General features: G+C 46.9%; 1 long non-coding RNA gene across 3 annotated transcripts; it reads right to left on the reverse strand.

Moving 5' to 3' along the window:
• Positions 1-21218: 21218 nt before the first annotated feature.
• On the reverse strand, positions 21219-41069 carry LOC146334605 (uncharacterized). Of its 3 annotated transcripts, none has more exons than XR_014786326.1 (3): positions 36624-41069; positions 31171-31352; positions 21219-21850 (listed from the first exon to the last, which is right to left on the reverse strand). It is a non-coding gene; the product is annotated as an uncharacterized LOC146334605 (long non-coding RNA). The 3 variants fall into 3 exon arrangements; XR_014786325.1 differs by having other exon boundaries at positions 31171-31355; XR_014786327.1 differs by lacking the exon at positions 31171-31352.
• Positions 41070-72089: the final 31020 nt, after the last annotated feature.

Genomic DNA, 72089 nt, shown 5'->3' on the forward strand with positions numbered 1-72089 from the left:
TGGCGGTGCCCATGGGTGCCGCCATTTGTGTACGCGCGTGTGTATTGTTTTTTTTTTAAAGTCAGCCGTGATAGCCTACGTAAACATTTAGGTAGCCTATCATGGTGTTTTTTAAAAAATCTAGCCGTGATAGGCTACGTAAATCTTTACGTAGCCTATCACGTTTGTTTGTTTGTTTGTTTGTTTTACTTGGAAATGGCGGCGGCGGCAGCCGGTCGGAAGACTGGCCGCCGCAGCCGCTGCCGCCGCCGCCAAACTGCTGCCGGAGCCGCCGCCGCCAGGGACATTCGAACAAGGTAAGTCCCGTCCCGGGGGGCGGGGGGGCAGACCGTTCCTCCACCAATTTCGGGGGGCCGAATGCGCTGGCATTCGGCCTCCCCGAGATTCGTGGAGAAATTCTCTGACATCCCTACCCCAAATGTCAGCTCTTTAACATTTACTGTTTTCTCTCTGCAAGCAAAAACACACACGTGGGGCATAATATATCCCCACTGTCGACTGGTGTTGCCATTGTTGTCCCCCAAACCATGAGCGCACTGCTGGAATATAGAATTATGATACAGCTTCCTAGCTCTCTCTTTCTCTCAGCTAGTCAGTGTTGGCAAGACTGGGCTAGATAGACTAATTGTCTGTCTCAGTATAAGGCAGTTTCCTATGTTCCTATAGTAGGGTATGGGAGCTAGGAGGTTATGCCAAAATCTGCCCATCTGCCTTGTTCCTCTTGAATCCATAGAGGATTCAAGAGAAAATATGAAAAAAAACATATTTTTTCTTTCCCTTCATTGTTGCAACAACACCAAAGATCATGTTTTTAAAAAACAGAAGAAGTGGCCAGTTGGATCAGATCAAAGGCCTATGTAGTCCAGTCACCACCTGCACCTGGAAGACAGCCTCTAAAGATGACCTCAATTCACGGGCAAGTTGGTATGGGAACAGATGTCCTTCAGACACCTGTGTCCTCAGCCATCTCGGTCTTTAGAGATTCCTGTTTCCTGGATATCCTTTGGAGGTGCGCTAAGTGGGGTCTACGCAGGGCTGCACCATCTGAAAGAGTTCATTGTGCAACAGGTCTGCACTCAGGATTCTGAAGACTGCCAAAACCATGGCGACGTCCATGAGTCCATAACTGGTATCCTTTGGATTATCAGATTAAGATTTTAAACTCTAACATCTATGGACTGCTGCAGCCAAAGTTAACTCCCACATGCTAAAATGAACAGCAAAGTACAGACCAGTCCGCAAGGATGATACATGAAGTCCAAGCTTGAGTACAACCATCGGGGCAACTGAATCAAGCACCACCATCATGCTTTCCCCCCCTTCCTTCCTCCCTTCCAATCCCTTTCCTTGGTCTCCTGTCTTTTTAGACTGTGATCCTGAGGCAGGGACTATCTGATCGTTGGTTTTTGTAAGCCATTCTGGGAGTCTTTTGACTGAAGGAAAGGAAAGATTCCTCCTGTGCAAGCACCGGGTCATTACTGACCCCTAGAGGGACACCGCTTCATGACAGACTGTAGCGGGGTGGTTTTCCATTGCCTCCCCCAGCCGTGACTACCTTTCCCCCATCAAGCTGGGTACTCACTTTACCAACTTCGGAAGGATGGAAGGCTGAGTCAACCTGAGCCGGCTACCCGAGACCCGGCTTCCGCTGGGATCGAACTCAGGTCGTGGGGAGAGTTTCAGTTGCAATACTGCTGCCTGCCACTCTGCACCACATGAGGCTTTTTGACTGAAGAGTGGGATATAAATGCTTTGAATAAATGAATAAAATGTGAAACATAATTGGGTATAAAATGTCCTTTTTTGTTTTTGTTTTAAATGGTCTATAGAAGCAGGCTTAAGTTATCTGGGTATATCAGTAGGTTGTCACAAAACTTGCCCTATGAGGAGAGACTGAAAAAACTGGGCATGTTTACCCTTCATGCACATTTTTCAAATGAATACATGCTGTCAAAACACAGTTTTGAGGGATTGGAAATGCACAGATGTGTCCGCGTCAATGTTCACTCTGGAAGGTGAAAACTGGGTAAATCCTGATCCAAAAAGAACTAAAACAAATTCCTCTTACATCCCTACTTGTATGCATTTCCCTAGAGATTTTTATTTTATTTTTAGGAAACAACTACAACAGATTCATAAATTCAAAATCTACTTCAGAAAGAAGTTATTTGGGTTCCATCAGGAGCAGGAGAGGGGATATTTATAAGGAATGGTAAATGGCAACTGTAGCAAGGGTGTGAAAGGTGGAGAGAAGTATTGGGTCAAAGGATTTTGGAATTGTGGTAGATCACAAGCTGAATATGAGCGAACAATGTGATGTGGTGGCAAAAAAGGCAAATGCTATTTTGGGCTGCATTAATAAAAGTATAGCTTCCAAATCATGAAATATGATAGCACTCTTCAAGTACTTGAAAGGTTGTCACAGAGCGGAAGGCCAGGATTTCTTCTCACTCATCCCAGAGTGCAGGACATGGAATAATGGGCTCAAATTACAGGAAGCCAGATTCCAGCTGAACATCAGGAAAAAGTCCTGACTGTTAGAGCAATACGACAATGGAACCGATTCCCTAGGGAGATGGTGGGCTGTCCCACACTGGAGGCATTCAAGATGAGGCTGGACAGCCACCTGTCAGGGATGCTTTGACTTAGATTCCTGCACTGAGTAGGGGGTTGGACTCGATGGTCTTATAGGCCCTTTCCAACCCTACTATTCCATGATTCTATGATTCCATGAACTCATCAGAACTAGGGATGTACGAAAGTTCCACCATGGATCTCAGGGAGGCCGAATGCCAGCACATTCGGCCCCCCGAAATCGGTGGCGGAATGGCCCGCCACCCCCCGTCACCCCCCCAAGATGGGACTTACCTTGGGCAGATCTTCCTGGCGGTGGCAGCTCTGGCGGCCGCTCCGGCGGCGGTTCGGCGGCGGCGGCTGCGGCAGCCGGTCTTTTGACCGGCTGCCGCCGCCACCATTTCCAGGTTAAAAAAAAAAAAAACATGGTAGGGTACATAAAGATTTATGTAGCCTATCATGGCTAGATTTTTTAAAAAAACGTAAATCTTTATGTAGCCTACCACGGCTGACTTAAAAAAAACAAAAACGCGCGTATGCAAATGGCGGCGGCCATGGCGTTCCTTATTTTGGCACGTCTTAGTCTACGTAAACATTTACGTAGACTAAGATGGCGAAAACAAAGGGAACGCAAATAGCGTAGACGCTACGCTATTTGCGTTCTCCTTATTTTCACCGTCTTAGGCTACGTAAATGTTTACGTAGACTAAGATGTGCCAAAATAAGGAACGCAAATGGCGGCGGCCATGGCCGCCGCCATTTGTATACGCGCTTTTTTTGTTTTTTGTTTTAATCAGCCATGATAGGCTATGTAAACATTTACGTAGCCTATCATGGCTGACTGCAGGGATGCAAACAGCGGTGGCTACAGCCGCCGCCATTTGCGTCCCTGCTAGCCAGCGGCCGGATGTCTGGCTGATGGCGGAGCCGGCCGGCGGCTCCGCAGAATCGCTGCGGAGCACAGCCAGCCGGCCAGGATTCTGGGGGGGGAGGAACGGAGCGCCTCCCCCCCCGGCGAGGACTCCGGGGAGACAGGCGGAATGCCTCCCCCCCACCATCAGCATAATCCCCGAAAGTTAAGTGATTTTCGTACATCCCTAACCAGAACTCACGGCATGAACCCCTGTTGCACTGACTTGGGGTGTTGGAGGAATCCACAGTGGACTCAAAGGAGTTCACATTTCTATGGATCCAAGCTGTGGATTCCACAGTGGACCAGCTTTTTTTGAGTCACGCAGATTCCACAGACTTGCAGACCACTCTTTAAAACTTTGTGGAAGATTTGTGCAAATGTGCAGGGCACACGAGTGTGCATTAGCACAGCTGCCCAGCTGCAAACAATTGGAATTCTCCTACAAAAATCCAGTTCCATTAATGAGTGGATAATGGAATGAAAAATGTGTGACAATCGGTGAAACAGAGATGGAAAGGATTGAACAAAATCCAGACTTCCCTAACTGTGATGACTGTTCCTTGTGACGCACAAACAAGAATTCTGGGAGTTGTCGTTTGGTGAGGGTTCTGATCTTCTGTACTAGAGAACCTGACCTGTCTACTCTTCCTCCTCCAAAAAAACAGGTGTTGGGGGGGGGGCTCCTAGTACAAAGACAGGCTTCCTCTGAATTACAGATGCTAGCATCAAACAAGAAGGGAGGGCCATCGCCTTTCATGCCTTGTTTATGAGCTTCCCAGGAGCAAAACATAAGTCGAACTGGGACTGCAGAGCTGAAGGACAGCGTGGTCTGATTTCAGCCATGAGCCAGGAGACCGAGGGTTACTGGAAAGTTCCTCCCTATGCCAGCCTGGTTGCATCCATCAGCCAAAGACAGAGCAGCTAAAGGGAGCTTGAGGTTCCCCTCCATGCCAGAAATAAAATTTATATTTAAAAAGTTGTAATCATGTAATACATGACCATGGAAGCGTCTTCGGACAGCGCTGGCTCTTCGGCTTAGAAATGGAGATGAGCACCACACCCTAGAGTCAGACACAACTGGTTGGGGACACCTTTACCTTTCACCTTTAATCAAGAACTAATGTCTGTGTTTGCTTTTCACCTTCCTCCCTGCCAATCTCCCCCCACCCTTTCAAAATCTCTCTCTCTCTCTCTCACCTACATGAGATTAGGGATGGCGGAGAATTTCTCCCCGAATCTTCAGGGGGCCGAGCGCCAACGCATTCGGCACCCCGAAATCGGCGGTGAAATTCTTTTTTTTTTTGTAATGTAATGTAATTTGTAATTTTGTAATGTAATTTGTAATTAAATTTTGTAATTTTTTTGTAATGGCTGCCGCCGCCGCCGCCATTACAAAGTAAAGTGTAAAAAAAAAAACCACCCCGTGATAGGCTACATAACGATTAACGTAGCCTATCACGGCTAGATTTCCAAAGTCAGCCATGATAGGCTACATAAATCGTTACGTAGCCTATCACGGGTGACTTTGAAAAAAAAAAAAGCTCGTACGCCTATGGGCGCCGCCATTTGCATTCCTTATTTGGTCCCAGTAGTCTACATAAAGATTTCTTTAAGAAAAAAAAAATTCTTTAAAAAAAAATTTGCTCCCGGTAGTCTAGGTAAAGATTTCTTTAAGAAAAAAAATTTTCTTTAAAAATCTTTACGTAGACTACTGGGACCAAATAAGGAACGGAAATGGCGGCGCCCATAGTGCGCTGCCATTTGCGTACATGCTTTTTTTTTTTCCAAAGTCACCCGTGATAGGCTATGTAACGATTTACGTAGCCTATCACGGCTGACTTTGGAAATCTAGCCGTGATAGGCTACGTTAATCGTTACGTAGCCTATCACGGGGTTTTGTTGTTGTTGTTTTTACACTTTTTGTTTCGCGGCCGGGGAGACAGGGCGCTTCTCCCCGGCCTGAATTTTGGCCGGGCGATGCGGGGCGCCTCCCCTCCTGGCCTGAATTTCAGCCGGGCGAGGCGGGACGCCTCCCCCCCCTCGCCTGAACTTCAGGGGGAGAAGCGAAGCGCCCCTGCGAAAAGGTAAGTGACTTTCATACATCCCTGCATGAGATCCTGTGTGTTGATTGTTACAACTTATGAAGTGGGTAGAAGGCTGAGAACTGGAATTGCATGTGTGTATGCATGTATGTATGTGTATGCATGCATGTATATGTGCATGTATGTTTATATGTACGCACCTGCATACAAGAACATAAGAAGAGCCCTGCTGGATCAGACAAGGGTCCATCTAGTCCAGCCTTCTCTTCACATAGTGGCCAGCCAGCTGTCGACCAGGAACCCACAAGCAGGACAGGAGTGCGACAGCCCCCTCCCACCCATGTTCCCCAGCAATTGGGTCACTGCCTCTGATACTGGAGGTAGCATACAGCCATCAGGACTAGTGGCCATTGATAGCCTAATCTCTTTAAAAAAAAATACTGTGTGCATGTGTGTGTGTGTGTATGTGTGTGTGAAGATCTTGGGGGCTGCATTTTAGTGGTGGGTAGGGGCTGAAGGCAAATGGACAAGCCTCCAAATACCAAAAATAAGAACGTAAGAACATAAGAAGAGCCCTGCTGGATCAGAGCAAGGGTCCATCTCAACCAGCATTCTGTTCACACAGTGGCCAACCAGCTGTCAACCAGGAAACCACAAGCAGGGCATCAGCCCAGCAGCACCCTCCCACCCATGTTCCCCAGCAACTGGTGTACATAGGCTCACTGCCTCTGGTACTGGAGGTAGCACACAGCCAGCAGGATTAGTAGCCATTGATGGCCTTCTCCTCCAGGACTTTATCCAACCCCCTTTTAAAGCCATCCATGTTGGTGGCCATTACTACATCCTGTGGCCGTGAGTTCCATTGTTTAACTCTGTGTGAAGTTTGAAGAAGTCCTTCCTCTGAAGAAGTACCAGCCCAGTTTTAGCTTAAAGTTAAAGTTACTTCCAGTAACTAAGCCTTAGGAGAGGCAATGTTGACCTTCCAGAATGGGAAAGAAGTATATGTAAATTGCATATACAGTAGGTCAGGAAACCGTCAAAGGATTGGCAATAGGGGAAGGGGTGAGAGGGGAAGGAGGGGAAGGGGAAGCACCTGGGTTACCTTGGAAGGCAGTACTGGGACCCTGGGTGGGTTGCGTTTGGCCCCCAAGCTCTTGGTTCCACACCCCCAATGTAGCCTATGTTTGATTTGATTTGGCCTTTTAGTATCAGTTCTCATAAATATGGAGCCGTGTAGGAAGCAAGAAAAAGGAAACAAGAAAAAGAAGCAGGGGGGAATCCAGTACACGTAGTGTTGTGATGAATAATAAGGTTTTTATTGGGGTGGGGGAAGCACAGGGGCTGCAAAAAGTAGGAGAAATGCAGAGTACAAAGAATCCAACAGAACTACAAGAATATGACAGTGATTTCTTATCAGGGAATGTCAAGGCTATCAAACCTAAGAGCATTGGGGGGGGGGTTCTGTTTTGTTTTTCTGCTCTGTAACAAGCCATACTTGAAGCAGGTGTCGGTCAACTTCCCTGACCCCAGATCCACCCCTTTTCAGCAATGGCCATCATCATGTCAGTCACTTAGGTTGTTCAAAGCTTTCCACGTACAGCTCGGACTTTCTTCTTTACAGCAACCGTGTGAAAGAGGTTCTTATTATCACCGGTATTCCAATATCGAAGATGCAGAGTTTAGAGAGGGTCACTTGTCTAATGTCGAGAGGTAGGGAAACCTCGCAAGGTAGAAGCAGTGGGTCACCATCATACCGTGCATCTTCTCGTGGCATTGTGTTGCCCAGGGAGGAACCTCAATATCATTGTTTCCCTTAACGCTGGTGAAGGAGAGTAAACAAGCCGTTGGTTTCCATGTGCCATTTTGTTTTCGGAGCAAGACAGCAAGGAGAAGGTTGTGTGGGGGAAATAGCTCGGGATATTTGGGGGAAGGGAAATTTAAAGACCATCTGCTCTTCAGAGGAGCTCAACACTCTCAGCTTCATCTAGAAGTGAGGGTGCTTAGCGCTTCCAAAAAGCGGACCCAAGAGATCAACCGTCCATCATTCCACTCAATGTTGAAGCCATTTTCCTTGCCAATGGGTTCCTCCTCACCATCCATGGACCCCATAGCCTCCTGCACACCTCATACTGAAGCCCCGGCCACCATAGCCACCACCGTAGCCACCAAATCCACCATAGCCACCGAACCCGCCAAAGCCACCCCAACCACCATAGCCTCCTCCACAGCCATAGCCGCAGGGTGCATCACAGGAGACGGCGCACGAATCGTCATTGGAGGCGCTCATGATGGGCCCCGGGACGGTGATGCAGAAAGGAGGGGGCTGGATGGCCACATGGTGCGGGGGGCATTGGGACTCGCAGGTGAAGCCACAGCTGTTTCCATAGACCATCTTGGCGATGAGGGCGGAGGACCTGAAATGAATGGGTGGAGAGAAATGTTAAGTTCAGGTCCAAACAGAAAGAATGCATGCAACAGAATGCTGCACCACTGAGGCCTATGTGTTCAGTGGGACTTCACAGCAAATAAAGAGGGATTTGAACCCAGATTTTTAAGAACCAAGCCAGGGGGTGCCTAGCCATTTTGGGGTTAGTAGGTACATTTGGAATTTTGAGAGAGCGTCTTGGGTGTTCTCGCAGAATGGCTGCCATGGAGAGCAGGGTTCCCCATTCATAGAATGGCTGCCATGGGGGGGTATGGCTGATCATAGAATAGTAGGGTTGGAAGGGACCTATAAGACCATCAGGTCCAATCCCCTGCTCAATGCAGGAATCCAAATCAGAGAGCATCCCTGACAGATGGCTGTCCAGCCTCGTCTTGATGCCTCCAGGGTGGGAGATCCCACCGCCTCCCCAGGGAATTGGTTCCATCGTTGTATTGCTGTAATAGACAGGAAGTTTTTCCTGATGTACAGCCAGAATCTGGCTTCCTATCAGGACCCATTATTCCATGTCCTGCATTCTGGGATGATCGAGAAGAGATCCTGGCCTTCCTCTCTGTGACCACCTTTCAAGTACTTGAAGAGTGCTATCATATCTCCCCTCAGTCTTATCTTCTCAAGGCTAAACATGCCCAGTTCATTCAGTCTCTCCTCACAGGGCTTTGTTTCCAGTCCCCTGATCATCTTCGCTGCCCTCCTCTGAACCCTCTCCAGTTTGTCTGCATCCTTCTTAAAGTGTGGTGCCCAGAACTGGACACAGTACTCCAGATGAGGCCTAACCAGTGCTGAGTAGAGGGGAACCAGTATTTCCTGGGATTTGGAAGCTATACTTCTATTAATGCAGCCCAAAAGAGCATTTGCCTTGTTTGCAGCCACATCACATTGTTGGCTCATATTCAGCTTGTGATCTACCACAACAAGATCCTTCTTGCTTGTAGTGTTGTTAAGCCAAGTATCCCCCATCTTTTAACTGTGCATTTCGTTACTTTTTCCTAGGTGCAGAACTTGGCATTTATCCCTATTAAATGTCATTCTGTTGTTTTCTGCCCAGCACTCCAGTCTATCAAGATCACTTTGAATTTTGTTTCTGTCTTCCAAGGAATTAGCTATCCCGCCCAATTTTGTGTCATCTGCAAATTTGATCAGCATTCCCTGCACCTCCTCCTCCAAGTCATTTAATAAAAAAAGAACTGAGCCCTGAGGTACCCCGCTCGTTACCTCTCCGCAGTTTGAGAAGATCCCATTGATAAGCACTCTTTGAGTGCGATTCTGTAGCCAACTGTGGATCCACCGGATCGTTGTTTCATCTAGCCCACTTTGAGCTACTTTGCTAATCAGGATATCATTGGGCACTTTGTCAAAAGCTCAGCTGAAGTCGAGGTATCTTACGTCCACAGCATTCCCACAGTCCACAAGGCAGGTTACCTGATCCAAAAATGAGATCAGATTCGTCTGGCAGGATTTGTTCTTGACAAATCCATGTTGGCTTCGAGTATTCACTGCATTGTTTTCAAGGTGCTTACAGACTGATTGTTTTATCATCTGCTCCAGAATTTTCCCAGAGATTGATGTCAGACTGACTGGTCTGTAGTTCCCAGGTTCCTCCTTTTCCCCCTTTTTGAAGATAGGGACAACATGAGCCCTCCTCCAGTCATCTGGCACTTCACCCATCCTCCATGATTTCACAAAACATTCATTTCCCAGAAGGCAAAGTGGTGAGATGAAAAGAAAAGTAACTTGCCCAAGAACCTTAGTGCAAGGAAGAGGTGGCATCTGAGCTCCAAAACACAAACAACTGTTTTATACCCAAAGATATTTGGGTATAAAACCTAGGGAGGTGGCGGGCTCTCCCACACTGGAGGTGTTCAAGATGAGGCTGGACAGCCATCTGTCAGGGATGCTCTGACTGGGATTCCTGCATTGAGAAGGGGGTTGGACTCGATGGCCTTGTAGGGCCCTTCCAACCCTACTATTCTATGATTCTATGATATATATGGGAACCATGTTGTAGACCTAGCATGTTGGAGATCTTGGGCCTAACTCCTCCTTCAAAAGCTTCTCAAGGCTAAATTTCCTGAGCACAATAAGGATGTCACTGCCTTCCTTTGAATCATAGAGCTGTCCTGTCCAGCCCATTGCTTTCTACTTTGACCAGCAGCTCAAGCAAGACCAACATCTTTCCTAGCTCTGCTACCTAAAATCCTTTTAAACAGAGATGCCTGGACTGAACCTGGGACCTTCTGCCTGCAAAGCCGACTACTGCTGATTTGTAAACCAACATCATCTAACCCATGGATGACAATTCTCCAACTCCTTTTGGAAGACCCTCCTCAGACCCATTAGGCTTACCTGGTTCTCTGAGGAGCAGGAGAAGAGGATGAATGGGACTGTTCCAAACCAGGAGAAGCTGTTGAGAGAAGCACAGAGGTAGATGCCTTTATATATGTTTTTTGGAGGCCCTCATGAAAAAACTTCAGCATAGCAAGTACTAATTTGTGGTCATCTGAAATTTGCTGTTTGATGCTTCAAGCTGTTTTAATAGTGTGGCTTGATGCTTATGGCAAAGCATCTATCGCTTGGGACCATTAGTCTATAATTAAGCTATCACCAGCCCCACATAATGGAGAGAAATCCAGTGGGTCAGTGAATCCAGTGTCCATGCTCTGGATAGATGGTCTAGGGCATGGAGGGGCTATGATTCAGTGTTAGAGACCCTGCTTTGCATGCAGAAGGTTCCAGTCTCAATCCCTGGCATCTCTGGGTATCCTTCCTGAAACCTTGGAGAGCCACTTCCGGACAGTGACAGCTTCCTAGGTTCCTAGTTGCTTGTACATCTTTTTTCTTCAAAGAGGGATCCGATATACTAATATGAAACTCAACCAAGGCAGCACCCACAACTCACAAGAAGGAAGTATCCATGGGCTTCAGGGAACTATGAGGTTTGCCAAAGTACAGAAGTTCTTGGGTGGGATGGGGGGGACCAATGGAAGGACCCCAAAACAGTCCAGTGAGGACAGATCATGCTCATGCTCACAGAGTGGTGGAATGGAATATTTTGGGAAAGGGCATGGCTGGCTGGAACCCTGAATTCTGTGTGTGCAATTTGATGCAGCTTTCAGTTCCATCCATCCCTTAAAGTCTTTCCTCCCCCTGCATCAGGGTGGGCAACTGGTGGCCCTCCAGATGTTCTGACCTACGACTCCCATCACCTTAGTCAGGATGCGCAGTGGTGAGGGATCATGAGAGTTGTAGAGCAGAACCTCTGGCAGGCACAAGTTGCCTACTCCTGCTCTCCATTAACAGGTTGTATATATCGAGGAGCAGAACACTTCCCAGAAAGCCAACAAATAACCTATCTTCTTATCATGGCATATATCATTCCCCTGAGATTATGGATGCAAATGATTTTAGCAATGTGCATATGCATGTGTGTGAACTGATAAAACACCACACAAAAAGCAGATTCATGATATTTTAGAGTTGGAAGGAACCATGGACGTCACCCTTTCCAGAAAACATGCTTACAAGTGATATATAACACTTTCAATAAATCAGCAAAATGTTAATCAAAATAACTAATAAAATAGAGCCCAGAAAAAATTCTCAGAACTTTTCTAAGAAAATGTCTGATTTCATAGAATCATAGAATAGTAGGACTGGAAGGGGCCTACAAGACCATTGACACCAACCCCCTGCTCAATGCAGGAATCCCAATCAGAGCATCCCTGACAGGTGGCTGTCCAGCCTCGTCTTGAAGGCCTCCTGTCTGGGAGAGCCCACCGCCTCCCTAGGTCATTGGTTCCATTGTTGCATATCTCTAACAGCCAGGGCTTTTTTCCTGATGTTCAGCCAGAATTTGGCTTCCTGTAACTTGAGCCCATTCTTCCGTGTCTTGCATTCTGGGATGATCGAAAAGAGATCCTGTCCTCCCTCTCTGGGACAGCATTTCAAGTCCTTGAAGAGTACTATCATATCTCCCCTCTGTCTTCTCTTCTCAAGGCTAAACATGCCCAGTTCCTTCAGTCTCTCCTCACAGGGATTTGTTTTCAGTCCCCTGATCATCTTCATTGCCCTCCTCTGAACCCTCTCCAGTTTGTCTGCATTCTTCTTAATAGATGTGTACGAATCCCACTCACCCGTCCAGTCCGGGGCATCCGCTGGGGGGGAGGTGATCAATCCCTCCCCCTGGAATCCTTCCCAGCTGGCTCCGCTCCACAGTGAGTCCGCAGAGCTGCCAAGTTGGGCCTGTCTGCAGCCGGACGTCCGGACACTGCCATGCAAATGGCGTCCAGTGTAGCGGATGCCATTTGCGTTCCTACCCTTGGCCATGATAGACTACGTAAATATTTACATATCCTATCACAGCAAAAAGCAGGGACACAAATGGCGTAGCTAAAGAATCCGGTCTCACTGGAGTCTGTGGCGGATTTCTCCGCCATCCCTACTTCTTAAAGTGTGACTCCCAGAACTAGACACAGTACTCCAGATGAGGCCTAACCAGTGCTGAGTAGAGAGGAACTAGTACTTCACATGATTTGGAAGCTATATTTCTGTTAATGCAGCCCAAAATAGCATTTGCCTTTTTTGCATCCACATCACATTGTTGGCTCCTTTACAGCTTGTGATTTATTTATTTTTTCACCCCTCCTTATGAAAAGGAGGCCACCATGCATTTTTTTCCCCTCAGAATATTCTCCACTGTTTTTGTCATGGCAGCCGGTGTGAATCCTACCTTTGGGCAGTGTGGTAACTTAGCTTTTCTAGATGACACAGTTTAACCTGCTGCTTCTACTTCTGGTTCCTTTGCAGAATTCAGATTGGAGCTCTATATGAAGTTATTTTCCTGTCCTGACTATCTGTAGTCTCCACTACATAACCTCTAGGTGGTGCTGTGATATAGCGTAATAACGCAACTACACTGGTGGGGACTTGTGCTTCGTTTCGTGATGGCCAAAAAATACTGGATTTTCCCTGCTCCAAAAATCCCCATGAAAATGTTCTTTAAACACAGAAGCAAACTGGAGGGTTATGATGTCAGCTAAAACAACCATGAGTCAGAAATGTTGAGTGCACAATAAAAGCCTCATCTAGAAAATTCATCATTGCAGGCAACAGCGGGTGGCAGTGTTGGTGGCCTCATGGTGTTCCTTTCCTTCTGAGCCGGGGTTGGAATAAGATTTCACCTCCCAGTCTATCTGGCTTCTCTACATGGTATGGGGAAGGGGCACCATCTTTTCCTTCACCTCTGGCAGCAAAATGTCTTGGGCCAGCCCTGGTGGCAGCCACCATGTTACCGTCACAATGCCCCAGATTGACACTAGGTGTTGAAAGACCTTCCTTTTAGACAGGGCCATAATGGGGCCATATAACTCCAGAGTCAAACTGAATAATTCATAATTAAATGTGCTTCTCTTTGTACATCATGTAAACATTTACAGCCATCCCATGCTATGCCTTGAAGCCCTTTGTTTGGTGGAAGCATCACAAGCTACCCTTCTTTTCAGCAAGGGTTATTATCCCCAGCTTTTATGAAGGTTGCTGACATATCTAGGTGTGCTGAAAGGTTGAATGGAGCATTCAAGGTGACCTTCATGGAAGGGTCAAACTTGGCAGTGATCATTTCATAATGTCCTAGAAGAAATTAAATGGTGAGATCATTTCTGTTTGATGATTACCGACAGCAGTGATGGGTTTCCCTCACTGGAGGTCTTCAAGCAGAGGCTGACCAGCCATCTTGATTTAGTTTTGGATTTCCTGCACAAAGAAGGGGGTGGACTGTATCAGGGGTGCTGGACCTCTTTCAGCACCTCACCTCCAAATAATATCTTGCAGAGGACAAGCCATGTCAGGAGTAGCCAAAGAGTCTTCTAGCACCTCAAAGACTAACCAATGTATTACCTGATGAAGTGGACACTAGTCCGCAAAAGCTTATGGCAGGTGTTGGAAAGGTGTTGCAAATTCTGGGGTGACTGACAGCAGAGCTGCTTTATATAGATACAATGTGGAAATGCAGCATTTGTACTGGAGGCCATGAACACAGGCTAGAGCCAGTTTAGAAGACGTTCAAATCAACTTACTTTATTAGTGCTTTCAAACACATCATGAGAGAAGGCTATCGAACACTGTTTAACAACATGTATCCCCTAATGCTGGGTGTGTGAGTGTAGGTGAGCAAAGGGATGAGATATAGTTACTTGCTTCCTCCAGAGAGAGATATACGCATGGTGCTTGCTGAAGAGGCAAGAGGAGGAAGGGGGGAGAAGAGGAAGGGAAGGAAGCAGGAACTGATCAAGCTAGAGGACGTTCTCTAACTCTATATGCAGAGTTGTCCCTATTATCCAACAACAGGAGTTCATCACCGAGGTGCCACCTTAAAGGGGTTGGTTTCACCTCCAAATAGGGACCCTTCTGACATTCTACTTCTCCAAATTTCCCCCTGGATTTTGGAGGTCAGAATCATCGGAATCGGGGGTTGGACTCGATGGCCTTGCAGGCCCCTTCCAACCCTACTATTCTATGATCTGGCTCTGTTTCTGAAACGGGACTGAATCTGCTGTGTTAGATGGAATCCTCCATAGATCCAAAACTTTCTCTTGCTTTGCGCATTTTACAAAGAGATTTGTGGCGAGGGGTGGGAGAGAGAGCTGGAAGTAGACCACACAAGGTTGACATCGGCATGCTTCTGTCATGAGGCATGTATAAATCTTGGCTTTGTTGATAGTAATGAAATGAAACTACAATCCTAGAGCTGGGTGGTGGTGGTGGGCTTGCACTGTAGGGGTGCACGAAAGCCACTTACCTGGTCTCGCAGCTTTTCGCGGTGGGGGGGAGCTGCTTCGCTGCTCCCCCCGCGAAGTTCAGGCCGGGGGGGGAGGCTTCCCGCCTTGCCCGGCCGAAATTCAGGCCGGGGGGGAGGCTTCCTGCCTCGCCCGGCCGAAATTCAGGCCGGGGAGGAGGTGCCTCGCCTCGCCCAGCCGCAAAATTAAAAGTTAAAAAAACAAACAAAATGCCCCCGTGATAGGCTACGTGACGATTAACGTAGCCTATCACGGCTAGATCTGCAAAGTCAGCCGTGATAGGCTACGTAAATCGTCACGTAGCCTATCATGGGTGACTTAAAAAAAAAAAAAAAGCGCGTACGCAAATGGCAGCCCCCATAGGGAGCCACCATTCACGTTCCTTATTTGGTCGCTGTAGTCTACGTAAATCTTTATGTAGACTACGGCGAAAATAAGGGCAACGCAAATAGCTTCGTCTGCCCGCCCCGAACGAAGACCCAACGAACCGCCAGCCGGACCCGCCGCCGGGAGGGACATTCGGGAAAGGTAAGTCCCGTCCCGGGGGGGGCGGGGGGCAGGGGGGGTGGAGAATTTCTCCCCGAAACTTGTTCGGGGGGCTGAACACGTTGGCGCTCGGCCCCCCGAAGTTTCGGAGAGAAATTCTCCGCCAACCATAGCTTGCAGACCATTTAGTTCGTGTGTGTTGAACCTCAGGCCTGTAGGACAAATCTGCCCCATGTCCCCGTCCCACCCCTTTCCCCTAACTTCCAATCATTTAGTCATTTCCTAGCTTTTGCACTATTTTTCCCCATCCTGAAAGGTTGAAATGCTTCCCCTGCTGCAGTTTTGTCCTGCAGTTTTGTCCTGCAGGTATCTTGTCCTGCAGTTTTGTCCTGCAGGTATCTTGGGTTGGGTGAGATTTTCCCTCCATGTTTTGTCCTGCAGGTATCTTGGGTTGGGTGAGATTTTCCCTCCATGTTTTGTCCTGCAGGTATCTTGGGTTGGGTGAGATTTTCCCTCCATGTTTTGTCCTGCATGGGAGAACTATCCAATTCCTTTCAGGGAAGTGACAAAATGGAGGAGGCAGAGAAGAGTTTCCGTAAGATTAGCTGCACATATATCCCTAATCATGAATAGTATGAGCAGCATCTGCCTGTGGAACACAGGAACATTGGAAGTGGCCTTATACCGAGTCCAAACCTTGGTCTGTCTAGCCTAATATTGTCAACACTGAGTCTGGTAGCAGTGGCTGTCCAGGGTTTCAGGCAGGATTCCTTCTTAGCCCTACCTGGAGATGTTGGGGATCCAACCTGGGACCTACAACATGCAAAGCAGGGGCTCTACCACTGACCCATGGCCCCACATCTCCATTCCCAAGGGAAAAAAAAGTGGACTTGAAATTTCAGTTGTAACCGACGCCCATTTCCTTACATCCATGGCCAGACTGAGATGCTGATGCTTCACACAACTTGTGGGGGGCAGGGGAAGGAAATTCATTTTGAAAAGGCAAGTTTCTAGTCCTCAATTGGTTTGGTTTGGTTTGGTTTGTTTCAAAATGTCAGGGCATGCAGGGTTGCTAGTTCACCTGCTAAAAGGTGGGGGGGACAGGAGAAATTTGGGGGTGATTCCACACACAATTGGACTCCCTACAAGCCCCAATTTAAAAAAAACAAAACATGGACAATTTCCATCCCTCTCCCCAACTGCTGTCCATATGGGCTGTGATATGATATGTGAACATAGGAAGCTGCTTTATACCAAGTCAGACCCTTGGTCTATCTAGCCCAGTGTTGTTGACATTGACTGGCAGCAGCGGATCTCCAGAGTTTCAGGCAGGATTCTTTCCCAGCCCTACCTGGAGATGCTGGGGATCAAACCTGGGACCTTCACAGAGTTCAAGATGAACCGAATTTGAGACTGGAAAAATCAGAAACTGAGAGGATCCAAAATTGACAGATTTGTCATCCTCTAATGGCTTCAAAATTAACAAGAACCTTTATACGTGTGTCTGTGTTTGTGCATGCATGCGATTTCATCCCACACCATCATCCTTTTAATGGCTTGTTAAATGGTTATTCTTTCTGCTGCCACCAGAGATCAGAGCAGGTTTATGTGGGGACTTGGTTCATGTTTGAATGGGGAATCCAAGTTTTGGAACAGCCTCTGCTTTCTCATTCAGTTGTCAGTCCTAGATAAATGCATCCTGCAAACAGAGAGGAATTAATATGGGTGTAAGAGAAATCAAAGCTATGATTTTCCCAGCAGCAACATATGGCTGTGATAGCTGGACTATAAGGAAGGCTGAGCGCCAAAGAACTGATGCCTTCAAACTGTGGTGCTGGAGAAGACTCTTACGAGTCCCCTGGACTGCAAGGAGGTCAAATCAGTCCATCCTAAAGGAAATCAACCCTGCCTGCTCATTGGAAGGACAGATCCTGAAGCTGAAGTGCAAATATTTTGGCCACCTAATGCGAAGAGAAAACTCCCTGGAAAAGACCCTGATGCTGGGAAAGACTGAAGGCAAAAGGAGAAGGGGATGGCAGAGGACAAGATGGTTAGACGGCATCACTGATGCAATGAATATGGACTTGTGCAAGCTCTGGGAGAGAGTGGAGGACAGGAAGGCCTGGCGTGCTATGGTCCATGGGGTCACGAAGAGTTGGACACAACTTAACAACTGAACAACAAGAGAAATTCATTTCAGTTCATTTTTTTAAAAAAAATCAGTATTTCTGAGCTTGCAGTGTGATTCATGGAGCTCCCCCCACCCACCCCGCACTTCTGGAAAATGTAGTTCTGAAAAATGCACACAAACACGCTTCAATCAATGGGAGAAGAACGTGTACAATTCATTCATGTGCACAACTGGTGCATATCTTTGGGAACAGATGCATGAAAATATGCATGGATTTTCATGCACAAAAATACCAAAGATCACAGATACAGACATGAGACGGAATGAGCTTCAAGTTGGAATTTAAAGAACTTTGATGAACTCAAGTTTTGCTTCTACATATGGACGTGTGAATCAGGGAAATGTGAGCTCACCAAAGTTCTCCAAATGCCATCTCAAAGCTCGTTCTCACTTGAGTCTGCATCAAATTGTGAGCCTTGTCATTTTTCCTTTTTCCATGAAAATCCACATGTTTTCATGTGTTTTTCCAGAGGTATGCATCCATTGTTCCCATTTGTGTAACGTATGCATTGTTCTCCCACTGATTCAAGTGTATTTGTGCTCATTTTTAAAAAATACACATTTTTTCATGCATATTTGTCAAATGCACACATGCTGTCAACACACATTGGGGGGGGGGTCCTGTGGATCACACCAAGGGCTTGGAAATGATTGCGTCCGAGTCAATGCTCTGTCTGGAAGGTGCAATGCTCCGTCTGGGTAAATCCTGATCCAAAAAGAACTGAAACAAATTTCTCATACATTGCTACTTGTATGCATATCCCTAGAAATATCATCATCATCATTTTAAGAAACAACAACAACATCAGATTCACAAATTCAAAATCTACTTCAGAAAGAAGTTGTTTGGATTCTATCAGGAGCAGGAGAGGGGATAATTTTAGGGAATGGTAAAATGGCCATTGTAGCAAGGGTGTGAAAGGGGGAGAGACGTATTGGTGGTGAGCGAAACAGAACTTGCATAGGGGTGTGGAATACCCTCCAGGCAACGGCAGCATGCTACAAATAGCATGTATGACTCAGAATTCCTCTTGCAGTGATGTTGCCAGCATCAGTCTGGCTGTCTCTTTCCACTTCAGCTCCTCAGCGGAGGCTGGTAAGTTTGCTTTGATTGAATCTATGCAGGTACATGGGAAGCGATCTTCCTCTACAAACAAAGATTTGGGTAGGATCAGAGTTGCCATCAAAATATTGATTGATTTGATTTTGTTAACAATATATGTGCATAAACGTCCCAATAGCATCCATTTTCTGGAGGCTCACACACCCTAAAGGAGGAGAATAAAATACAACCGCACAAAACAGTAAAATGCAGACAGGTCTGCTTGGATGAAAGTTCTAAGGAACTTGGGGGAAGCAGAAAGAGGTACAGTAAGACTAACGGCTTCTCTTAGAGAGAGTGGGAAGCTCTGTACAGCTCTCTGAGTTGCCATAACATCTGGATGATCTCTCCAAATGGCTATCAGTCAGGGATGCTATAGCTGCAGCCTGCATTAAAGGGCCTGCATTGAGCAGAGAGTTGGACTAGATGACCTCTGAGATCCCTTCCAACTCTATGAATCTATAATTCTATTATTCTTGCATGAAATATTTGAGGAATTTGGGATTTCATGGAAAGTGAATGGAGGTTTGCTGAGGCTGTTTTTGATGATGATGATAGTCACAGTTATAGTCTCACCTTTCCTCCAAAGAGCCCAAAACAGGGGACATTGTTTTCTCTCTCCTCAGTTCATCCTCAGTGGGCCCCTGCTGGGGTGTGGGCCCTCACCCAGTGCCCAACCATGCCTACCCTTGACGACAGCCCTGCTCTCTGACTCAGGATCAGAGTTTTACATGAAGAGGACACAGGCAGGGTATGTCGAGTGGGATATATTAAAAAAAAAAAAAATTCTCCTGACATTTCATGGAGATTAGCAGAGGTTCGTTGTGGATTTTTTGCTGCCATATCACGCTGCTGATGCATATTCAGCTTGTGATCAACTACAACTCCAAGATCCTGTTCACATGTGCTATTGCCAAGCTAGGCGACCCCCCATGCCCTGCTATCTTATACCTATGCGTTGCATTTGATTTCTTTCTTTTTTCCTAAAAGAGGAACTTTGGAGCTGTCTCTGTGAAAGTTGCAGGCGAGTGACCAGGGGGTGATCGAGAAGCATTGCAGCTCCAGATGGATGAAACTGATTATCTGGACCGGCTTCAACCAGGCTTATGGCTGAGAAATGATGACACTGAGGCTGCTTTGCTCAGCTTGGTGGATGACCAACGCTGGGAACTGATGGGGCCAGAGGGTAGGGGTCAATGGAAGTGTGACCCTATAAGTTCCCTTGAGATCTTTGAGTTAGCCTCATAGAGGTGTTGCCCTAATATGGATGCTGGGATTTATCCAATTCAAGGACAGGCTACCTGGTGCCCTCCACATGTCTTGGACTACACTTCCCATAAGCCCCAGGCAACATGGCTAATGGTGAGGGGTGGTGGGGTTTGTCATCCAGAACATCTGGAGGTCACCTGGTTATCTTCTCCTGATCTAATTCATGCCAGTAGATGTCGAGCTCCATGACTGAGCAGGCATTTGAACCTTGATCTCCCAAATTCTGGTCCAACACTCTAAGAATCCCACCACTCTGCTCAACTCCCACTTTACTGTTTTGGTCACTTCCATCTTCCTCATCATCCATCCCAGAGCATATAAGAAGAGCCGTGTTAGCTCAGACTAAGCTACTTAAGCATCCTGTTTTGAGATCAGATGCCCCTGGAATCCTGCAAGCCCTCCCGCATTGTTTGCATATGGCATTTCAAAGGTATACTGCAGCTGAGCATGGAAGTTCCATGTATTTCTACTTAGCTAGCATGGCTTAAAACAGCCTTCTCCAACCTGGTGCCCTCCAGGTGTGTTGGGCTCTCATCAGGCCAGGCAGCACAGCCAAGTATCAGGAATGCAGAGAGGTGTCTGTCTAAAAAGTGAAGGCCAACCTAAAGCCATTGGTCGATCTAACATCTGCGAATGTGTTAATGTATCAATTATATATTAATACTATGTCAGGAGTGGGCAAGTTATGGCCCTCCAGATGTTTTGGCCTTTAACTTCCAACATCCCTCACCATTGGTTGCTCTGGCCAGGGCTGATGGGAGTTGTAGTCCAATGCATTTGGAGAGCCCCAAGTTGCCCGTCCTTGGTGTAGACAATACTGAGCTAAATGGACTGATGACCTGATTTGGAGGAGGGCAGCTTAGATATGTTCTTATTTATGTCAGCCCTTTATATGGAAACCATGAGGGCTGGAATCTTTGTTTTTAGAGGAAGGTCCATAGCTCAGCAGAGGAGCATGTACTTTGCACGGAGGAGGTCCCAGTTTCAATCCCTGGTCTACAACTCCCACCAGCCCGCATTATTGGTTGTGCTGGCTAGGCCTGATGGAAGCTGTAGGCCATACGCATTTCACCTACAGTCTGCATTTGGAGGGCCACCAGATGCCCAGCCCTCACTTCTAGAATCTTCTCCCAGCATCTCATAATTGGAGGTCTAGTCCCACCATTCTAAACCACAACATCTCAAGATGTTTCAAAGTGCAGCTTCCATCACCCCAAACCGTGGTGGGTGTGGATGATGGAGAATGTAGACCCAAACATCTGAAGGGCACCATGTTGGGGGAAGGCTGCTCTGACCATTAGGCCACTTGCAGTTTAAAGGTGCACCCATGTACATATGGACCAGCCCTAAGACATGGCAAAGTAGAGCAAAACCAAAGCAAAACAAACGTTCAGGAGACGTACGTTGTGATGCAGTGTGGTATTTAATGCAGAAGAGCGGAAACGGGGTACAAGGAGAACAGGGGAAGGAGAAACATTCTCGAGTGGAGAAGACAGAAGTGGGGAGGGTTTACATGATGACAAAAGCCAAGGGAAGAAAACAACATCTGGAAGATATGCATCAGAGCTGGATGTTCAATGGTGCTCTCCTATTCAAAGGCAGCATTTCCGAAAGCGTTTGCTCAGACACTCCTCTTGTCCTTGGTGGCTCTCTACATTCCCATGGACGTTCACTCTGTGGTGGGGTGGGTAGAAGAAGAGAATCAATAACCCCAGCCGTAACCCCAACGGGAGCAAGGGATACAGCATCTGGTGCCACAGCCGTAGCCCCCATAGCCCCCATAGCCTCCATAGCCTCCATAGCCTCCGTAGCCTCCGTAGCCTCCGTAGCCTCCGTAGCCTCCATAGCCACAACAGTTGCCTCCGTAGCCTCCGTAGCCTCCGTAGCCTCCACACGGACTACAGCACTGGCTGCCCCATCCGCGCCCTCCACCCCAGCCTCCGTAGCTGCAGGGGCTGCAGCAACTGGTGGTGCAACAGTTTCCGTAGCCGTAGGTCATGTTGAGAGCAGGGATGGCGGGCTGGTTGCAGAAGATGCTGGGGAGCAAAAGAAACCCAGTGTCAACCACATGGACAAAACCACTCGTGACTCAGACATGGCCCATAAGGGACGTTTCCAGGGCTGCAACCCTAGGCCCACATCCACTCGAAGGTGACGGGTGGGCTTACTCCTGAGTAAGCCTGTATAGGATCTAGCCACAGCAAGGACTCTGTGGCCCTCCAGATGGTGCTGGACTTCCATTTCCCCCAGCCAGCCTGGACAATGGTCAAGGATGATGGGAGCTGTAATCCAGACTCATCTGGAGTGCCATGTGTTTTCCACCCCTGCTGTAGAATGTTTCACATTCATGATCCAAGTAACCCATGCAACAACCCTGTGAGGTAGGTCACTATCGTTATACCCATATTCTAAGGTGGGACCATGGGGTGAAGCTTAGAGGTTGCAGCTTGCTGAAGTTATGGAGCGGTGCAGGAAAAGTGAAGAAAGTAATACTGGACAAAGGATCTAACTATTGATAACCTCATCTTTCTTTCTTTTGAAGGGGGGAAAAAGCTTCCATTCCTTATGGAAATGAAGATATGCTTGAATGAGTGTAGCAATGGCAGTGGAAAGCTCATGATCTTTTCCAGAAAATGTTTCCAGAAGACATCCACACCATGCACCACTGTCCTTGAGTGATCATCTGCATTTTCCAACCTTGACATACCTCCCTCCCCCCAAAAAAAATTCTTTACCCCTCCTCTCTGTTGCTCTACAAACATGAATGAACAACCCACTTGGAATTTCATCTCGAAATGAACAACCCACTTGGAATTTCATCTCGACATATTTAATTGTGAATATCACGGATACCTTGTGATTTATGCTTTTGTTTATTTATTTGTAAAAAAAATTCTTGGCCATCTTTCAGGGAAGAAGCCCTCCCAAGGCGACTCACAGCAACAAAATACATCAAAACGGTTAAAATTAGATTAAAAAATAATTAATTTAGAAATGCTTTATATGCGAAAGATTCCTGACAACTGCAACAAATACCCTCAAATCATCCACTTACATAAACAGCTTTGATTGTCCTTGTTCTGTTCCATGTTTGCATATGTTGCGGCTGTCCAGAATTTGTGTGTGTGTGTGTGTGTGTGTGCATGCATGCATGCATGTAAATAGCATTACAATATTTATTACAAACTGATTGACTGATTAATTGATTTGATTTGATTTATACCCTGCCTTTCTACCAAAATTGGCACTCAAAGTCAGAGAGAGATAGTCACTGATAAAAGCAACACTAAGCAAATCTCCCTCTCTCTCCCTCTCTCTGTGTGTGAATGGCATTGCAATATTGATTACCAATTGATTGATTGATTGATTGATTTGATTTGATTTATACTCTTCCTTTCTACCAAAAATGGCACTCAAGGCAAGGTGGCTTAAATCTCTAGCTACAGTCATTGCTTTGACTGCTTCGACAATTGATCTTAATTGTGGTTTAATGTATTTGCTCACTGTATAAGCAAATACATTAAAACAACAACATTAAGCAAATACATTTGCTTAATAAAGTAATAAGCAAATGCATCAACAAATATGAAATACGTTAAAACACAATTAAAATCAATTAGAAACACAACCACAATAGAACCCATCAGCCTCTTCAACCCAGGAGTTCAGGACTAACAACCCTGTGTGGTAGGTTAGGCTGAGAGAAAATAATTGCCCCCAAGGTCATCCAGCGATAAGCAGCAGCAATTCTGCCGGCAGCCCGGACGATATTTCGCATCCTTCACAAGATCCGTTAACGTTAAGAAATGTTGACTCAGGCAGCCACCTTATCCTGAACCAGACCATTGGTCCATAAAGCTTGGCACTCCCCATGGTGTCAGGCAGGAGTCTTTGCCAGGCCTACCTAGATATACTTTCTGGATGCACCTGACGTGCTCTACGGGGCCGGCCCTACCATGAGACAGAGTGAGGCAGTCATCTCAGGTGGCAGATGCTGGGAGGTGGCAGCAAGGTATTGGAGGAGTGTGCTGTGGGGAAGATGCTGTCCCATTGCCAGTGTTGAAGAAAGATTCAGCTGGCAGTCCAGTTGGCTTTTGTACATGGAATGGGAGGGGTACGATCTCGTCCTTCATCTCAGGCAGCAACATGTCTTGGATCAACCCTGGGGCTCAACCACTGAGCTCGACCACTTCTTCAAAGTGAATGTAAGATCCCAGACCTCATCATTCTAAAGAAAGCGCTGCTTTAAGCAGGACCCTAGCAGCTGCCGTGCACTGAGTAGGTCTGTGTGTAGCTCAATATTATCTACACTGGCTGGTAGTGGCCCTCCAGGGTTTTCAGACAAGGTTCTTTCTCAGTCCAACCAACCTGGAAATCTCAAAGACTGACCTTGAGGCTGCTCTTCCTCTGAGATGTGGCCCTTCCCATAAAGTCTTTAAGGGTGCAATCCTATGCATGTTTAGACAGGACAAAAAAAAAAGTCCTTCAACTCCCAGCGTGCCCCAGCCTGGCTGGGGCACGCTGGGAGTTGTAGGACTTTTTTTCTGTCTCAACATGCATAGGATTGCGCCTTGAAGTTCAAGAAACTTTTGACTGTAAGTCTGTTAGACAGAGAGAACAGACACATTAAAGAGAAATGCTATCAGCCATTGTTCTAAGCCACAGCACAGGTCTAAATGTCAGAAGTAATATCTTAAAAAAAAACGTTCTTACCTGGATCTCTGAGGAGCTGAAGTCGAGATGAGAGTTTGGAAGAATCCCAGGAGTCAAGGACTTTTATACAGCTTCTCGAGCTGCCTCATGGGTGGGAATGTGAGTGGCATCCTGGTTGTTAGTAACTAACTCATCCTTAGTGCATGCATCACAACGCAAATTGCTGTATTACATTTCTCTTGTTTGGGATCATCCCTGCTAAAAATAAAAGTAGGGCACCCCCATCCATCCCTTGGTGGTTCCGGATGCTTCAGAACTTTATGGGCCACATTCCTTCCCATTTAATCAACTAACTCCACAGGGCTCACTCCAGGAATTCATGTGGTTGCACTGGTTTGATTCTCTTTTTAATGTCTCACACATGGCACACCACTGACTTAGAAATGGAGGGACACGTGAAATGTGGGGAAGCACGTGCTCAGCGTGCCAGTGTGGAAAGTGGCATCTGGCCTAAATTTCAGCATCTCGAACATCTGTTTTATTTTTCAACGTTCCAGTCCTCATGATTGGAGAAGGGAAAAAATGAAATCAGGACCATCATGGCAATAATTCATCTGCTGCAAAGCGGGACGTTTGTGGTACTTTAGGGTTGTCAGAGAAATCCGGAAGGGAACTCAAACGTCTTGGGATGTCTATGAATCCAAACTGCAGATTCCACAGTGGGTTGGCTGTTTCCAAGTTGTGTGGATTCTGACGTTCTGTGGACTTGCAGACCGGTTTTTTAACTTTGGGGAAGGATTTGTGCAAATGCACATTTGTGCAAGTACACGTTTACAAGCAGGAATGAAATTCTCATACATACATCTGGGGGGGTGGGGAATTGAATTCTGTCAATGAGCAGAAGATGGAACGAAAGACAACTGGCAATCTGTGAAACACAGGCAGAATGGATTTAACCAAATCCATACATCCCTGTGACACGTAGGCAGGGGTAGGTCCATGTACAGATGTCAGAGAAATGAAATCCGCAATGCAACCAAATGTGTTTGGATTTTTATGAATCTGATAGGGATGTCACAGAATTCCGCCACGGATCTCAGTGAGGCCAAATGCCAGTGCATTCGGCCCCCCAAAATCTGTGGCGGAACGGCCCGCCACCCCCCGCCACCCCCACGGATCCCCCCCGGGACGAGACTTACCTGGGGCGGATCTTCCGGGAGGTGGCGGCTCCGGCGGCGGCTGTGGCGGCGGCGGCAGCAGCGGGCAGTCTTCCGACCTGCTGCCGCCGCCGCCATTTCCAGGCTTGTGAAAGGAAAAAAAAAAGATGTGATAGGCTACGTAAAGATTTACGTAGCCTATATGGCTAGGTTAAAAAAAAAAAAAGACGTGATAGGCTACGTAAATCTTTATGTAGCCTATCATGGTTGGGGGTGGGTTTAAAAAAAAACGCGTATGCAAATGGCAGCAGATACGGCTGCTGCCATTTGCGTTCCTTCTTTTTACTGTCTTAATCTACGTAAATATTTACGTAGACTATGACGGTGAAAATAAAGGGGAACGCAAATAGCGTAGCGGGCTTTTAGCCTACGTAAAGATTTACGTAGGCTAAAACGGTGAATGAAAAAGGGACGCAAATAACACCCGCTATGCTCTTTGCGTTCCCCTTGATTTTCGCCGTCATAGTCTACGTAAATATTTATGTAGATTAAGACGGCCAAAAAGAAGGAATGCAAATGGCGGCGGCCGTAGCCGCCGCCATTTGCATACGCGGGGTTTGTTTTGTTTTGTTTTTTACCCAGAGCCCTCCACGGCTGGAAATCCGGCTGCGGAAGGCTCTGGCCTGGCCGGGCCAGGCCTGGCCGGCTGCTCCGCGGAGCTGCCGCGGAGCACAGCCAGCCGTTCAAGGATTCTGGGGGGAGGAACGGAGCGCCTCCACCCTGGCCAGGATTCCGGGGGGAGGGACGGAACGCCTCCCCCACCACCATCAACATAATCCATGAAAGGTAAGTCACTTTCATACATCCCTAGTATCTGACCTTTGAATTCCCTGGCAGACCAGCTTTCCCCCTGTTGGGTGGATTCCACTGATTTGCAGACTGCTTTTCTAACCTTCTGGAATTTTGCACAAAATTTGTCGTAGGAAAATACACATTAAAAAAAAAATGCCGAAAATGTGCATTTACCCATAGGCTAAAGGGTGAAAAAGCACATTATGGGGGGACTTGCGTATTTTGCGTCTGAGCATTTTTGCACATGTCAATTTGTGCACATTCCGAAACTAAAAAAAAAAATCCAATTCCATTGATGGGCGGACGATGGAACGAAAGGCACCTGACAACCCACGAAACACAGATGGAACAGATTTTATACGATCTGTACATACTTAGGTATGCAGTTCCCACCCCCCATTCTCATTTCATATTTAAAGTAAGGATGGACAAAAGTCCCTTACCTGGTCCCGCAGCTTGCTTCGCGGTGGGGGGGAGGCCCTTTGGTTCTCTCCCCGAAGTTCAGGCTGGGGGGGGAGGCGCCCCACCCCGCCTGGCTGAAATTCAGGCTGGGGGGGAGGCGCCCCATCCCTCGCTGCCGAAATTCAGGCCGGAGAGGAGCGCCCCATCTCCCCGGCCGCGAAATAAAAAAGTGAATTTTAAAACACACACACACACATGATAGGCTACGTAACGATTTACGTAGCCTATCACGGCTAGATTTCCAAAGTCAACCGTGATAGGCTACGTAAATCGTTACGTAGCCTATCACAGCTGACTTTGGGGGGGAAAAAAGCGCATACGCAAATGGCGGCGCCCATGGGTGCCGCCATTTGCGTTCCTTTTTGGGCAGGGGTAGTCTACGTAAAGATTTACGTAGACTACGGCGAAAATAAGGGTAACGCAAATAGCGTTGCCCTTATTTTCGCCGTAGTCTACGTAATCTTTACGTAGACTACAGCGACCAAATAAGGAACGCGAATGGCGGCTCCCTATGGCCTATGGCTCCCTATTAGCCGTACGTGCTTTTTTTTTTTTTTTTTTAAGTCACCCGTGATAGGCTACGTGACGATTTACATAGCCTATCACGGCTGACTTTGCAAATCTAGCCGTGATAGGCTACGTTAATCGTCACGTAGCCTATCACGGGGGCGTTTTTTTTTTTTTACTTTTCTTGGAATGGCGGCGGCGGCAGCCGGTCAAAAGACCGGCTGCCGCCCCCGCCCCTGTCGAAGCCCTGCCGAACCGCCGCTGCGACCCGCCACTGGGAGCGACATTCAGGAAAGGTAAGTCCCATCCGGGGGGCGTGGAGGGGCAGAGAATTTCTCCCCGAAACTACTTCGGGGGGCCGAATATGTTGGCACTCAGCCCCCCGAAGTTTCGGTGAGAAATTCTCTGACACCCCTAATTCACACCACCCACATAAGATAATCTCCTTTGCCTGCCACTTACTTGTTTTTTGTTTTGCTTTTTAAGAGATTATTTGAATGCAATCATGTGAAAAAATACATCACAAATGCAGAGGCTGTGAAGCATACAGAGGCTGACATACTGGAGTTCTATTATTCTCATTTCATATTTAAAGTGTGATTCTAGGCCTTATGGCTCGACACCATCATTCTCCCATAATATATTACCAACAGGGAGAAACTGAAATGAAACTTACCAGTTGCAACATTTAAACTGGAAGGCTGCAGATTTACATGAAACTTTTGTTTTAATTTGGTGATGGGTGAATGAGCAGCGTTTGAGATCAAACATTGTCTCACCACAGTCCTCGGTCCTCCGAAGGTTGTTCGGGGAGAAATTATCCGCCCCCTGCCCCCCCCCCGGGATGGGACTTACCTTTCACGAATGTCGCTCCCGGTGGCGGGTCCCGGCAGCGGTTCGGCAGGTCTTCGTCAGGGGCGGGGGCGGCAGCCGGTCTTTTGACCGGCTGCCGCCGCCGCCACTACAAGGAAAGTTAAAAAAAAAATGCCCCTGTGATAGGCTACGTAACGATTAACGTAGCCTATCATGGCTAGATTTGCAAAGTCAGCCGTGATAGGCTACGTTAATCGTCACGTAGCCTATCACGGGGCTTTTTTTTTTTTACTTTTCTTTTGAAGTTCGCGGCCGGGGAGACGGGGCGCTTCTCCCCGGCCTGAATTTCGGCCGGGCGAGGCGGGAAGCCTCCCCTCCCTGGCCTGAACTTCGGGGGGAGAAGCAAAACGCCTCCCCCCCACCGTGAAGCAAGCTGCGAGACCAGGTAAGTGACTTTCGTACATCCCTAACGTTTACTTCTTGGGAGGAGAGCAATGACGAATCTTGATAAAATAGTGAAGAGCAGAGATATCACACTGACAACAAAGGTCCGCATAGTTCAAGCAATGGTATTCCCTGTAGTAACCTATGGCTGCGAGAGCTGGACCATAAGGAAGGCTGAGTGGAGAAAGATAGATGCTTTTGAACTGTGGTGCTGGAGGAAAATCCTGAGAGCGCCTTGGACTGCAAGAAGATCAAAACAGTCCATACTCCAGGAAATAAAGCCAGACTGCTCACTTGAGGGAAGGATATTAAAGGCAAAACTGAAGTACTTTGGCCACATGATGAGAAGACAGGACACCCTGGAGAAGATGCTGATGCTAGGGAAAGTGGAAGGCCAAAGGAAGAGGGCCGACCAAGGGCAAGATGGATGGATGATATTCTGGAGGTGACGGACTCGACCTTGGGGGAGCTGGGGGTGGCAACAGCTGACAGGACGCTCTGGTGTGGGCTGGTCCATGAAGTCACAAAGAGTCGGAAGCGACTGACCGAATAAACAACAACAAGCAAATTTGCACAAACCGAACTGGGAATTGGGAATGGGTCAAACCTGAGCACATGTTTGACCGTTTATGAATACTTTCAGTGGACATGTGCTTGTGCTTGCATTTGGGGCTTCGAACTGGGCATACTGGTTACCGGTGTGTTACCAAGCCCAATTCAAAGTGATAGTTTTGGCCTTTAAAGCCTTAAACAGTTTGGGACCAAGTTACTTGAAGGATTGCCTTCACCCATATCATCCTGCCCACACTTTAAGATCAGAAAGAGAAGCCCTTCTTCTTTGCCTATCCGTGAAAGCAGTTATGTGGGTAACCACATGTGAGAGGGTCTTCTCTGCAGTGGGCCCACCCCTCTGGAATAAGTTGCCATCGCAAATCCACCATGCTCTATCATTGCAGGCTTTTAAGAAGGCCTTGAAAACATATTACTTCACTGTGGCCTGCTCTTGATATGACCGCTATTGTTGCTGTTACTGCCGTTATTTTTGCTGCTGGTTTTATTGTTTGGTTTTATCGTTGTTTTTATGTTTTGGTCACTTTTATATATTTTAACTGTTTTTATGTATTTTATTGCTGAAAGCTACCTTGGGAGGGCTTGTGTCCTCAAAGGCAGCCAATGAATGGTTTAAATAAAACAAATAAACAAATGAATACTTGCATGTTTTGTGAGCAAAACTGACATTCTCATACACCCTAGTTTTAACGTGTGTACATTTAAGCACAGGTGCATGAAATTGAAGATGTCTCCCAAAAGCCATGCAGAGAATTGACTTCCAGTGACTAGGGATGGCGGAGAATTCTGCCATGGACTCCAATGGGGCTGGATTCTTCAGAGAGAAGAATCCGCCGGAGTCTATGGCAGAACGGAGCACTCACCTCCTCCTCCCCACGGAATCTGTCCAGGGTCGGATCCCTCTCGACGTCGATTCTGCAGAGCTGGCCGCCTGCTCCGCATCACTGGTGAAAGTCAATATGGCCAGCAGCCATTGCCGTGCCGTATCTCTGTATAAGTAAGTCTCCGGATGCAAATGGCGTAGTGGGTGCCATTTGCGGCCGTAAAGCTGGTAGATTAGCCTAAATGTAGTCATTTACAGTAGATCAGCCTAAATGCTAGGCCATTTGCATCCCTGTTTTTGGCTGTGATAGGCTACGCAAATATTTGCATAGCCTGCCTATCACGTGAACAGTATCGACTGACCCTGAACAATTGGGATCACAGCAATGCGTCCATCTTGCTTCCCCACTCCTCATTCCGTAGCACTATATCACAACCTAACTAGGGGAACTCCTTGTGACTCATTGTGATGTGGATGACCTACCACTTGTTTTTTTGTTTTGTTTTAAATGGTACAGCAAGTTATTACACAAAAATAACAGCAGAGCCCATTAATCCTTGGGAACAAGCCACTGAGGCCCTAATAACACACCCTCCCAAGCGTATAAAGCACTAATTATAATTTGCAAAGAGCTTATGAACTGTTCTATGGCCTCCCTCTCCCACCAACAGAAGTCATACGGAGATGTCCTCATTGGCTTATGGTGAGGGGGTTTGCAGGAATCCATGGCCTCCTCTCCCCAACCCCCTAAAAATGTGTTGGGGTCCCTAACATTCTTTCTGCTTCCATTTCAACCTCTCACCTGTTTTTGCCCAAACAGGATCATCAAAATCCATTTTGAAATGTTCATTTAGCTGACATTGCTGGGGACTCTCATTGTGGTCTCCTATATTATTATTATTATTATTATTATTATTATTATTATTATTATTTAGATTGATTAGCTGCCCATGGCTACCCGGCCACTCTTGGCAGTGTGTAATACTAATAACAACATGAAATACAACTAATTTCCATCTTTTCCCTCTGTATAGGAAATGTCACCATCTGTTAGGGATGTACGAAAGTCACTTACCTTTCCATGGATTCTGTTCATGGGGGGGAGGTGTTCCATCCCTCCCCCTGGAATCCTTGAGGGGGGGAGGCAATCCGGTCCTCCCCCCCGGAATCCTCGACAGCCGGCTGTGCTCTGCAGCGGCTCCGCAGAGCAGCCGGACAGTCCAGGGCCGTCCGCAGCCGGATTTCCGACCGCAGTGGCTGCTGGGAAAAAAAAAAAAAGCAACAGCATCATCCTTATTTTTTGCCGTCTTAGTCTGCGTAAATATTTACATAGGCTAAAACGGCGAATCAAAAAGGGACGCAAATAGAGCCCACTATGCTATTTGCGTTCCCCTTTATTTTTGCCATAATAGGCTACGTAAATATTTACGTAGACTAAGACGGCAAAAAATAAGGAACGCAAATGGCGACAGCCATAGCCGCTGCCATTTGCATATGTGTTTGTTTGTTTTTTACCGGGATGTGATAGGCTACGTAAGTCTTTACATAGCCTATCACGTCTCTGTAAAAAAAAAAAAATGCCAGACTGCAACTGGCGGCGGCAGCCGGTCAGAAGACCAGCCGCCGAAGCTGCCGCCGCCACCGCTGCTGCCCGGAACATCCGCCCCAGGTAAGTCTCATCCCAGGGGAGATCCGCAGGGGGGCAGGGGGGCAGGCCATTCCGCCACATATTTCGGGGAGCCGAATGCACTGGCATTCAGCCTCACCGAGATCCATGGCAGAATTCTCTGACATCCCTACCACTTGTCCCAAATTACCCGCAGGACCCAGGTGCTAATGAGAAAGGGATTCTGAGGGGTTACCACCTGAAGGGCTTGACCACCATTCAGTGTCAAATGTATACAGCAATGTAAAAAAATAAGAAATAAAATCCATGTTTGAAATAAGAAATTTCAAGGTAATATTCAACTCTATGTGGTTTTCGTCTGTTCTGTGAAATTCTATGTCTATCTGTCTGTCTGTCTCTCTAACCATCCGTCCATCTATCTATCTGTCTGGATAGATGATAGATATATAGATGGAGGGATGGATGATAGGTAGGGGTTGAACCTAATGGGACTTTTGAGTAGATAAGCATAGGATTGCTCTGCCACTGAATATCAATTAAACTATAAAGTAGATAGATGATTAGGGATGGATGAAAGGGACTTACCTTGTCCCGCAGCTTGCTTCGTGGTGGGGGGGAGGCGCTTCGCTTCTCCCCCCGAAGTTCAGGCAAGGGGGGGGGAGGCGCCCCGACTTGCCCGGCCGAAATTCAGGTCGGGGGAGAGGCGCCCCATCCCTCGCCACCGAAATTCAGGCCGGGGAGGAGCGCCCTGTCTACCCGGCCACGGAAAAAAACAAAGTAAAGTAAAAAAAAAAAACACCACACCCGTGATAGGCTACATAACGATTTACGTAGCCTATCATGGCTAGATTTCCAAAGTCAGCCATGATAGGCTATGTAAATCGTCACGTAGACTATCACAGGTGACTTTGAAAAAAAAAAAGCACGTACGCAAATGGCGGCACCCATGGGGCGCCGCCATTTGCATTTCTTAGTTTGGCATGTCTAGTCTATGTAAAGATTTACGTAGACTACAGCGAAAATAAGGGAATGCGATTTGCGTTACCCTTATTTTCGCCATAGTCTACGTAAATCTTTACGTAGACTAGACATGCCAAACTAAGGAACGCAAATGGCAGCGCCCCATGGGCACCGCGATTTGCGTACGTGCTTTTTTTTTTCAAAGTCACCCGTGATAGGCTACGTGATGATTTATGTAGCCTATCACGGCTGACTTTGGGAATCTAGCCATGATAGGCTACGTAAATCGTTACGTAGCCTATCACGGGTGTGTGTTGTTTTTTTACTTTACTTTTTTATTTTGCAATGGCGGTGGTGGCAGCCGGTCAGAAGACCGGCTGCCGCCGCCACCGAAACGCCACCGAAATGCCGCCAGGACCCGCCGCCGAGAGGGACATTTGCACGAGGTAAGTCCCATCCCAGGGGCGGGTGGGGGGCTGGTGGATAATTTCTCCACCAATTTCGGGGGGCCGAATGCGTTGGCATTCGGCCTCCCGGAGATTTGTAGAGAAATACTCCGCCATCCCTATAGATGATATTAGTTAAATTAATAGGGTATCAGGTGATGTAGTGACACCAAATATGGCCTTGATCCATTTCTGGTGTTTCTGACAGAGAAATCCTATGTGCTAGATACTGAAAAAACAGAGGCCTCTGAGATCAGAAGTCTCCATCTGTCATGTGTCCTCCTGGGCCCCTGCCTCATGGGGGCACAGGGGAGATCAATAACATCCTATGTCCCCACAGGTGCTGTCTGCCCCTCAGATAGCTCTTATTATACATATAGTGCTCTCTCTCTCTCTCTCTCTCTCTCTCTCTCTCTCTCGCTATACACACACACATATATGTACCATGACATTTTGTCTGAGCTAAAACCCAGGGGCATCATTATGGGGGAAGAAAAGTCATGGAAGGAAAAAACAAATAGCATAACCTACCACACAGAGCTGTTGTGATGATTTTTTGAATTTTTTAATTTTTTTTTTAAGAAAAACAAAACACAACAAGAACAACAATACACAAACACTAAAATATCTCTTCAGATTGTAAGATATCTACCTTTGGTTCTCCTTACACAACAAATGCTTATTATTATTATTATTCTCTAGTTGTATATCATACATTAGTTGTATATCATTAGTTGTATATGAAGAGTTGTATATGATTAGTATATATGATTAGTATATGATTAGTATATTATTAGTATATATTAGTATAGTAGTATTAGTACTAATATTAGTATTAGTATATATTAGTATATTATAAGTATATTAGTAGATATTATTGGTATATATTAGTTGTGTATATCATTAGTTGTATATCATTATTCTCTAGTTGTATGATATACATTAGTTGTATATCATACAACTAGAGAATAATGATATACAACTAATGATATACACAACTAATATATACCAATAATATATACTTATAATATACTAATACTAATATTAGTACTAATTAGGGATGGACGAAAGTCCCTTACCTCGTCCCGCAGCTTTTTTCAGGGGGGGGAGGCGCTTCATTTCTCCCCCTGAAAATTCTTGGTGGGTGGGGAGGCGCCCCGCCCCTCCCCGCCAAAATTCTGGCTGGAGAGGAGGCGCCCCATCCCTCCCTGCTGAGGTTCTGGCCAGGGGGGAGCGCCCTGTCTCCCCGGCCGCGAAAGAAAAAAGTAAAGTAAAAAAAAAAAACCATGATAGGCTACGTAAAGATTTACGTAGCCTATCACGGCGAGATTTTCAGTCAGCCGTGATAGGCAATGTAAATCCTTACATAGCCTATCACGGCTGACTTTGGGGGGGGGGGAAGCGCGTACGCAAATGGCGGCGCCCATGTGCGCCACCATTTGTGTTCCTTATTTGGGCATGGGTAGTCTACGTAAAGGGCCGTGGTGGCTTAGTGGTTAAGACGCTGAACTGCAGACCAGAAGGTCGGCAGGACATCAGTTCGAGACCCGAGTGCCGCGTGACGGAGTGAGCTCCCGTCTTCAGTCCCAGCTCCTGCCAACCTAGCAGTTCGAAAGCAAGAAACTGCAAGTAGATAAATAGGTACCGCCTCGGTGGGAAAGGTAACAGTGTTCCGTGCACCTCGGTGTTCAGTCATGCTGGCCACACTGTTGCAGAACCCAGAGTCAGAGAGACCACAGAGTGAAGGAAAAAGAGATTCTTTATTTAACGCGCGGGCTTAAGGCTGGAATCATTTCCAAAGAGCCAGAAGCCCCGAAATACATCAGCACATTGGTTTTATAGACATTGTGACACATATGAAACGGCTCCTCCTCCCCCTCCCGCGTGGGGTTGCAGTCCTCAACATTTCTTCTCTTAGCACTATTGTTTATAATACAAGAACTGGGTTATAGGGTAGCCATGATAAGGAGAGAACAGAAGAGAACAGCAGAGAACAAGATATACAACTGTATGACCTTTGACAAGATAAGGAATTCCTGTGTCTCGTCAGCTTACAACAATATAGTCAAGGGAGAAAGAGCTCAGCAAGAACATGAAGCATGAGACTGCATGAGGCTACTTAGTCTGACCCTTGATATGGCTGCTACATTCCCCCCTTAAATGCATAATTTCATTACAATTATAGCATTTCTGATAACTATACAAAGCTTTTTGTGACATACATATTACTTAGCCTCTTGTTGGGCTATTAGAGCGTAGAGGGCAGCAGTTTTACTAGCTGAGACATAAAACAGATTGGTTAAACAGCTCATAAGACAAGGAACACAGAGACATAACAGAACTTTTATGAACAACACTGGTAGAATTAGGATGAACAATGCTTTTAAGCCAGCTAAGATCTGGAAGCCAAAGGGTCAACTAATTGACCTAATTGTTTTGTCTTATTGTTTTGTTAGCTACTATATTGTGCAGCTTGTTGATCTGTTCATCTACAGCATTGCCATTATCAGTTAAGTTAAAACCACAGAGCTTTTGGTGTGTCTCACAACTTAAATGATGAAGAAGGAAAAGGTAATCTATACCAGCTCTGTTTTCTAGAACTGCACCTTTTAGATCACGCAACTCTTTATTTAACAATGACAATGCTTGTGAGGTGGCATTTATGCTTTTGGCTAAGCTGCAAGCTAACCAGTTGATCTTTAGACCATTAGCCAAGGCTAAACCTGGAACCTTAACCAGTGACATTGCTAAGGCCAATTTTTTTGAGTCAAAATATAACTGCACATGACTATTACAATTTTTAGTTAGTTGGAGTGCTCGAGGCTGCCGTCGACGGATTTTCTCAGGCTACAGGGGAAGAATTGGCACCAATTCAATTGGCGGCTGAGGCAACATGGGTGGTTATTAGACAAGTTGGCAGGAATGAATGACCAAGTGCAGGAACTACATGTCTAAAACCATCTATGAGGCAAAAGCATGTGGGCATTATTAAAAGATATGTTTTGAATTTTATTACAGTGGAAGGGGGCCAGGGATAGCTTTATATTTTCTGGAAAAATTTTGACAATTAAGCATTCGTGCACACGTAGTATTTGTTTCAGCAACGATGGGGGTGCATAGAGTGAACTCTGTAGGGGGTAGGATCTTTGCAACCACACCCCAATTAGCATTTTGGGAATAAGTTAAACTTACACCATAAACTCTTAACATGGTATCTTTTTGAATTTTTCCAGGATGTCTACAGACAGGTATTAGGCAAGAGCTAATAAGCCTGTTTGCAGGTATACTTCTTGGCAAACAAAAATGTTTTACTCTCGTGGTGTTAGCCAGGTGAAGCCAGTAATTATCAGCAAATCACTGGGACAAACTTTTTTTTCCAGGGGCAGACCCCCCTTTTTGCACCTTATTAAGGAAACACAATGCAACACTACTAACACTACAACAAGCATGTTTGATCTTCTTTGGGATCTGACCGTACGCTGGGCAGCTATTCACCTGGCAAGCTGCAGCAGGGTCTAGTCCCCTTCTTCAGTTCTCCAGTTGCAGGTCTGACCGTACGCAGGGGGACAGTTTCCCGGTGTGTCCACAGTAAGGTCTAGGCTGAGTCTTCTTACTGCTTTTTCAGAATGATTTTTAAAGGATTTTCAGGATTTCTGTTTACAGTCTACTCTCCCCCTCTCACTCTCTTGACTCGTGTCCAATGTATCCAGGGTTTAACTCCAGCTGCTTTCATAGCTGCTGGGGTGGAAAGTATGACAGTTTTCAGTCCTCTCCATCTGGGAGTCAAAGGGTTATTTTTCCCTCTTTAACTCATAATTTAACTCTTGGTTGGAAAGGATGAGCTTCTGTGATGGGAATGGCTTATTTTTTTAAGACAAAGCGACGCTGGGCTTGAAGAACTTTGTTCAGTGTTTGGACTTCTTGTTTAAGGCTAACATTTGCTTGCTTTTGATGATGCTCCAGTGTCAATTATGAAGTCAATGTCACGGCCCCTCACAGCCCATGTCACGGCCCCTCTCAAGCTGTCTCCCTCTTCGCCCATTCTGGCCCCTTTGGTTTTTTCCTTTGTGTATTTGATTTATTTTATTTGGGCATTCATGCCACTAATGTCCATCTTGTCCACACTGGGCACACAGGTTCTTTTTTAAGAATCTTCTGCCTCTGCCGGGTCTTCTTCTTTTCTTCTTTCGTCCATGTCTTCTTGGGCCTCTGGGTTGAGGGGGGTGTACTGGCGATAGGCATTTGAAAGACGCTCCAAGTACGCTCTGGGGCCTCGGTGGCACCTTGCAGCACTTTAAACACTTTGGTCATATTAATTGACTTCTTCATACCTGCTTTCATGGCTTCTAACAGCAGGGTTTGATACTGGGTGAGGCTCTCTAGCCCCACTTGTGTGTTGGGATTTCAGCAGGGGGGGGGTTACTTACAAGGAGACTTTATTGGGTAACTTACAGCACACAGGCGTACTTAATGGTTGGATCAGACAGCTTCTCTGAACCACGAGCTATTGGGCTAAATGGGTTTTTATACCATACATGTTACCCATGAGGCAGCACAACACTAGCAAGCATTTTCAGCATAGGCTAGAAGTGTTTGGTTCTCAGGCACAGCTTCCTGTAAACAACTTCGCTTCTCAAAGTGCTTGATAACACTTTTATTTATTAGTATGGGAAGACAATTTTTTTCTCTTTCTTTTGCTTTCTTTTTCTTTGCTGATCTGCCTGTATTGCAGATCATGTTTCAAACTTTTTATATAAAACTTTCTGCTCCATGCACCAGCCTTGTCTCTTTATTTGTCTTTTTCAAGTTAAACTCACTTACTTAAACCTTTCTGCCCTACACTAGTCCCAATGACGCACATTTGGGATAGGCTCTTCTTCTCCTTCTAGTTACATTTTCTTTATCTTAAAGAACTATTACCTTATTGTGGCTACTTTACCCCAGGTAATAAGCTCCAGGCACAATCAGCTGCTTTTAATTTACTCTGGGGGCAACTATGGCCACACTTCTTTTCTACAAATGTTTTTTCTTTGCCTCTTGCCTTTTCTTTCTTCTTTTTTTTTTCTTCCTTCTCTATCTGTTTGCTACTTTCTCTATTCCTTTCTTTTCTACTTGCCTTTGTCTTTCTTTCCTTGTCATCCATCGGGAACCACACTTAGTATTATTTGGAGTTGCAACTAACACTAATCTGCAAATATCACATATACTTTATGATATCTAAGAAATCATAAAATATACACAACAAACTTTTTCTGCAATTTAACACAATGAATGGAAAGCACTTCTTGCATGGTAAGGCATGATGGAGCAGATCCAGCAATCATACTGCTCTTCTGGCTGAAAGCTCAGGGCTCATTAAAATCAAGGGACGGGCATACTCACACACGCAAAGAGTTCTAGGTCACTATTTTTGCATCGGCAACTCTATGCTGCATGAGTTCTGGCAGAAGGAAATCTAAAAGTCACAGATCAAACTCAGCCTGCTGTACACTGAGCTGACTACAAACACAGACACATGGTCTACAGCGATGAGAGTTTAAGTTTATCAAAAGCTTCACAGCACTGTCCATGGCAAGTCTTTGACAATTTAAAATTTTAGTTCATGTGCAGAGTGTCTCTAAAAAGCCCGGACAATGATGGAGGCAAACAGAGAAGGCTCTGGGCAATGAAGATGCGATGTTTCCAGCAAAGGCTCTCCACTTTTGCATCAGTTTAAAAAGGGAAAGTGTGGCCCTACACCCCTTTTGACAGACAAGGGCCTTTAACTTTTTAGCAAGGCCTCTGTCTAAACAGAGCGGCACAGCTCAGCTCTCTAGCCGTGACGCTTTAACTTGGGCAACTCTTCTGTAAATTTTATTCTACTTCTGTCAGGTTTTCACAGACATTTTAAAAACTTACTCTTTTTTTTTTTCTTCTTCTAACCTGGTACACGAAAGCACTGAAACACTGAGTGCCGAAACTCAGGACGCTGGGGGGTGATGGGCATCGCTTTATACTTGCATTTTTCAGGCAGCCATTAATCTTCGGGGAGGCGGTGGGGTGATTTGCAGGACTTCAGAGGCAAGCTTCTCAGTTTGTTTGTATTTGTAAATCCCAAGGTTAAAACAGGACACGATGAGGTACAGGGCAGCCAAATTCTTGCTTTGGCACGGGCAACAAATAACTCGTGTCAGCTTTCTTTGCTGGGGTCTCAAACAGGAAAACAGTCTTAATTTAAAGTTGTAACATCACTGACAGCGTCAGCCAGCCAGCTACACAGATCTCATTGTTTTTTAAGACAGTTGCTCCAATATCTTCTTTTCTTCTCAATCAGGTTGGGTCTCCCAGCTTACACAGTTTATTGCAGCTTCCAGGAGCATGGCAGTAGCGTGATTTTGGCTTGGCCAGGAACATGCTGTCTGGTTTCTCGGTCTCTTTAGCACACACACTTAGGCAGTGTAACACTGGACTCTTAAATCAGTGAGATTTCTTCATTGCAGGGAATCCCACGGCAAAAGCTTAATGGTTACGCTCTTCAGAAATCATATAGCTGATGGTCAGTAGCTACAGGCTCTATGCAATTCTAACACAGTTTAAAGCTAAACACGGTTACCTTGACAGAGATCTTCAACATGGTCTTTCTGCTTCATTCTGCTTTGGGACAGTCTTATGGCACACTTTTCACTCGAAGAGGGGTCTAGCCTGTGCTCTGGGGGCTGATTCTTCACCTTTATTTTCTATTTTGCCTTCATCTTCTGGGTCTTCATTTTCAGTTTCCATTTCTTAGGGATTTCATCTCAATTAGGCGAGGTGATGATGTTGCACAACTCAGAACGTTGTGGGCAATTTTCCTGCCCCCCCTCTCTCGGCACGCTAGGCTAACAGCTACTTCTTTGGCCTTACACTCTCACGCTCCCACGCTTTGTTAAAAGCCAGACTGTCCTGCAACATTTCTCTAATTAACAGCCTCAGATCTTGTTCTTTTTTTTTCTCTCAGCTCGACCTTGAGCTTTTTGCTGTTTTCTCTCTCTATTCTGAATCTTTTTTAAAAAAAACCTTTTTTCTTCTTTGTTTGACATACATCCCAAGGGGGTGCAAGGTTTGCTTCCCCCACCACCCATAGCCTCCCTCCTAAATTGAAGACAGACACAATTAGGGAATGGGAATTGGTCAGTGAGTAAGGGGTCTCACTGGCCGACACAAGAGGATTTTTCACACCACGCACTTGGCTACTGGCCTGGGCACCCGGACGGTCAACAGTATGCTTCAGAAACCGCAGTAGCCACTCACACAATCATCATTCTCTCCACTGCATCCATGTCCCTGCCACCCACTTTTCCCACTTTTTACCAGAGCGGAAAACAGCTTCCCCAGCTTCCTCAGCTTCCTACTGAGTACTGGCGTGCTGGGTACTGGCGCCCACTCGGGGGTGTGATCAGGCCCCCCTTCTACCCACAAGGAGTAGGTTCTTTTTGTATACGTATACCACCAACACTGACCTTCTTCATAAGGCGGGGTCCTCTTTTTTTCTGCCCAGTGGCCTTTCTCCTTAAAGGCGGGGCCCTCTTTTTCCCATATACTTGCCTTTCTCCTGAAGGCTTCCAATGTGGGTTTCAACTCAATTGCAGCTGCGATACAGGCAGGGCTCAAGTTCCTTCCTCCGCTTCCCAAGGTTCTCTTGCCGCTCGCTGCCGTTTGGGCGATCCCGGTGCAGGCTTTCTCCCATTCACTCAACAAAAAGGTTGGTGGCGCCAAGAAAGGGAGGCATGCGCCGAGCTCGTCTTCCTGGTGCGGCGATCAAGAGCAGGCAAGTGCCACCTGTCTGGCTCAGAGCCTGCCACATCCGAGTCACGGCACCATTTATGTTGCAGAACCCAGAGTCAGAGAGACCACGGAGTGAAGGAAAAAGAGATTCTTTATTTAACGCGTGGGCTTAAGGCTGGAATCATTTCCAAAGAGACAGAAGCCCCGAAATACATCAGCACATTGGTTTTATAGACATTGTGACACATATGAAATGGCTCCTCCTCTCCCTCTCGCGTGGGGTTGCAGTCCTCAACATTTCTTCTCTTAGCACTATTGTTTATAATACAAGAACTGGGTTATAGGGTAGCCATGATAAGGAGAGAACAGAAGAGAACAGCAGAGAACAAGATATACAACTGTATGACCTTTGACAAGATAAGGAATTCCTGTGTCTCGTCAGCTTACAACAATATATTCAAGGGAGAAAGAGCTCAGCAAGAACATGAAGCATGAGACTGCATGAGGCTACTTAGTCTGACCCTTGATATGGCTGCTACAACACGACCACGGAAGCGTCTTCGGACAGCACTGGCTCTTCGGCTTAGAAACGGGGATGAGCGCCGCACCCTAGAGTCGGACACGACTGGTTGGGGACACCTTTACCTTTTTTAGTCTACGTAAACATTTACGTAGACTACAGCGAAAATAAGGGCAACGCTATTTGGGTTGCCCTTATTTTCGCCGTAGTCTACGTAAATGTTTACATAGACTACACGTGCCCAAATAAGGAACGCAAATGCGTATGCATTTGCGTACGCGCTTTTTTTTTTTCCCCGAAGTCAGCCATGATAGGCTACGTAAGGATTTATGTAGCCTATCACGGTGTTTTTTGAAAATCTAGCCGTGATAGGCTATGTAAATCTTTACATAGCCTATCACGTTTGTTGTTGCTTTTTTTATTCATCTTGGAAATGGCAGCGGCAGCAGAACCACCGCCAGCGCCAGGGACATTCCCGAACCACCGAACCACCGCCAAACCGCCGCCGGAAGCCGCCAGCGCCAGGGACATTCAACAAAGGTAAGTCCCATCCTGGCGGGGGCAGGGGGGCAGACTGTTTCTCCACCAATTTCGGGGGGCCGAATGCGTTGGCATTCGGCCTCCCGGAGATTCATAGAGAAATTCTCCGACATCCCTATTTACAGATTCTATAAAAGGTTTCCAATCTAACATAAATGTAGTTGTTGATCCTTCTTTAATTATAATAGTAGGTTTTGCCATCTTGGCCAGCTCCATCATTTTCATGATCCACTCGCTCGCAGTTGGTATGGTTCCATTCTTCCACTTTTGTGCATACAATAACCTTGCAGCCATTGTCATGGAGCGAAAGAGGATTCCTGGCTTCTCTTTTACGTGTTTATCTGTTTGTCCCAATAAAAAAAGTTTCTGGCTTTAATTCTATAGTAGTCTTTAATATTCTTTGAACTAAAGACTGTATTCGTTTCCAGTATGCGCTTCCCCCCCCCCAAAGTCAGCCATGATAGGCTACGTAAAGATTTACGTAGCCTATCACGGCTGACTGCAGGGATGCAAACGGCGGTGGCTACTGCCGCTGCTGTTTGCATCCCGGGAGAAGACAAGATTCGTGGCCAGGGAGACGGGGCACTACCCCCCGGGCAGAATTTTGGCCGGGAGGGATGGGGCGCCTCCCCCCCCTGGCCAGAATTTCAGCAGGGAGGGACGGGGCACCTCTCCCCCACCAAGAATTTCAGGGGGAGAAACGGAGCGCCTCCCCCCCATTGCGAAGCAAGCTGCGGGACCAGGTAAGGGACTTTTGTCCATCCCTACTCTCATCCCACTGGGTTGCCCCTCTTTTCACGGGAGTAGGGGTGTATGAAACCCCCTTACCTGGCTCCACCGGGTTCCGCTGTGGGGGGAGGCGCTCTGTACCTCCCCCCCCGGAATCCTCGCCGGGGGGGAGGTGCTCCACGCCTACCCCCGGAATCCTGGCTGGCCAGCTCCGCTCCGCTGGGATTCCGCGGAGCTGCTGGCCGGCTCTGACAGCAGCCGGACATCCAGCCACTGTCTAGCAGGGACGCAAATGGCGGCTGCCATAGCCGCCACTGTTTGCATCCCTGTATTCAGCCGTGATAGGCTACATAAAGACTTACGTAGCCTATCACGTCTGGGTTAAAAAAAAAAAAGAGCACGTACACAAATGGCAGTGGCTACGGGCCGCCGCCATTTGCGTTCCTTATTTTTGGCCGTCTGAGTCTACATAAATGTTTACATATTTATAGGTATCCTATCACAAATGGGGGGGGAAACAGACTGCAAATGGTGGCGGCAGCCAGTCGGAAGACCAGCCGCCGCCGCCAAAGCCACCGCTGGAGCCGCAGCCATCTGGAAGATCTGCCCCAGGTAAGTCTCGTCCCGGGGGGGATCTGCGGAGGGCAGGGGGTGGCAGGACGTTCCGCCACAGAGTTCGGGGGGCCCAAACTGGCATTCAGCTTCACCGAGATCTGTGGCAGAATTCTCTGACATCCCTACACAGGATTGGGTATGAATTACAGTGCTAATAATGCCATTTATTACACAGGCATATGCTCTGGCACATACAGTGTGAGTGTGCCTGTGGGGGGGGGGTCGGCCTCTGGATTGTAGTTCATTTACTCAGGAGTTTAGGATCTAGATTTGGTCATACTTAGAGTGGACCCACTGAAATCAGTGGGAGCAAACTAACCCATGACTCACCTAAGCCCCAATAATTTCAATTGGTCTCCCCTAAAGGCTTATTAAAGTGTTCCTGAGCTTAGGAAACATGCCAGGAGAGGGAGCGTAGTAGCCTTGTCCCCCCTCCATCATCACCTTCATCATCATTCTCCTCACATGGGAAGAGGATCTCCTAGGGATGGCACAGGGGCCCAATTCAGTCCAGGATTCTGGTAGATCTGCTCCTGCCCACACCCCCAAGCCCCACTCACTGAGCCCCTGCCCCTGCTTGCCCCCTGCCCATGCTTGGCAAATGGCTTGCACTCGCCCTTGCAGCGTTGTCAAGCTTCGTGGCTGCCGTGTTCTGAGAAATGAAATGGCAATTGCAAAAATGCCCAAATTTGCGCACACGCAAAAATGCACATTTTTGAGAATGCGCATTTTTGCATATGCACAAAACGCATATTTTATGAAAAATGCATATTTTCATACACACACTAATGTGTGCCTTTGCATAAATGTGCATTTTACACATGGCAATATACACATTCACAAAAATGCACATTTTCAAGCATACAAAAAACATGTGTGTCGTGGTGAACACCATTTTTTTTTTTAAGGAATGGCGACCGCAGAGCTCAATGAGGCCACTGAGGTGAGTGTGGGCTGCTCGCCCAGAGTGGGAGGGGCTCGAGCGCAGTCCAAGTGGGGGCAGGGGCTGGGCAGGAGTCTGGAGAATCCGGACAGGGTGAGTAGGGATGTCAGAGGAATCCGCTGCAGATCAGGAACACTTACCTCCGCTCCAGGAGGACTGGAGGTGGAACGGCACTCAGCTGCTTCTTCCAGCCAGAGCCATTCACCTCCTCCCTCTCCCTGCCGATTGCCTTAAAAAAAATATCTTTAAAAAAAATGGTGCTCGGGAGGATGTGCCCATAGACTTATACTCAGATACAGTCATGAATCTTGCATATAAGTCTATGTGTCCATAGGGTTATACGCAAGATTCACCGCTATATTTTGCTTATAAGTCTATGGGCACATCCTCCCGATTGTCTTTTTTTTTAAGACTTTTTTTTAAAGGCAATCGGCAGGGACCGGGAGGAGGCGAAAGGCTGTGGCTGGCAGGAGGGAAGGTAAGTGCCCCCAAGCCAGTCCCCCCCCCCGGAATCCGAGTGGAGCGGAACCACTCTGGAGGATTCTGAGGGGGAGGAACAGATCACCTCCCCCCCACGGATTCCCCACCAGAACAGACGGTGGGGAATCCATACACCCCTAAGGGTGAGTTCGCACATCCCTAGGGTCTCCATGTGATCCGTAACACTGGGAAATCAGAGTTCAGTGTCCTGGGGGGACCCTCCTTGGATACAGGAAACTCTCCTCTTCACAAAGTTGTCCTCCATGTCTACAGGACAGTGAACATGATGCTGGAGAGGGGTGGGGCTTGCACTACAGAGATCAGAGAAACCTGTAATTAGGGATGTCAGAGAATTTTGCCACGAATCTCGGGGAGGCCGAATGCCAGAGCATTCAGCCCCCTGGAATCAGTGGCGAAACGGTCTGCCCCCCCCCGCACCCCCCCCCCGGGATGGGACTTACCTTGGGCGAATCTCCCTGGCAGCGGCGGCTCCGGCGGCGGTTCGGCGGAGGTTTGGCGGAGGTTCAGCGGCTGCGGCAGCCAGTCTTCCGACCGGCTGCCGCCGCTGCCATTTCCAAGTTAAAAAAAAAAAGTGATAGGCTACGTAAAGATTTACGTAGTCTATCACGGCTAGATTTTTTAAAAAAACCATGATAGGCTATGTAACTGTTTACGTAGCCTATCACGGCTGAGTGAAAAAAACAAAACCGTGCGTATGCAAATGGCGGCGCCCATGGGCGCCGCCATTTGCATACACTTGTTTTTGTTTTGTTTTTTTCACTCAGCCGTGATAGGCTACGTAAACATTTGCGTAGCCTATCATGGCTGACTGCAGGGACGCAAACGGCGGTGGCTACGGCCACCACCATTTGCAGTCCCGGCAGGACAGGATTCACGGCGGGAGGGACGAGATGCCTCCCCCCCGGCCAGAATTTCAGGGGGAGGGACGGAGTGCCTCCCCCCCACCGTGAATCAAATTTTGTCACAGGTAAGTGACTTTCGTACATCCCTACCTGTAATGGATTCAAATGAGTTGAGATTTCTATGAATCTGACCTGAGTGTTCCCCGGTGGACTGGCCTTTTTTGTCTCACGCAGATTCCATGGTCTTTCAGACTGGTTTCACTTTTGTGTGGGGTTTGCGCTAATTTGTCTTTGTGCCAATGCGCATTACTGCTATTTGCTATGTGCATTAGCACTAATGCACAGCAGCGCGAGTAAAATGAAACCTCAGTTAAAAAAAACCTGGTTCCGGCAATGAGCAGACGATGGAACAAAAGACACCTGCCAGTGCATGAAACATAAGACAGAATGGATTTCACAAAATCTGTACATTCCTAGCCAGCATGTTCCCTCTCCTCACACATTTGCTACACCTAGACTGGAAATGCCTGAACAGGGTTTGTGTATGAGTAAATCTGGATCCAGTCCTATGGTTCCTCCATCTGGAACTGCCCCCCACAAGACTTACAGATGCAAATATCTTATTCCTCCTCTTTTCCATGAAAGCTTTGGCTTAACTTTTTAGTACTGACCTCCTGCCATCCATGTACACTCATACACAATTTCTCACATTCATTCATGGTTACCTCCCCCCCCCCCATTCCTTCTCTCAGTTGTCCTTTCGATGACAACCCCCTCTGGACAGGGAGCTGATATTTGTGCGTGTTGTCCAGTAACAACCATGAAGATAGGACTGGTGCAATGCTTACAATATGAAGAACAAGGGCAAATAAGTCAGACAAGTGCAGTGATGCAGATTTGAATTTAATCAGTAGCGGCTTAATAATAACAACACACAGTTTTTGGATCAGCCTAAAAGCAACAACACACAGTTACAGAAATGAAAAAAAGAACTCAACAGTTCAGTGAAGTCCAATCCATGGAAGAGACCCAACCACAAAGCTGTTTTGAATGGTATTAATCAAGACACACCTTGCGAAGTACATTGCTGGTGCCTTAAGCATCATACTCTCAATTTATTTTTAGTTAGCTTCCAAAGTTCTGGTTTTAATATTCAGTTCCATGATAGGACAAAGAAGTGGTGTGCACTGAGAGAGAGGATAAGAGGACTGAACTGAATGAACGATCCTTTGTGGCAGGAAAGGAAAGGAAAGGACTAACCTAAAAACTTAAGACGGTTACATCACCATTGCAGTTAAAGGCATGTTATGTATTTTGTTAATTAATTAAATTTTTAAACCACCAAATAACCAAAGTTCTGTGGGCAATGTAAAAAATTAAAAGCAGAATATAAAAAGTAACAATAAAACCAGTCAGATTAAATGCCAAGATAAAACCAGCAGGAGAACATAATAAAACCAGAATGCCTCTGCAACAAACTTATGCTAGTGGTTTATGTACCAGTTGCTGTTTTCCCCCAAAGAACCCACAAAATTATAATTGACAGTGATGATAATTCTTTATTATAGACCACAAACTCCCCACAGAGAATTATAGTTATTAAGGTTTCAGGGCTGGGATAGGGGAACGATAGAAAATGGCTGTTAAACCAACGTGTACTGTAGATATTCATTCGCCCACAGCATTTTTTATTTTTTTTTATCCCACTCTTTAGTCAGGGCACCCATAGTAGCTCACAAAGATCAGAAATGAGTCAATCTGAAAGACACAACACAAGAGGAAAGGGAATGAGGAGGCAAGAGAGGAAAGGAAGGGGGGAACAAATTTGGGCTCTAGATTCTTAGCTGCAAGAATTCAGCAGGTCATGGAGTTGAATCTAATACACCAACAGGCTGTAGAAAGAGCATCTGAGAGAGATAGATGATGATGCTATTTGCGTTGCCCTTATTTTCACCGTAGTCTACATAAATGTTTACGTAGACTACCCGTGCCAAAATAAGGAACGCAAATGGTGGTGCCCATGAGCGCCGCCATTTTTGTACGTGCTTTTTTTTTTTTTTCAAAGTCAGCCGTGATAGGCTACATAAAAGTTTACATATCATGGTGTTTTTTGAAAATCTACCCATGATAGGCTACGTAAATCTTTACCTAGCCTATCACGTTTGTTTTTGTGTGTTTTTTTCACTTGGAAATGGCGGCGGCGGCAGCCGGTCAGAAGACCGGCTGCTGCCACTGCCAAAACGCCGCCAGGAGCTGCTGCCGCGAGGGACATTCGCCGAAGGTAAGTCCCATCCTGGGGGGGCAGGGGGGCGGACCGTTTCTCCACCATTTTCGGGGGGCCAAATGCGTTGGCATTCGGCCTCCTGGAGATTCGTGGAGAAATTCTCCGACATCCCTATGGATGGGTGGATGGATGGATGGATGGATGAGAGAGATGATAATAGATAGATGATAGATAGATAGATAGATAGATAGATAGATAGATAGATAGATAAGATAGAGATGATGAGAGAGAGAGAGAGAGAGAGAGAGAGAGATGATGATGATGAAGATAGAAAGATGATAGATAGATAGATAGATAGATAGATAGATAGATAGATAGATAGATATAGATAGATAGATGATAGATATTCCAGTGTCTGTTCTCCATTAACAATCATTTGTCTGATCCAGTAGGGCACTTCTTACATTCTTATTTGTCACGAGATGTAGGAATGGCATCTCCAGCTACAAAGGCTATATTTTTTGATGCAGAGAACATACAAAGGATGAGGGATACTACCTTCATGCCCTGTCTCTTGCATTTCCGGAGACATTGGGTTGGCCCATGTGGGATGCTGGATTTTTAAGGATGGACCAATCTGCTATTTTTTCTTTCTTTCCATGTCTCATTTTTCCAGTCGTAAATTTGGTTCATCTCAAAGTTTGAAATCTTTTTTAAATGAACAAACAAACCTTTGCATTAAAACTCATAAGCATCTTTGTGCACATTTCTCCGAATACATGCTTTTTATCTTTTTCTTTTGCTAGATATGCATATATTTTGCAAGCAATTTTCCAAATATTTGTTGTTGCTGTTGTTGTTCAGTCATTCAGTCGTGTCCGATAATGCATTTTAAACATTATTTCTCCTGATATATGCATTTTGTATGTATTTTTGAGAATTTATTGCAGTGTTGTGTAGCAGCTACATTGTTGGACCAGGACTGGGGGACCTGGGTTTAAATCCCCAGTCAGTCATGAAGCTCACGGGGTGAATTTTGAGCCAATTACTGACTGTCAGCCTAACCTAACTCACAGGGTGTTGTGAGGATAAAATAGAGAGGAGGAAGATGATGTACAGTATACCATCTTGGGCTCCTTGGAGGAAAAGTTGGAATATAAATGCAACAAATAAATAAATAGGACAACTCCATGACAAAATTTGGGGATGTGCAAATTTCAAAGGAGAACTGAGTTTTGGTTGGCATTGCGGTGTGAAAGTCTGAAATTAGGTAAGTGTGTGTGACATGCAAACTCGGTGAATTTCTTCCCCATCCCTAGCTGGACTTGATGGACTTTTGGTATAATGTTCTTATGAGAGGCTCAGCAGTTGATGGATAGCCAAGCAGCCACTCATTGCACTGCTTTTGTAAGAAATACAATCTCAATTGATTGTCAGTATCGTTTCATGGGAGTTTTAAAAGCCCCTGTCTTTCCTCTTATCTTTAAATTGTCCATCAGGGGTTGCCAATATGAAGGACTAGCCAAACTGCAGAGGAAGCACAGAACTGATCCACTGAGGGTGAGGGATGCTGATGCTGTGAGGATAATTGGAAATCAAGGGATGGCATGGCCTCAATTTGACACTGATTCGTTTTCAAATGGATCATAAGCTCTAGGGCTGGGTCCAGGAGGTTGTAAATTCCTCCTTGAGAGAGGGAGTGGTGCCTGCCGCTTTAAAAGAGGCAGTAATTAGACCACTCCTGAAAAAGCCTAACCTGGACCCTGAGGATGTTAACAATTATAGGCCAGTGGCCAACATCCCCTTCCTGGGCAAGGTGCTTGAGCGGGTGGTTGTAGGACAGCTCCAGGCACTCTTGAATGAAAAGGATTATCTCGATCCATTTCAATCGGGCTTCAGGCCTGGTTTTGGAACGGAAACTGCCTTGGTCGCCCTATGGGATGACCTCTGCCGGGAGAGGGACAGGGGGAGTGCGACCCTGTTGATTCTCCTGGACCTCTCAGCGGCTTTCTATACCATCGACCATGGTATCCTTCTGGATAGGTTGTCTGGGTTGGGAGTTGGAGGCACTGCACTACAGTGGTTCCGCTCCTACTTGGATGGCCGATTCCAGAAGGTGGTGCTGGGGGATTATTGCTCTGTGCCATGGCAATTGTGCCATGGGGTTCCACAGGGCTCTATTTTATCCCCCATGCTGTTTAACATCTACATGAAACCGCTGGGGGAGGTTATCCAGAGGTGTGGGCTGAGGTGCCATCAATATGCGGATGACACCCAGCTCTACCTCTCTTTCTCATCAAAACCAGGTGAGGCAGTGGCTGTTCTGAACCAGTGCCTGGGCACGGTAATGGACTGGATGAGGGCCAATAAACTGAAGCTCAATCCAGACAAGACGGAGGTACTGTTAGTGGGTGGTTCGTCTGCCCGGCTAGGTGATATTCAACCTGTTCTGGAGGGGGTTGCACTCCCCCTAAAGGATCAGGTTCATAGTTTGGGGGTGCTCTTGGATCCAGAAGTGTCCCTTGAGGCACAGGTGAACTCAGTGGCACAGAGCACTTTTGATCAGCTTAGGCTGGTATACCAACTACGCCCTTATCTGGACAGAGAGAGCCTAGCTACAGTTCTCCATGCTCTGATAACTTCTCGTCTGGATTACTGCAATGCGTTATACGTGGGGCTGCCTTTGAAAATGGTCCGGAAACTTCAGCTGGTCCAAAATAGGGCAGCAAGATTGTTAACAGGGACTGGCCTGCGAGCTCATATTACGCCAGTACTTTTCCAGCTGCACTGGCTGCCAGTCCATTTCTGGGCCCGATTCAAAGTGCTGGTGTTAACATTCAAAGCCCTTAACGGCTTGGGGCCAGGTCACCTGAAGGATCGCCTCCTCCCATATGTGCCTGCCCGGACCTTAAGATCATCCTCAGCGGCCCTTCTCCGTGAGCCCCTGCCAAAGGAAGTGAGGCGGGTGGCTACTAGGAGGAGGGCTTTTTCTGCTGTGGCACCCCGGCTCTGGAATGAGCTCCCTAGTGAGGTTCGCCTGGCGCCTACATTGTACTCCTTTCGGTGCCAGGTGAAGACCTTTTTATTCTCCCAGGCATTTTAGCTTTCTAAATTTTTATCTTTGCTGTTTTAAATCTGTATTTTAAACTCCTGTACTGCTGCTAGGTTTTATTGTGGTTGTATTGTTATATTGTGGTTTTAATGTTCTATATATTTTAAATTGTTTTATTGTGTGTTGTTTGGTTTTAGTTTTTGTGAACCGCCCAGAGAGCTTCGGCTATTGGGCGGTATAGAAATGAAATAAATAAATAAATAAATAAATAAAAATAGGGCTGAGTACATCCCTCTTCCCATTCTATTTGCATGCTGGTTCCCTGCAACCTAAGTCCCACTCCTGCATTCTAACTTAACTAGGAAAGTTTCTAACATGGATCCCAGAACAGGGCCATGCAAAGTGTCTTCCGATTATTCCCACTCTCTACATTACTATATGTGTGGATAGTGCAGCCACCAAGAAGTTTTGGACTTTTTTTATTGTATTTTATTTATTTATTTGATTTATTAGCTGCCCATCTGGCCAGCTACCCAGCCACTCTAGGTGGTGTACAATAGTAGGAACAAACTTACATAATCAAGTGAACAACAACAACATAACAAAACAACACTGCTCAAAAAAAACACCCTAACCCACCCCAAATGCCCACCTGAACAGCCAGGTTTGTAAAGCCTGGCAGAAGCTCATCAAAGAAGACTTCAACTCCCATCAACCCTACCCAGCTTGGCTAATGGCCAGGAATTCTGGGAGTTTTAATCCAAAACATCTGGAGGGCACCAGGTTCGAGAAAGCTGGGATCATGTCATTATATGGTTCAGTCACAAGATGGCACTGGACTACATTCTATCTGGGTGGATCATGTGCATGATAAAGCACAGCAAAGAAGCTATCTTGATGAGATGGTGCATATGATTGCAACCAGGTTCTTTCTCTGTGGTGTTTCATCGAGGTCATTCATTAGATATATATCCTGACTTCCTTCTGTGGAACCCACATATAGGGTTCCCAAGTGGTCTCTCATCCATGCACTGACTAGTCTGGACATGCTTAACTTCAGCAAGGTTTTTGATAGTGATTAGGGATGCATGAGAATATCATTTTGGCTTGCCCAGCCTGTGATCATGCCCTGTTTGAAGCCCCAGACACGATTGCAACTGCGAGCACGTGTCCACCAAAAATATTTGTGAACTGCTGAACTTGTGAGCAATGTGATTTGCACCACTTTCCCAGTTTGATTTGCACAAATTTTCCCCTCGACTGAATCGCCCCTGCTTTGGCCTATGGAAGAAGGTTGCGCAAATTCCACATTTGATCGCAGCTCCATTTGCCCACTTTTCTTGTTTGCATGGAGTGAGCAGCAAGCCGAAATGGGAACGGGAATCAGGCATAAGACAAGTAGCAGCAAGACAACGCTTGTAGAATCCAAGCAATCTCAACCATGGCTCATTCCTCCATCCCAGCGATGGGTGATCCTGCCACCTCCCATTCCCCCATAACTTGCATTGGCTTTGGCTAGCAAATAAACTGAGCTCCAGGAAGTGGCTTGGGGCTTGGCTTCTTTCAAAACAAAAGCCGTAGCTGCCACCATTTGCATACGCCTTTCTTTTTTTTTTACCCAGACGTTTTAGGTTACGTAAAAACTTACATAGGAAGACCAGCCGCTGCCGCCGGAGCCGCCGCCGGAGCCGCCGCTGCCCACAAGATCCGCCCCAGGTAAGTCTCATCCTGGGGGGGATCCATGGGGAGGCAGGGGGGGCAGGCCGTTCCGCCACAGATTTTGGGAGGCTGAATGCACTGGCATTTGGACTCACCGTGATCCGTGGCGGAATTCTCTGCCATCCCTACTTGCAGCTCTGCAAGGGATCAGGGATCACCACACTTACCTGGCTCAGCATGCCAAGGCGGGCAAGGATGGCAATTCACAGACTGGTGTCTGAGGCGCAGAGGAGGCAATATCTCTAATGTAGCATGCCTGCGACATCCCTAATGTAAGATTACCAAAATATTGCTTTACCTTTGGAAACAAGACCAGCTAATAATTCCGCTCTCGAGAATCCAGGGAGATTCAGAAGTAGGGATGTATGAAACTCACTTACCTGTTCACAGATGTGATTTGCAGTGGGGGGGAGGCACTCCGACCCTCCCCCCAGAATCCTCAATGGTGGGGGAGGCGATCCGGTCCTACCCCCCAGAATCCTGCCCGGCCAGCTCCGCTCTGCTGCGGCTCCACGGAGCAGCCATCCAGGGCCGTCCGCAGCCAGATTTCTGGCCGCAGATGGGCTGCTGTGGATGCAAATGGCGGCCGCCATAGCAGCCACCATTTGCGTCCAGCCAGGCTGCTGTGATAGGCTACGTAAGTATTTATGTAGCCTATCATGGCTAACCCCCCCAGAAAAAAACCAGCGTATGCAAATGGCAGCGGCTACGGTGGCCACCATTTGCATTCACTATTTTTTGCTGTTCTAGCCTACGTAAATATTTACGTAGGCTATTATGGTGAAAAAAAGGGGAATGCAAATTGCGTAGTGGGCGCTATTTGCGTTCCTTTTTTAAATTTTCTCCGTAATAGCCTACGTAAATATTTACGTAGGCTAGAACAATATTTAGTAAATATTTAAGTATTTACGTAGCCTATCACGGCAGGGGGGAAAAAACCCAGCGTATGCAAATGGCAGCGGCTACTGCCACTTGCGTATGCTGGGGTTTTCCCCCTGCCGTGATAGGCTACGTAAATTTTTACATAGCCTATCACAGCAAAAGAAAGGGACACAAATGACGGTGGCTATGACAGCCACCATTTGTGTCCCTGCAGGGCTGCCCAGTGGCCAGATGTCCAGCTGCGGGCGGCTGGAGACGGCCATATACATACTCATCTCTGTCATCACCAGCCGCCATATACATACTCATCTCTGTCATCACCAGTGTGTTTCCATTGTAGGCTCAGTTTTGACACTCTATCACTATATGTTGGATAGTTTGTTTTTCAGCCCCACAGTCACAATTTGATGATGTTGTTTTGCCCCATTTATAAAGACCATCTGCACATCTACCATGACCCGTGCGAATTCGGTTCAAGGTTGTCCATATCGCGCAGGGCTGGTCAAATCCAGGTGGTTTTTCCAAAATGCAGGGCAAGCTTCGGCACTGTGGAGGGCAGTTTCCTAGCTAATGTTGTTTCCACGCGTTGTGGATATTGAAATCATCTTCTAGAAGAGCTTTAGTGGTAGAAATGGCTGGATGTCTCGATCTCAACCTGTTTCGCTCCAAGTAGGTTACGTCATTTACTAACGCCTACAATTAACAATCTCAGATATGCAGATGATACCACTTCGATGGCTGAAAGCAAGGAGGAGTTGAGGAACCTCATGATGAAGGTGAAAGAACAAAGTGCCAAAGCTGGGTTGCAGTTAAACCTCAAAAAAACCAAGATTATGGCAACCAGCTTGATTGAGAACTGCGCAAAGATTACTGCAGATGCTGACTGCAGCCAGGAAATCAGAAGACATTTACTTCTTGGGAGGAGAGCAATGACAAATCTTGATAAAATAGTGAAGAGCAGAGACATCACACTGACAACAAAGGTCCGCATAGTTCAAGCAATGGTATTCCCCATAGTAACCTATGGCTGCGAGAGCTGGACCATAAGGAAGGCTGAGCAAAGGAAGATAGATGCTTTTGAACTGCGGTGCTGGAGGAAAATTCTGAGAGCGCCTTGGACTGCAAGAAGATCAAAGCAGTCCATCCTCCAGGAAATATAGCCAGACTGCTCACTTGAGGGAATGTACAAAACTGTACAAAGTACAAAACCGAAGTACTTTGGCCACATCATGAGAAGACAGGACACCCTGCAGAAGATGCTGATGCTAGGGAAAGTGGAAGGCAAAAGGAAAAGATGCCGACCAAGGGCAAGAGGGATGGATGATATTCTGGAGGTGACAGGCTCAACCTTGGGGGAGCTGGGGGTGGCGACGGCTGACAGGAAGCTCTGGCGTGGGCTGGTCCATGAAGTCACGAAGAGTCGGAAGCGACTGACCGAATGAACAACAAACAACAACAATGGAGACTTTGCTGATTTCCTGGCTGTGACAACTGAAGTAAAAAAACTATATCTGTAACCTAGACATACATTTGTAATATTCCTGTCTATATTTTATATTTTACATTTCATATTTGTTATGCTCTATGTTTTTTATTGTAATGCGATGTAAATGTGCCATACGATAAATAAATAACCAGTGTGTTTTCCATTGGCAACTTTAGGTGGCGGAAAACAAAGGATTTGTAGGGGTGCACGAAAGTCACTTACCTGGTCTCGCAGCTTGCTTCGCAGTGGGGGGGAGGCGCTTTGCTGCTCCCCCTGAAGTTCAGGCCGGGGGGGGAGGCTTCCCTCCTCGCCCAGCCGAAATTCAGGCAGGGGGGAGGCTTCCCGCCTCGCCCGGCCGAAATTCAGGCCGGGGAGGAGGCGCCTCGCCTCGCCCAGCCGCGAAATAAAAAGTTTAAAAAAAAATAAAAGGCCGCGAAATAAAAAGTAAAAAAAACAACAACACGACTTTGCAGATCTAGCCGTGATAGGCTACGTTAATCGTCACGTAGCCTATCACGGGGGCTTTTTTTTTTTTTACTTTTCTTGGAATGGCGGCGGCGGCAGCCGGTCAAAAACCAGCTGCCGCCTCTGCCCCTGTCGAAGCCCTGCCGAACCGCCGCTGCGACCCGCCACCGGGAGTGACATTCGGGAAAGGTAAGTCCCATCCTGGGGGGGGGGCGGGGGGGAGAATTTCTCCACGAAACTACTTCAGGGGGCCGAATACGTTGGCACTCGGCCCCCTGAAGTTTCGGGGAGAAATTCTCCCCCATCCCTAAGGATTTGTTGACAATATAGAGGGTCTCTACTCCACTCAGCTATGTTGCCCGACAGAATACAACATTATGCATTCGCCTATTAATCTGTGCCCCTGTTCACAGGCAAAGGTTACTTCCTCACCAAGCCGGAGGTCACCTGTGGATATTATTCTGCCATTCTCTATATGTGGAGGGCGGCACCGCCTTTCTCAACAAAACGTAGCGGGTTTTCACTATGTTGAGCCATCAAGACATCGAATAGAAGGAGTTGTTCCTGATATATTTTCATACCCTAGGATGCAACGGAATTGCAGAACAGCCCCAACAGCATAGCTGTTTTGCAGAGTTTCACTCTTTAGTGTAGCATACTTAGGCACATCTGGACAGCCACAATCACCGTGAACTTCGGAAGTTGACAACAGCATCAGCAGCAGTAACGGAAAATCCCACCTCAGGACCCCACCATGGATCCAGGGAAGAAGCCTCCTTGCAGCGGCTTAGGTAGGAAGAATCAGAGGAAGCACTTTCGCCACCTAAAAGCTGCTCAACAGAGTGGGGTCGGGGGATGACACTGACAGTTTTGTGGTGATCAATGCTTTGATGTAACACTGTTGCAAGGGGAATCCTGGGGGAAATATGGTGCTGTACCCATGGAATCAGTCCCGCTCCCTCTAGCTCCTAACCCTCTACAGTCATCTGTAGGACCCCTACAGAAGAGCCAAGACAGCAAAGAGCCAAAGAAGGGGCAATGCATGCCTTACAGCACTGGGCAAGCCATCTCTCAAAGCCCCTCTTGGAAGGAACAGGGGATCTTCAACAAGTAAGGTCAGGGACTGGGGCTCCATCTACACCCCCCAAAAGAGTAGGGCATGTGTCACCCCTGCAGTGGGCATTGAACTCTTAGGTTAGAAGTGCCAAGACAGTGATAAATCAGACTCAAAGGTTTGCTTACAAGGAGTACTTTACTGGGTAACTTACGGCACACAGGTATCCCCAATGGTTGGATCAGACAGCTTCTCTGAACCCAGAGCCATGGGGCACAATGGGTTTTATACAATACAGGTTAGCAATAAGCAGCATAACAGCAGTACATGCCCATCGCATTCATTCTCAGCCTTAACTAGGGATGTCGGAGAATTTCTCCACGAATCTCTGGGGGGCCAAATGCCAAGGCATTCGGCCCCCAAAGATTAGTGGAGAAATGGTCCGCCCCCCCCACGCCCCCCCTGGGATGGGACTTACCTTCGGCGAAAGTCCCTCGCGGAGGCGGGTCCCGGCGGCGTTGCGGCAGCGTTGCGGTGGCCGGTCTCCCGACTGGCTGCCACCGCCGCCATTTCCAAGTGAAAAAAACAACAACCAACAAATGTGATAGGCTACGTAAAGATTTATGTAGCCTATCACGGGTAGATTTTCAAAAAAACCACCGTGATAGGCTACGTAAAGGTTTACATAGCCTATCACAGCTGACTTTGAAAAAAAAAAAAGTGTGTACGCAAATGGCGGCGCCCATGGGCGCCGCCATTTGCATATGCGCTTTTTTTTTTCAAAGTCAGCCATGATAGGCTACGTAAACCTTTACATAGCCTATCACATGTTTGTTTGTTTTTTTACACTTCCTCGTTCTTCCCCGCAGAAGAACTTTTGCGGCCGGAGAGGCGGGGCACTCCCCCCCGGCCAGAACTTTGGCAGGGAGGGATGGGGCACCTCCCCCCCACCCAGAACTTTGGCGGGGAGGGGAGGGGCGCCTCCCCCCACCCAGAATTTCTGAGGGAGGGACGGAGCGCCTCCCCCCACCGCGAAGCAAGCTGCGGGACCAGGTAAGGGACTTTCGTCCATCCCTAGCCTAAACTAACAGCACTAGGTTCTCAAGCACAGCTACCTGTAACTTTAAGTTAAACAAACTAGGGATGTCAGAGAATTCCACGACGGATCTCTGTTAGGGATGTACGAAAGTCACTTACGTTTTCGCAGCTTGGCTTTGCGGTGGGGGGGAGGCACTTCGCTTTTCCCGCCGAAGTTCAGGCGAAGGGGGGGCGGCTTCCCGCCTCGCCCGGCCAAAATTCAGGCCGGGGAGAAGCGCCCCGTCTCCCCGGCCGCGAAACAAAAAGTTTTAAAAAAGACCCCGTGGTAGGCTACGTGATGATTTACGTAGCCTATCACGGCTAGATTTCCAAAGTCAGACGTGATAGGCTACATAAATTGTCACGTAGCCTATCACGGGTGACTTTGGGGAAATAAAAGTGCGTACGCAAATGGTGGCGGCCCATGGGCGCCGCCATTTGCATTCCTTTTTTTGGCACGTCTAGTCTACGTAAAGATTTACGTAGACTACGGCGAAAATAAGGGCAACTCAAATAGCATGCCCTTATTTTCGCCATAGTCTATGTAAATCTTTATGTAGACTAGACGTGCCAAAATAAGGAACGCAAATGGCACCACCCATGGGCCACCACCATTTGCGTATGCGCTTTTTTTTTCCCAAAGTCACCCGTGATAGGCTACGTGACAATTTACGTAGCCTATCACGGCTGACTTTGGAAATCTAGCCGTGATAGGTTACGTAAATCATTACGTAGCCTATGCATGGGTGTGCTTGTGTTTTTTTTACTTTAGGTTTTTTTTTTTTGCAATGGCGGCGGCGGCAGCCAGTCGGGAGACCGGCCGCCGCCCCCGCCCATGACGAACCGCCGCCGAACCGCCGCCGGGACCCGCTGCCGGGAGGGACATTTGCCAAAGGTAAGTCCCATCCCGGGGGTGGCGGGGGGGTGGTGGAGAATTTCACCGCCGATTTCGGGGGGCCGAATGCGTTGGCGCTCGGCCCCCTGAAGGTTCGGGGAGAAATTCTCCGCCATCCCTAATCTCGGTGAGACCGATTGCCAGTGCATTTGGCCCCCTGAAATCCGTCGCGGAACGAAGGCCCCCGCCCCCCCACCCCATGAAAGGCGCGCGAAACGGAGCACTTACCTGCTCCCAGCCACGCTGCTTTGCGAATGGAGGCCATTCTGCGGCCGCCATTCGCCTCCTCCTGTTCATAGCCGTGATAGGCTATGTAAATGCTTACATTGACTATCATGGCTAACGCAGCGATGCCATTTGTGTCCCTGCAGAGGCTGTGATAGGCTACATAAGTATTTACGTAGCGTATCATGGCGGGGGCGGGGAACCGCAGCATACGCAAATGGCGGCAGCTACCACCATTTGCATATGCTGGGGTTTTTCCCCCTGCTGTGATAGGCGACGTAAATATTTATGTAGCCTATCATGGCTCAATACAGGGATGCAAATGGCAGCGGCTATGACAGCCGCCATTTGTGTCCCTGCAGGGCTGCCCAGCGGCCGGATGTTCGGCTGCAGGCAGCCGAAGCTGGCCGGCGGCTCCACGGCTTGGCTACGGAGCACAGCCGGCTAGGCAGGATTCCAGGGGGAGGGACGGAGCACCTCCCCCCCACCGCGGATTGCCCGGCATGGAGCCAGGTAGGTGTTTCATACATCCCTCGAACAAACGCTGCTTCTTGGGCACATCAGTGATAAGTAGGGAGGATGGAGAATTCCACCACGGACTCCAATGAGGCCAGATTCTTAAAATCCACCCCCACCCCCAGAGTCTGTGGCAGAACTGACCACCCCACCCTGCCTCCCCACAAAGTCCAACCCGGCCGGATCCTACCTGGCACCGCCGGGTCCGGGTCCATCCAGGTCCGTCCACTGCCCCTGTGTAGATGCAAAACGGAGTACGGCATAGCAGACGCCATTTGCGTGCCTCTCTTTTGCCGTGATAGGCTACGTAAATCTTTATGTAGCCTATCACAGCAAAAGGGAGGCATGCAAATGGCGTAGCGGACACCATTTGCATCCTTCCCTTTTGCCGTGATAGGCTACGTAAAGATTTATGTAGCCTATCACGGCAAAAGGGAGGCATGCAAATGGCGTAGCAGTGTTAGAAAAAGATTGTTCTCTTATTCTTTGGCTGTCAGCTCGTTGCTAGACCTTTGAGCTATTAGTCATAATTATTGAGCCCACCGGACACATGTCCAGTGGCAGTGTACATCTGTTAAAAAGGGGAAGTCTGGTGAGACAGTCACATAAGCATAATCAGAAATAAACATGTTGACACAGTCGTGCTCTAATGAGTCAGCTAACGGCTCAGTCAGTTGACATGTTGTGGCTAACAAAAAATTGTAAAGGGGAGGGGGTATAAAAAGACTTATGCTTGCTTAGCTCGGGGTCCAGACTGCTGACTGCTCTGCACCCGTTTTGCAAAACGTTCAATAAAATAGTGTTGGATCCACTGCTGCCTGTCTGGCATCCTTTCTTTCAACCAGAAGCAAGAACTTTTTATCTAACAGCGGACCATTTGCATCCTTCCCTTTTGCCGTGATAGGCTACGTAAATCTTTATGTAGCCTATCACGGCCAAAGGGAGGCATGCAAATGGCGTAGCGGACACCATTTGCATCCTTCCCTTTTGCCGTGATAGGCTACGTAAAGATTTATGTAGCCTATCACGGCCAAAGGGAGGTAAGCAAATGGCATCTGCTATGCCAGACGCCATTTGCGTCCATAGACCAGCTGTGGCCGGAAGTCCGGTAGCGGCCGGCCCCAGCCAGAGGCTCTGCAGACTTGCTGCGGAGCGGAGCAGGCCAGGGAGGATTCCAGGGGGAGGACCGGATCACCTCCCCCCTGCTGCTCAGACCTTCCAGTGGATGAAGGTGAATGGGGCTCGTACACCCCTAGTGATAAGGCATTCTCCTCATTAGCAAGGAATCCACCGGGAAGGCTGTTATCGGCCTTTTGACTCACATGCACATGCTCAGAGGCTTACTAGCATGGGAACTGCACCAATAATGAACTTCAGCAACCATTATGGATCAGTAAGCCCCTCTAACACTACAAATGGCTTGGCTACGCTGCTGGGGCCAATACAGGGCAGCAGGACCTGACAATCTGCTATACTGTTGCTGAATCTTACTGGCACAGCTGGGAAGTTCCTCTACACTCTGTTGCTTCAGTGGCAAAGTCTGTGTTTACCTCGCTGTAGGGATGGCGGAGAATTCTGCCACAGATTTAAGTGAGGCTGAATGCACTGGCATTCGCCCCCCCGAAATCCGTGGCGGAACGGCCTGCCACCCCTCTGGAACGGCGAGTACTTGTTATACCATTTCTGAAGCATCGTCTGGGATGATGCACTGCACCTTGGGCTCACAACAAAACATGTCCTGGCTGAAGACTGCTTTTTGTCCACACCTGATACACTGTAAGTTCTCCCTCGTTGTTTGTGATCATGATCCTATCCCTGACACCACTGCATAAAATATTGACTGTGTTCTCCCATCTTTCCCTTATAGCATCGCAGAGTAAATTCTCAGTCTGAAGCTGTGAGGGGATAAAAGGAGAGATGGATTAACCACATTTTCCCCTTTCCCCAAAAAATCTTAAAGCAATGGGACCACCTTAAGGAGGAGAAGGAATGTGGGCTCATGCAATCTGTCCAGAGAAGTAGCTGCACCAATATCCGTGCTAGTGTGGTGGATATGCCTCTGTGGTAGGACAAATGGACCCTTATTTCTGCCATAGATGAATCCCACTGAAGGAGCAACGAATTATTATTATTATCAATTTCATTTATTATATTTCTAGACCTCCTCAAAGCCGAAGCTCTCTGGGCGGTTCACAAAAATTAAAAACCATTAAATACATTATAAAATATAAAAACCATCCACATAAAGATATAAAACAAATAACACAACAACAACAACAACAACAACAACAACAAATATCTATGCTTCCAAATGCCTGAGAGAAGAGGGCAGTTTTAACCTGGAACTGTAAAGATGACTATGTTGGCACCAGGTAGGCCTCCTCAGGGAGATTATTCCATAAATGAGAGAAGGCCCTCTCTCTTGTTGCTGCCCTCCAAGCCTCCCTCAGAGGAGGCTCATGGAAGAGGGCCTTAGATGCAGAGCATAGTCTACAGGTTGGTTCATGCCGGCAGAGGCATTCTGTCAGGTACTGTGGTCCTAAGCCATGTAGGACTTTATAGGGCTTTATTAATAGGGTTTTTTTTAATTATTTATTACTTTCCTATACCACCCAATAGCCAAAGCTCTCTGGGTGGTTTACAAAGAATAAAAACATAAAAATACAGTATACAGAGATTAAAAGCCATTTACATAAGAAACACATGAACAGACAATATAAACAAGAGAACATATATCTCAAACAAGTTCAAACAAGCAAACTCAAGCAAACAACCATACCCATAAGTCAATCCAGGATCAATTAAAACTTATCATATGCTGCCAAATGTCTTGGAGAAGAGAAAGGTCTTAACCTGGTGCCAAAAAGATAACAATGTTGGTGCCAGGTGGGCCTCAGCAAAGGTGTTTTGGGCTCAAGTCAGAACGAGATGGAGTTCGAAGAACTTTGGAAAGTTCAAGTTGTGCTGATTCTCACATCCCTAGGAGTGACCATGTATGAAAGATAGAAAGACCAACAAGGGAGTATTCAAAAACTATATTTAAGCTAAACATTTCAGCTTCCGCCCTCGTCAGTAGCTGTGCTATTAAAATATATTTAAGAATATATCTTCTTCTTTGAAAGTTTAGTTTTCTTTCTTTTTTAATTTCTGGATTTTGTACAGTGTGTGTCAAGGTTCTTCACATGTGGCATTTTACCAATGCACAGGGGTATACATGCAGACCCGTAACCTGCCAGGCATAGCTCATGAGAAGATAATTGGCACAATCGTGCAGATGGTCACATTCCAACTATTTGTTTTTCAGTGTTTTACCCAGGCACATGTATGCGTTGGTTTATAATGGACAGTGTCAATCTCAGTGTCAATCTCTCAGCCCAACCTACCTCACTCTCAGCCCAACCCACCTCACAGGGTTGTTGTTGTGAGGATACAACGGTGAGGAGGAGGATAATGTAAGCCACCTTGAGTTCCTTGCGAGAGGGAGAAAGGCGGGGTATAAATGCAATAAATAAATAATAAATAAATAAATAAGTGTTGTTCCTCTTGATTAGGGATGGCGGAGAATTTCTCCCCGAAACTTCGGGGGGCCGAGCGCCAACGTGTTCGGCCCCCCGAACAAGTTTCGGGGAGAAATCCTCCGCCCCCCCGCCCCCTGCCCCCCCCCGGGACGGGACTTACCTTCCCTGAATGTCCCTCCCGGCGGCGGGTCCGGCTGGCGGTTCGTCCGGTGTTCGAGCGGGGCGGGAGCGGCAGCCGGTCTTTCGACCGGCTGCCGCCCCCGCCATTGCAATGAAAGAAAAAAAAAAAAACGTCCCCTGATAGGCTACGTGACGATTCACATAGCCTATCACGGCAAGATTTGCAAAGTCAGCCGTGATAGGCTACGTGAATCGTCACGTAGCCTATCACGGGTGACTTAAAAAAAAAAAAAAAAGTGTGTACGGATAATGGCGGCCCCCATAGGGAGCCGCCATTCCCCTTCCTTATTTGGTCGCTGTAGTCTACATCAGTGTTTACATAGACTACCGCGAAAATAAGGGCAACACTATTTGCGTTGCCCTTATTTTCGCCGTAGTCTACGTAAACATTGACGTAGACTACAGCAACTAAATAAGGAACGAGAATGGCGGCTCCCTATGGGGGCCGCCATTCGCGTACGCGCTTTTTTTTTTTTTAAAGTCACCCGTGATAGGCTACGTGACGATTCACGTAGCCTATCACGGCTGACTTTCCAGATCTAGCCGTGATAGGCTACGTGAATCGTCACGTAGCCTATCAGGGGACGTTGTTTTTGTTTTGTTTTTACTTTCGTGTTCGCGGCCGGGCGAGGCGGGAAGCCTCCTCCCCGGCCTGAATTTCGGCCGGGCGAGGCGGGAAGCCTCCCCCCCCGGCCTGAACTTCGCGGGGGGAGCAGCGAAGCGCTCCCCCCCACCGCGAAAAAGCTGCGAGAAAAGGTAAGTGACTTTCGTTCACCCCTACTCTTGATTCAAGTAAAGGCACAGTCAAACACCCTTCTTCAAACCACAGCCCATCTTTTCCCGCACTGCAGGTCCCGTGCAGAACTCTTGGGTCAGAGTCCCCATTCCTTCCTGTTGAAATTCCTCCCACAGGAATTCCAGGTTGAGAAACCACAAGCAGGATAACGAGATGGGAGAAAGTGTCTCTCAACAGATCGTTCTTGGCATCACCTTTATTTCCCAAGCATATTACTTCTTTTTGTAGAGAAGGCCATATTTCACAAGGCAGCCACATCTAAAGTGTTAATTATAGATGGTGGAATCCTTTTCAAAGCAGCCACTTATGATGAACTCTCCCCCTCTCCCCCCGCAAGTGTCAATATTCCTGTTTTTATAGGCTGATAAATATATGTATATTCACAGAATGGCCGACATCGAAAGGCTTACATTGAGCATCTCCAAGGGCTTGACTGTGTCTGCCATGGTGGCTTTTCAAAACATCATCTTCACTGATGGTATGTCTCAAACTGCCTTGCTGTGCCATAAGCTAATAGCAAGGCCCTTACTGGATTAGGAATGGGTGAGCACGCAATGTTCAAACACATGGAGTTTCTCGGAATTCTTCCTCATTACTCATTTCACCTTCTTTGTCTTCCCAAATGCAAGTTTGCGTTCACTGATCAGGAAAAATGATTGGGGAAAAATGTATATTTTTAAAAGTGCTTTTTTTCCCACTGGAAAAAAAAAAATGCGTTTGTAAAAATGCGTATTTTTCCCCGATAGAAAATGTGCATTTCCCCCACTATATGCTAAAACTTGAAAATGCTTGTGGGTGGAATATTTTGGCCACCTAATGCGAAGAGAAAACTCCCTGGAAAAGACCTTGATGCTGGGAAAGATTGAAGGCAAAAGGAGAAGGGGACAGGAGAGGATGAGATGGCTGGATAGCATCACCGATGCAATGAATATGGACTTGGGCACACTCCAGAAGAGAGCGGAGGACAGGAAGGCCTGGCATGCTATGGTCCATGGGGTCACAAACGGTTGGACACGACTGAACAACTGAACAATAACAACAACAACAACAACAAATGCATATTTTGGGAAGTGTGCACTTGCATAAGTGTGTATTTTCGAAAGCAAACACAAGTTCGGGAAATTCCAAAGATTTCCTGAGAATTGCCTTCCCACTCATGTTTGCATCCACGGTTGCGGATGGAACTTGTTCACATGATTTGTGAACAGGAACAAAATTCTCATAGATCCCTATACTGGATCAGATATCTATCTAGAGCAGGGGTGGTCAGAAAGTAGATCAAGATCTACTGGTAGATATCTGGGTGGTTTGCAGTAAATCAAGAAGGGTTCCTTCATCCCCATTATTTAACAACAGCAACAACAACCCCCCCTTAATTAGGCTGCTGGAATCAAGAAAGCTTTTATATTTTCTGGTGGGGGAACATGAATAGATTTGTGTCCTGGATAGCTATCTGTCAGGGATGCTTTGACTTGGATTCCTGCATTGAGCCGAGGGTTGGACTCGATGTTCTTATAGGCCTCTTCCAACCCTACGATTCTATGATTCCATGATACAATTGCTCAGGCATGTGCCTTCTTGAGCCATTCTTTTGCACCTGGTTCTAGATGGTAGACCATGGCAGTCTAGTGAAAAACAAAGTTGATTATGTAAACCAGGGATGGGAAGAAGGTAGATCCCCAGGCATTTTGGACTTCATTTCCCAGAAGTCCCTGTGCCAGCATGGCCAATGGTCAGGAATGCCATGAGTTGAAGTCCTAAACATCTAGAGATCTACTTTATGTCCACCCTTGGTCTAGGGCAGGGATGGGTAAAAGGTAGTCTGTCCACCCCTGATCGTGAGATCTACCTAGTCCAGTGTCCTCTTTTCCACAGCAACCAGTCTGAGACATTGTGGAGGTTGCAGAATGGTGGCCAGCAAAATGATGGCCATTGCAAGTGGCAGAAAAAAGAGAAGCATAGGAAAAGGGTGAGGGGAGATGCACTACGGATGCTGTTATTGGTGGCATACAGAGAAACACCACCACACACACACACACACACACACACACACAATAAAGCTGTTAGAATTGTTTACCCTGGAGAAATTTTATGAACCCCCCCCCCCTTTTCTCTTCCCAAAAATAATGTGGGTAATTCTGAGAGGACATTTGTGCACAGCTCTACTTGTTCCAAGAATGGATTGTTAGTTTTCTCTGCAGAGAAAGAAAAATCAGATGAAGACAATCGACAAGCCCTACAAAGCAGGGTTGGTCAACAGCTAATAAGCACAAACAAGAACTGAAGCGAGAAAAAAAGAGATATTTCTTCTAAGTTTGAAGCCTGCAACAATCTTACACCTATAATTATGGTGAAAGTTGCAAGCAAAGGGTGTTTCGTAACCACACAGCTGCCAATGGGAAGAGTATAAAAGTATTCTGATGTCAAGACATCTCCCAACTCCTTTCCTTGGCTCTTGTCTGCTGTTTTACATTCTCAGGAACATTTAGGTAAGTCCAGTTTGATCCGATCACTTTAAAAAAAAATCCTAGGAACAATGTGTGAGTATATTGATTGATTGATTGCATTCCACAAATAACCCCACATTTCTTAGTGGGGTTCAGGTGGTGGTAGGGGGCTTGTCCTATGAAGAAAGTGGTCTTTGTAATTTTTGTGTTGCAGATAATGAGACAGAGGATACTGAGTGATTGCTTCTTCTGGAATCACTGTAGAGCCAGGTGCCCTTTTTCAATGTTTCTGATACTCCTTGGTGTCTTTCCCTCATGAGATGGTTCCATACAAAAGATCCAGATGCTTCTGTCCATTGGGTCAATGCTCCAGGATGGAGTGGGGGAAAGAACAGGAGTGCAACCAGATGTGACATGAGAAAGCCATGGATCTTCAACAAGTTCTATTCTTAACATGTTAATAGCAGCCATGGGAACATGATTTGGGTTACACCAGGACCAGTGGAGGGGGGGGTAACCTTTCTCCACTATGGTATTCTCTTGATGTAAATCATTCCCACCCACCACCACTTCTGTTTTCCCTGTTGGGCAAAATACAGAAATACTTATATGGTCCTGAGAAGGAAGGAACCAAATCTGTGCTTCCTAAAACAATATGCGAACTGGAGTGCAGTTATCCTTTGATACCTGCGCTTCTCAGACTGTAGCACTGCAATTCTTCTTCTTTTAAGCATACAGAATGCATATCCTAGGAGAACTGGGCATAAAATGCATAGTAGCTTTCATAGAGGCTTTTTAAATTAAAAAAAAAGTTGCAAACTGTTGCAGAAAAGGGAGGGAAGGAGTTGAAGATCAGAATCGTGAGAAACTGGGAGAAATTGACAATCATCATTTTTGCTTCCTCGTCATTTCTCATTGTTCACCCTCAGATTTGAAGGGTGTGTGTATTTGTATGTTTTTTAAAAAAAGCATGCAAATCCATACACATTTTTGTGCACTGTTTCCTGATATGTACAGTTTTGTGCACATTTTTAATTGGAGAAAGAAATCCCTTGCAAACTTTGGAGAAGTGCAAATTCCAGAGGATACCTGACTTTCTGTTAGTGTTAATATAAAGTTAGTATGTTCTGTTAGTATTAACTGCTAGACTTTCTGTTAGTTCGAAATTGCGAAATTAGGTAGGTCTGCATTAAAATGTGATGAGTGAATTTCTCACCCATCCTTAAACTGCAATGGGCAGATAACTCCATCTCTAGTCCTAAAATTAGCATCTGGGGTTTGCAAAGACACACCCAAACCATAGTTAGAGGTCTCATGGGGGAAAGGAAAATGGCACTACTGTGTGGTCATAGGACATCAGTGTGAAAGAATAGCACACTGAGTAACATGACCATTCTCCGTGTATGCCTCCAGTTTCAGAGGCAGTGCAGCCCTTTCTGGGGATCAGGAAGAGGAGATGGTTCTTGCATTCATGCCTTGGGTGTGGGCTTCATGGAGGCATCTGTTTGGACATTGTGGGAAATCTCCAACCAGATGAGATGAGACAGTCTTTGGGACTGATCTAGCAGATGTCATCCTTCTTCAGCCTGGACTCTCTAGATGTTTTGGACTTTAACTCCCATCAGCTATAACCAGCATGTCCAATGGTCAAGAATGCTGGAGGTAGAGTCCAAAAACAACTGGATCATTGGAGGGGGCTGTCTTCTATTTCTACACAAAGACATCAGGGCAGAGAACTTAAAAATATAAGCAGGTTGATGCAAACTTGAGTGGAAAGGGAGGAGTTGAAGGGGGGGAAATGAGCTAAGCTCATATTTATCTCATCCTGTCTAACCATCTACCTTTGGTCAAATGCACACATGCAGAGAGAGAGAGAGAGAGAGAGAGAGATTTTCTGCATTATATTTTCTTTGTGTGTTTAGGGCATATCTTGGTGATCGAAAGATGACTAACTATGGAACATATGGCCTATCATCGCATACCAGTGACCAATCGGGACCATCAAGTCAGGCCTACGGACACTGGTTTGGTTCAATGACATCTCGCCCACGATGCTATGAGCCAAGTAGCTATGGAGCTAGTGGAGGCTATGGTGGCTATGGAGGTTATGGAAGCTGTGGTGGTCGTGGTGGCTATGGCCGGTTGGTTTGTCAAAGCGGTTATGGAGGTCTTGGTGCCCCGTATGGCGGATACGGTGGTCATGGAGGCTGTGGCACCTGGTGCAACCCAGGCTTCAACTCTTCTTCCAGGTGGGGTTCTGGCTGGGGAAACTGATCTCCAAAGCTCTCCTGGTGGCACTGGAAGTGAATGAAACTGAGACATCCATTCGTTTCCAAATGCCTTTCTACAGCAGCAAATTGAAAGTAATGATCAGGTTTCCAAAGCTGTATTTGGAACGACTCCAGTCACCATGTCTTGTTTTGTAAACAAGAGACAGGTTCACAACAGTTTTATGAATTTTATACGTGAATGTGCATGCAAAGCAATAACAATTCACAGCAATAAAGTACATGAAACACGTATGATGTCACATTGCTTCTTTGAACAGAATAGGAGAGGAAAACTCTCCCACATTCCACAGGCCCAATATCCCACATTCAGATTCCCATCTCGGATATGAAGAAATGTGTGAAGTTTTGGCGAATTTGTATCAAAAGCAAATTGAAACAATATTCTCACCCATCTGTACTGGCCGAGATTCAACAGGTACAATTGTTCCCAACATGGAGGAGACCACGTTGGACCTGCCTGTCATGTAGCTGTTAAAGATCAGGAGTCTGTCGGGGGGGGGAGGAAGGAGAGAAGCGGTGCCCCTAATTCAGCACTACAAGCATGGTTGAATACACAGGGATCAAAATTCAGATTTTTAAGTAGAATTATAGAATCATAGTTTAGTAGGGTTGGAAGGGGCCTACAAGGCCATCGAGTCCAACCCCCTGCTCAATGCAGGAATCCCAGTCAAAGCATCCCTGATAGGTGGCTGTCCAGCCTCGTCTTGAATGCCTCCAGTGTGGGAGAGCCCACCACCACCCTAGGTCATGGGTTCCACTGTCGTCTTGCTCTAACATAACAGTCAGGACGTTTCTCCAGATGTTCAGCTGGAACCTGGCTTCCTGTCACTATCATTCTGCGTCCTGCACTCTGGGATGATGGAGAAGAGATCCTGGCCTTCCTCTCTGTGACAACCTTTCAAGTCCTTGAAGAGTGCTATGCTATCCTCTCTCCCCTCCGTCTCCTCTTCTCAAGGCTCAACATGCCCAGTTCTTTCCGTCTCTCCTCATAGGGCTTTGTTTCCAGTCCCCTGATCATCTTCGTTGCCCTCCTCTGAACCTTTTCCAAGTACGAAGTAGTCAAAGCCCTGGGACTGGATGGACCAATCTCTCCATTTCAGTTTCTCCCACATTTGATTAAATACACACACACACTTCAAATTCTTTCCATCCTAATAGGAATAAATGTGTGAATATTGGTAAATTCATATAAAAATGAACTTAAACTAAGTTCTCACCCATTGCTATTTCTGCCACAATGTAACATATGAAACCCATGGTTTACTTCCTGTTCTTATGACTGAATTCCTTCCCATAACACCTCCCACCTCTATGTCTTTCTTCAGTTTTCGCCTCAAAATACTTATACATCTTTCCCTTATGGCTTGATGCCTTGTCCCTCACCCCAATCTAGGAACATAAGAACATAGGAAGGTGCCTTATACTGAGTCAGGCCTTTGATCCATCTAGACCAGTATAGTTGATACTGGCTGGCAGCCACGGTTCTCCAGGGTTTCAGGCTGGAATTTTTCCAGCTGTACCTGGGAAATCACAGCTTCACGCATATGCTGGTGGGATCTGAGCTAGCATGGCCTGAAACAGATGAAACAGATCTTGGGGTTGAAGTGGACAGCTTGATGAGAATGTCAGCCCAGTGTGTGGCTGCTGTGTGAAAAGGCAAATTCCATGTTAGCATAATTAGGAAAGGAATCAACAAGAAAACTGACAATACTATACTGCCCTTCTGTTGTTGTTGTTGCTGTTGTTGTTGTTATTATATCCCACCTTTTTCCCAATACTGGACTCAAGGTGGCTTTACACCATTAAAACTTATACAATTAAAACCTATAAACAGAAATATAAATACAAGTGTACAAAAGTTAAAAAATATAATTAAATCATCAATATTAAAATTGTAAAAATATCAAAACATTAAAAGACAACAAGAAAAATTGTATCCACCCATCATGTTTTCACCGGTCCAGACTAGTTATCCCCAAAGGCCTGCTGGAACAAAAAAGTTTTTACATGCCTAGGAAAGCATATCAAGGAGGGTGCTCCTCTCGCCTCCCTGGGAAGGGAGTTCCAGAGCCTTGGGGCAGCCACTGAGAAGGCCCTCTCCCATGTTCCCACCAGGTGTGCCTGTGATGGTGGTGGGATGGCGAGAAGGGCCTCCCCTGAAGATCTCAGGGCACGAGCAGGCTCATAGGAGAGAATATAGTCTTTTGGATAACTTGGACCTGAGCCATATACGGCTTTATAGGTCATGACCAGCACTTTGAATTGTGCCCAGAAACAGACTGGGAGGCAGTGGAGCTGTTTTAGCAGGGGACTGGTATGCTCCCTGTAGCCAGCCCCAGTCAGCAGTCTGGCAGCAGCTCTTTGAACCAGCTGAAGTTTCGGAACACTCTTCAGAGGCAGCCCCACGTAGAGCGCATTACAGTAATCCAAATGGGATGTAACTGAGGCATGTGTCACTGTGGCCAATCAGGCATCTCAAGGAACGGGCGCAGTTGGCACACCAGCTTTAACTGTGCGAATGCACTCCTGGCCACTGCTGAAACCTGGATGTCCGGGCTCGGGGCTGAATCCAGAAGTACACACCCAAGCTGCGAACCTGTGTCTTCAGGGGGATGTAACCCCATCCAGCACAAGCTGGATCCCTATTCCCTGATCTGCCTTTCGACTGACCAGGAGCACTTCTGTCATGTCTGGATGAAGCTTCCATTTGTTTGCCCTCATCCAGGCCATTACTGCCGACAGACATCGGTTCAGCACCCCAACAGCTTCCTTGGAATTAGATGGAAAGGAAAAGTAGAGTTGGGTGTCATCAGCGTACTGGTGACACCAAACCCCAAAACTCTGGACAACCTCTCCTGGTGGTTTCATGTATATATTAAATAGCATGGGGGACAAAACAGAACCCTGAGGAACTCCACAAGCCAATGGCCAGGGAGTCGAACAGAAGTCCGCCAGCACCACCGTCTGGGTCCGCTCCTCCAAGAAGGAATGGAGCCACTGTAAAACAGTGCCTCCAAGTCCCATCCCTGCAAGGCAGCCCAGAAGGATACCATGGTTGATGGTATCGAAAGCTGCTGAGAGGTCCAACAGAACCAACAGGGACACACTCCCCTTGTCTAGTCCTGGCATAGATCATCCACCAAGGCAATCAAAGCTGTTTTTGTCTCATAGTCCAGACTGAAATGGATCTAGATAATCTGTCTCATCTAGGAATCCCTGGAGCTGGGAGGCCACCACGCTCTCCAATATCTTGCCCAGAAATGGAATATTGGTAGGGATGTCAGAGAAATCTGCTGCGGATTCAAATGAGGCCAGATTCTTTGAAATCTGGCGTCAGGAATCCACAGTGGATCAGGACCACTTATCTCCGCTCCAGGAGGACTGGAGGCAGAATGGCACTCGGCTGCTTCTTGCCAGCCAGAGCAGTTGGCCTCCTCCCTATCCCTGCCAATTGCCATGTCTTTTCTTTCTTTTTTTTTCTTTTTTTTTAAAAAGGTGATCGGGAGGATGTGCCCATAGACTTAGACACAAATAGAGTCATGAATCTTGCGTCTAAGTCCATGTGTCCAATAGGCTTATACGCAAAATAGAACCGTGAATCTTGCATATAAGCCTATGGACACATAGACTTATACGCAAGATTCATGACTCTATTTGCATCTAAGTCTATGGGTACATCCTCCCGACCACCATTTTTTTTA

The sequence above is a fragment of the Heloderma suspectum genome, chromosome 17, assembly GCF_057233095.1.
Source record: "Heloderma suspectum isolate Gila_16-S chromosome 17, 16-S_ref, whole genome shotgun sequence".
Taxonomy (NCBI): Eukaryota; Metazoa; Chordata; class Lepidosauria; order Squamata; family Helodermatidae; genus Heloderma; species Heloderma suspectum.